The sequence below is a fragment of the Salvelinus alpinus genome, chromosome 6, assembly GCF_045679555.1.
Source record: "Salvelinus alpinus chromosome 6, SLU_Salpinus.1, whole genome shotgun sequence".
NCBI classification, from domain to species: domain Eukaryota; kingdom Metazoa; phylum Chordata; class Actinopteri; order Salmoniformes; family Salmonidae; genus Salvelinus; species Salvelinus alpinus.
In genome coordinates, this window is record NC_092091.1 from 1,701,067 (window position 1) to 1,773,155 (window position 72,089).

A 72,089-nucleotide genomic window follows, 5' to 3' on the forward strand; every position below is an offset into this window, starting at 1 on the left:
GTTCTGTCTCTTAGGTCATAATGCGTGTTCTGTCTCTTAGGTCATAATGCGTGTTCTCTGTCTCTTAGGTCATAATGCGTGTTCTGTCTCTTAGGTCATAATGCGTGTTCTGTCTCTTAGGTCATAATGCGTGTTCTGTCTCTTAGGTCATAATGCGTGTTCTGTCTCTTAGGTCATAATGCGTGTTCTGTCTCTTAGGTCATAATGCGTGTTCTCTGTCTCTTAGGTCATAATGCGTGTTCTGTCTCTTAGGTCATAATGCGTGTTCTGTCTCTTAGGTCATAATGCGTGTTCTCTGTCTCTTAGGTCATAATGCGTGTTCTGTCTCTTAGGTCATAATGCGTGTTCTGTCTCTTAGGTCATAATGCGTGTTCTGTCTCTTAGGTCATAATGCGTGTTCTGTCTCTTAGGTCATAATGCGTGTTCTGTCTCTTAGGTCATAATGCGTGTTCTCTGTCTCTTAGGTCATAATGCGTGTTCTCTGTCTCTTAGGTCATAATGCGTGTTCTCTGTCTCTTAGGTCATAATGCGTGTTCTCTGTCTCTTAGGTCATAATGCGTGTTCTCTGTCTCTTAGGTCATAATGCGTGTTCTCTGTCTCTTAGGTCATAATGCGTGTTCTCTGTCTCTTAGGTTATAATGCGTGTTCTGTCTCTTAGGTCATAATGCGTGTTCTCTGTCTCTTAGGTCATAATGCGTGTTCTCTGTCTCTTAGGTCATAATGCGTGTTCTGTCTCTTAGGTCATAATGCGTGTTCTGTCTCTTAGGTCATAATGCGTGTTCTGTCTCTTAGGTCATAATGCGTGTTCTCTGTCTCTTAGGTCATAATGCGTGTTCTCTGTCTCTTAGGTCATAATGCGTGTTCTCTGTCTCTTAGGTCATAATGCGTGTTCTCTGTCTCTTAGGTCATAATGCGTGTTCTGTCTCTTAGGTCATAATGCGTGTTCTCTGTCTCTTAGGTCATAATGCGTGTTCTCTGTCTCTTAGGTTATAATGCTTGTTCTGTCTCTTAGGTTATAATGCGTGTTCTGTCTCTTAGGTCATAATGCGTGTTCTCTGTCTCTTAGGTCATAATGCGTGTTCTCTGTCGGTCATCAGACTGCCTATATATGTAGCTTCAGACTTGGAGGAACTAAACCAGACAGATAGATAGAGAGATATATATTTACATATATATAAACTCAGTGTCACAATTCCTGACATTTAATTCTAGTAAGAATTCCCTGTTTTAGGACAGTTAGGATCCCCACTTTATTTTAAGAATGTGAAATCTCAGAATATTAGCAGAGAGAATGATTTATTTCAGCTTTTATTTCTTTCATCACATTCCCAGTGGGTCAGAAGTTTACATACAGTCAATTAGTATTTGGTAGCATTGCCTTTAAATTGTTTAACTTGGGTCAAACGTTTTGGGTAGCCTTCCACAAGCTTCCCACAATAAGTTGGGTGAATTTTGGCCCATTCCTCCTGACAGAGCTGGTGTAACTGAGTCAGGTGTGTAGGCCTCCTTGCTCGCACACCCTTTTTCAGTTCTGCCCAAAAATCTTCCATAGGATTGAGGTCAGGGCTTTGTGACGACCTCTCCAATACTTTGACTTTATTGTCCTTGAGCCATTTTGCCACAACTTTGGAAGTATGCTTGGGGTCATTGTCCATTTGGAAGACCCATTTGCGACCAAGCTTTAACTTCCTGACTGATGTCTTGAGATGTTGCTTCAATATATCCACATCATTTTCCATCCTCATGATGATTTTTTGAAGTGCACCCAGTCCCTCCTGCAGCAAAGCACCCCCACAACATGATGCTGCCACCCCCGTGCTTCACGGTTGGGATGGTGTTCTTCAGCTTGCAAGCCTCCCCCTTTATCCTCCAAACATGACAATGGTCATTATGGACAAGCAGTTCTATTTCTGTTTCATCAGACCAGAGGACATTTCTCCAAAAAGTACGATCTTTGTCCCCATGTGCAGTTACAAACCGTAGTCTGGCTGTTTTATGGCGGTTTTGGAGCAGTGGCTTCTTCCTTGCTGAGCGGCCTTTCAGGTTATGTTGATATAGGACTCGTTTTACTGTGGATATAGATGCTTTTATTCCTGTTTCCTCCAGCATCTTCACAAGGTCCTTTGCTGTTGTTCTGGGATTGATGTGCACTTTTCGCACCAAAGTACGTTCATCTCTAGGAGACAGAACGCGTCTCCTTCCTGAGCGGGATGACGGCTGCGTGGTCCCATGGGATTTATACTTGCGTACTATTGTTTGTACAAATGAACGTGGTACCTTCAGGCGTTTGGAAATTGCTCCCAAGGATGAACCAGACTTGTGAAGGTCTACAATTTGGCTGATTTCTTTTGATTTTCCCATGATGTCAAGCTAAGAGGCACTGAGTTTGAAGGTAGGCCTTGAAATACATTCACAGGTACACCTCCAATTGACTCAAATGATGTCAATTAGCCTATCAGAAACTTCTAATGCCATGATATCATTTTCTGGAATTTTCCAAGCTGTTTAGAGGCACAGTCAACTTAGTGTATGTAAACTTCTGACCCACTGGAATTGTGATATAGTGAATTATAAGTGAAGTAATCTGTCTATAAACAATTGTTGGAAAAATTACTTGTGTCATGCACAAAGTAGATGTCCTAACCGACTTGCCAAAACTATAGTTTGTTAACAAGAAATGTGTGGAGTGGTTGAAAAACGAGTTTTAATAACTCCAACCTACGTGTATGTAAACTTCTGACGTTTCTGTTTGTCTTTCCACATAGTCAAACATGTTGTGGACTGATGGTGTTTAGGGCTACTGACTCACCCAGTGGGACAGTGGGAGACACAGATGGGGAGGAGGTAGAGGAGGAGGTGGTAAAAGAGGAGGAGGAAGAGGTGGAGGAGTAGGTGGAGGAGGAGCAGATAGATTTAGGAAACAGGGTTAGGGTCAGACAGTAAAATCATTCAGTTTAGTTTTAGATGACTACTCACACCAGACAAAAAAAATCATTTAGAGTTTTAGATTACGTAAAAAATTATGTCAGCTGCATTGACAATGTTTGCTCTTGGATGGATATAGAGGAGGTCGAGTAGGAGGAGATAGAGGAGGAGATAAAGTAGGATGTAGAGGAGGAGGTAGAGGAGCAGGAGGTAGAGTAGGATGTAGAGGAGGAGGTAGAGGAGCAGGAGATACAGGAGGTAGAGGAGGATGTAGAGGGGGTAAGGAGGTAGAGGAGGAGGTAAAGTAGGATGTAGAGGAGGAGGTAGAGGAGCAGGAGATACAGGAGGTAGAGGAGGATGTAGAGGGGGTAAGGAGGTAGAGGAGGAGGTAAAGTAGGATGTAGAGGAGGAGGTACAGGAGCAGGAGATACAGGAGGTAGAGGAGGATGTAGAGGGGGTAAGGAGGTAGAGGAGGAGGTAAAGTAGGATGTAGAGGAGGAGGTACAGGAGGAGGTAGAAGAGGAGGTAAAGGAGCAGGAGGTAGAGGAGGAGGAGATGGTGGAGGAGGTATAAGAGGAAGTAGAGGTAAAGGAGCAGGAGGCAGAGGATGAGGTAGGGGAGGTAGAACAGGAGCAGTGACATTACCTCTATATCAGGGGAGGTAGAACGAGAGCAGTGACAGTAGCTCTATGTGACCCGATTCAGGAAACTAGGCGTATGTCGCAAGTCACGACTTCACAGGAGAGACGTTTTTTTTAAGTCAAAATGAGTTTTTTGGCAGAAATGTCTTCTTCAACATGTGACCTTTTATGTGCCTTAAAACTTCTTATGGCTGCAGGGGCAGTATTGAGTAGCTTGGATGAAAGGTGCACAGAGGTGCCCAGAGTAAACGGCCTGCTCCTCAGTCATAGTTGCTAATACATGCATAGTATTATTAGTATTGGATAGAAAACACTCTGAAGTTTCTAAAACTGTTTGAGTTATGTCTGTGAGTATAACAAAACTCATATGGCAGGCAAAAACCTGAGAAGTTCCACTTCCTGTTTGGATTTTTTCTGAGGCTGGTAGATTTTCAACCAAGCTCTCATTGAAATTACAGCGAGATATGGATGAGTTTTCACTTCCTACGGCTTCCACTAGATATCAACAGTCAATAGAACTTTTCCTGATGACTCTACTGTGAAGGGGGGCCGAAGGAGACAGGAATGAGTCACCACTGCCATGAGCTGACCATGCTTTGACCACGCGCGTTCACGTGAGAGGCAGCTCCGTTCCATCGCTCATCTGAAGTCAATGTAATTCTCCGGTTGGAACGTTATTCAAGATTTATTTGAACAACATTCTAAAGATTGATTCAATACATCGTTTAAAATGTTTCTACTGACTGTTACGGAACTTTTGGACATTTCGTAAGGTAAGGGAATATTTATCATGTAATTTCTGGTTTCTGTTGACTCCAACATGGCGGCTAATTTGACTCTTGTTCTGAGCTCCGTCTCAGATTATTGCATGGTTTGCTTTTTCTGTAAAGTTTTTTTGAAATCTGACACAGCGGTTGCATTAAGGAGAGGTATATCTATAATTCCATGTGTATAACTTGTATTATCATCTACATTTATGATGAGTATTTCTGTTGAAATGATGTGGCTATGCAAAAACACTTGATGTTTTTGCAACTAGTGAATCTAACGCGCCAATGTAAACTCATATTTTTTTATATAAATATGAACTTTATCAAACAAAACATGCATGTATTGTGTAACATGAAGTCCTATGAGTGTCATCTGATGAAGATCATCAAAGGTTAGTGATTCATTTTAGATATATTTCTGCTTTTTGTGACTGCTATCTTTCGCTGGAAAAATGGCTGTGCTTATTGTGGTTTGGTGTGACCTAACATAATTGTTTGTAGTGCTTTCGCTGAAAAGCATATTTGAAATTGGACACTTTGGTGGGATTAACAACAAGATTACCTTTTAAAATGGTATAAGATACATGTATGTCTGAGAAATTTTAATTATGAGATTTCTGTTGTTTGAATTTGGCGCCCTGCACTTTCACTGGCTGTTGTCATATCATCCCGTTAACGGGATTGCAGCCATAATACGTTTTTAATAACAAAATTGTATGCCATCTGTAAATACGAATAAAATTGTTAAATTATGAGTCTTGTTGGTTAATCCACAGAAAAAGACAGCAACCTTCCCACTAGCCATGATTGGCTGAGATAATGAGTGGACTGGACATGCCGAGAGAGGAGTTCGGATTGGTATAGAGGGCTTCTGTCTATTTGAGCTCGTCAGTCTGTGTTGGTAATCCTGTCGAACACTGCTTAATAAAAAAAATGTATTGTGTAGTGGAGCTGCATGAGTAAGTGTTGCTCTCCACTTTCTGGAGGATCAAGTTTTGAAATCAGTGGAATTAGAGTCTGATAGCTAAAGAGATGGAGAACACACCTGTCTCTGGATTACATCTTCAAACTAAGGGCAACCGTGGCATGGCATTCCTGACAGGGAGACGCGTCCATGATGCATGTTGATGTATACAGGGAAGATAGTCTAGCGTTAGCTAGCTACGTTTTCAGATTTTCAAAGGATTTTATCTAACAAAACGACCATACATGTTGTAGCTGGGACCCTTTGGATTGCAAATCAGAGAAATATTTTCAAAAAGTAAGTGAACATTTAATCGCTATTTGTGATTTTATGAAGCCTGTGCTGGTTGAAAAATATGTTGATGTGCGGCGCCGTCCTCCAACAATCTCATTGTATGCTTTCTCTGTAAAGCCTATTGTAAATCTGACAGTGCAGTTAGATTAACAAGAATTTAAGCTTTTAATCGATAAAAGACGCTTTTAACCGATATAAAATGTTTAATATCCATAATTTTTGGGATTATTTATTTGAATTGCGCACACTCCAATTTAACCGGAAGTTGTCGACAGCGCTAGCCTTAACCAACAAGGCTCGTTATTCAACAATTGTATTCATATGTACAGATGGCATACGAGTTTGTTATTAAGGCACATGAAAGTTCACATGTTCACATGTTTGAGAAGGCATTTCTGCCAAAAATATATATTTTTAACGTTCAAATGGCTCTCCTGTGAAGTCGTGACTTGCGACATACGCCTAGTTTCCTGAATCGGGACACAGGCTGTTGATTGTGGCCTGGGGAATGTTGTCCTACTCCACTTTAATGTCTGTGTGAAGTTGCTGGATATTGGCAGGAACCGGAACACGCTGTCGTACACGTCTATCCAGAGCATCCCTAACATGCTCAATGGGTGACATGTCTGGTGAGTATGCAGGCCATGGAAGAACTAGAACATTTTCAGCTTCCAGGAATTGTTCACAGATCCTTGCGACATGGGGCCGTGCATTATCATCCTGAAACATGAGGTGATGGTGGCGGATGAATGGCACGACAATGGACCTCAGGATCTCATCACGGTATCTCTGTGCATCAAATTGCCATCTATAAAATGCAATTGTGTTCATTGTCCGTAGCATATGCCTGCCCATACCATAACCCCACCTCCACCATGGGGCACTCTGTTCACAACGTTGACTTCAGCAAACCGCCACACGATGCATGCGGTTGGGAGGCCGGTTGGACTTACTGCCAAATTCTCTAAAACGACATTGGAGGTGGCTTATGGTAGAGAAATTAACTTTTAGTTCTCTGGCAACAGCTGTGGTGGACATTCCTGTAGTAAGCATGGCAATTGCACGCTCCCTCAAAACTTGAGACATCTGTGGCATTGTATTGTTTAACAAAACTGCACATTTTAGAGTGGCCTTTTGTTGTCCCCAGCACAAGGTGTAATGATCATGCTGTTTAATCAGCAAGCGAAATCAGCTTTTTGTGTGTATGGAACATTTCTGGGATCTTTTATTTCAGCTCATGAAACATGGGACCAACACTTTACATGTTGCATTTAATTTTTGTTCAGTGCGTTCTTCTATATACCACCCTTACCTTGTCACAACACAAATGATTGACTAAAAGGCATTAAGAAGGAAAGAAATTCCACAAATGAACTTTTAACAAGGCACATCTGTTAATTGAAATGCATTACAAGTGGCTACCTAATGAAGCTGGTTGAGAAAATGGCAAGAGAGTGCAAAGCTGTCATCAAGGCAAAGAGTGGCTACTTTGAAGAATCTCAAATAATAATATATTTTGATTTGTTTAACACTTTTTTGGTTACTCCATATGTGTTATTTCATAGTTTTGATGTCTTCACTTTTTCCAACAGTCTTGAAGGAGTTCCCACATATGCTGAGCACTTGTTGGCTGCTTTTCCTTCACTCTGCGGTCCGACTCATCCCAAACCATCTCAATTTGGTTGAGGTCGGGGGATTGTGGAGGCCAGGTCACCTGATGCAGCACTCCATCACTGTCCTTCTTGGAAAAATATTCCTTACACAGCCTGGAGGTGTGTTGGGTCATTGTCCTGTTGAAAAACAAATAATTGTCCCACACAAACCAGATGGGATGGCGTATCGCTGCAGAATGCTGTGGTAGCCATGCTGGTTAAGTGTGCCTTGAATTCTAAACAAATCACAGGCAGTGTCACCAGCAAAGCACCATCACAACTCCTCATCCATGCTCAAAAGTGGAAAATACACATGCGGAGATCATCCGTTCACCCACACCGCGTCTCACAAAGACATGGTGGTTGGAACCAAAAATCTCAAATTTGGACTCCAGACCGAAGGACAAATTTCCACCTGTCTAATGCTTGTGTTTCTTCTTATTATTGGTGTAGTGGTTTCTTTGCAGCAATTCAACCATGAAGGCCTGATTCACGCAGTATCCTCTGAACAGTTGATGTTGTGATGTGTCTGTTACTTGAACTCTGTGAAGCATTCACGACTCAGTATATGACCTAGATACAGACACAGGAGGTGGATAGTACAGTTCTCAATCATTTATTATAACACGGGGCAAAGGGCAGGTTGAGGATAGGCAAAGGTTTGTAATCAGGTCAGAGTCAGGCAAGTACAGGACGGCAGGCAGGGAGAATGGTCAGAACCTGGAAAACTAGGAAACAAACACTTGAGAAACGGGAAGACAAGACAAACTGGCAACTGACAAACAGAACACAGATATAAATGCACAGGGGATAATGGAGAAGATGGGCGACACCTGGAGGGGGGTGGAGACAAGCACAAAGACAGGTGAAACCGATCAGTGTGTGACAGTGCCCCCCCCCCCCCCCAGGGGCGCCACCTGGAAGCAGAAAACAAAGGACATTGAGACAGAGGTTTTATCTTGGACACCTGAAACATAGGATGGATACGGAGGGTACGGGGCAACAGAAGACGAACAAAAGAGGGGCTAAGGATTTTAGAGATGGGGAAAGGGCCGATGAAATGGAGGGAAAGTTTATGGAACTCCACCCGGAGGTCCCGAGTGGAAAGCCATACCCTCTGCCCGAGTCGATAGCGGGTAGCAGGGGTCCCGTGTCGATCCGCTTGTCGCCGATACTGGATGTAGTCTTCAAAAGAGCGGCCCGGGCTCTTTTCCAGGGACAGCGACGGATGAACATCTGGGCATGCTGACTTCTTCTTCTTGCTCAGGGAAGAGCTGATATCCCAAGGAACTCTCGAAGGGCGAGAGACCAGTGGCTGAGCAGGGAAGGGTGTTACAGGCGTATTCCACCCACACGAGTTGCTGGCTCCAGGTGGTGGGATTGGCGGAGGCAAAGGGTGCCTATTTGAAGAATCTCAAATATTAAATATATTTAGATTTTGTTTAACACTTTTTTAGTTTACTACATGATTCCATATGTGTTATTTCATAGTGTTGATGTCTTCACTATTATTCTACAATGTAGAAAACAGTAAAAAAAATTGAATGAGTAGGTGTTCTTTTGACCGGTAGTGTATAATGTGTGTGTACCAGGGAAGGCATATTGGGACCGAGGTCTCTTTTACAAATACACCCTGTATGATACAACAAGTCTGGTTCATCCTTGGGAGCAATTTCCAAACGTCTGAAGGTACTGCGTTCATCTGTACAAACAATAGAATTGAACCCTGTGGCACCCCCATAGAGACTGCCAGAGGTCCTTAACAGGCCCTTCGATTTGACACACTGAACTCTATCTGAGAAGTAGTTGAACCAGGCAAGGCAGTCATTTGAGAAACCAAGGCTATTGAGTCTTCCGATAAGAATGTGGTGATTGACAGAGTCGAAAGCCTTGGCCAGGTCGATGAAAGACAGCTGCACAGTACTGTCTTTCATCAATGACGGTTATGAATTCTTTAGGACCTTGAGCGTGGTTGAGGTGCACCCATGACCAGCTCAGAAACAAGATTGCATAGTGAGGAAGGTACGTTGGGATTGGAAATGGTTGGTGATCTGTTTGTTAACTTGGCTTTCAAAGACCTTAGAAAGGCAGGGTAGGAAATATATAGGTCTGTAGCAGTTTGGGTCTAGAGTGTCTCCCCGATTGGAGAGGGGGATGACCGCGGCAGCTTTCCAATCTTTGTGGATCTCAGACGATACGAAAGAGAGTTTGAACAGGCTAGTAATAGGGGTTGCAACAATTTTCGGCAGATAGTTTTAGACAGAGAGGGTCCAGATTGTCTAGCCCGGCTGATTTGTAGGGATCCAGATTTTGCAGCTCTTTCAGAACATCAGCTATCTGGACTTGGGCTGCTGGGAGGAGGTGCTCTTATTCTCCATGGACTTTACAGTGTCCCAAAACTTTTTGGAATTAGTGCTACAGGATGCAAATTTCTGTTTGAAAAAGCTAGCCTTACCTTTCCTAACTGACTGTATATTGGTTCCTGACTTCCCTGAAAAGTTTCATATTGCGGGGGCTATTCGATGCTAATGCAGAACACCACAGGATGTTTTTGTGCTGATCAGTCAAGTCTGGGGTGAACCAAGAACTACATCTGTTCCAAGTTTTCCATTTTTTTGAATGGGGCATGCTTATTTAAGATGGTGAGGAAAACACTTTTAAAGAGCAACCAGGCATCCTCTACTGACGGAATGAGGTCAATATCCTTCCACCATACCCGGGCCAGGTCGATTAAAAAGGCCTGCTCGCTGAAGTGTTTTAGGGAGCGCTTGACAGTGATGAGGGGTGGTCGTTTGACCGCGGACCCATTACGGATGCAGGCAATGAGGCAGTGATCGCTGATCCTGGTTGAAGACAGCAAAGGTGTATTTAGAGGGCGAGTTAGTCAGGATGATATCTAAGAGGGTACCCATGGTTACGGATTTAGGGTTATACCTGGTAGGTTCCTTGATAATTTGTGTGAGATTGAGGGCATCTAGTTTAGATTGTAGGACGGCCGGGGTGTTAAGCATATCCCAGTGTAGGTCACCATATCAGTATGAACTCTGAAGATAGATGGGGGGCAATCAATTCACATATGGTGTCTAGGGCATAGCTGGGGGCTGAGGGGGGGTCTATAACAAGCGGCAACGGTGAGAGACTTTTTTCTGGAAAGTTGCATTTTTTTTAACTCGAATTGTTTGGGTACAGACCTGGATAGTAATACAGAACTCTGCAGGCTATCTCTGCAGTAGATTTCAACTCCGCCTCCGTTGGCAGTTCTATCTTGTTGGAAAATGTTGTAGTTGGGGATGGAAATTTCAGGATTTTTGGTGGCCTTCCTAAGCCAGGATTCAGACACGGCTAGGACATCAGGGTTGGTGGAGTCTGATAAAGCAGTGAATAAAACAAACTTAGGGAGGAGGCTTCTATTGTTAATAACATGCATGAAACCAAGGCTTTTACGGTTACAGAAGTCAACAAATGAGAGCTCCCGAGGAATGGGAGTGGTGCTGGGGGCTGCAGGGCCTGGGTTAACCTCTACATCACCAGAGGAACAGAAAAAGTAGAATAAAGGTATGGCTAAAGGCTATAAGAACTGGTCGTCAAGTGCGTTCGGAACAGAGAGTAAAAGAAGCTGATTTCTGAGGGTGGAAGAATAGATTCAATGCATAATGTACAGACAAGGGTATGGTAGTAAACCTAGGCATTGACTGGCGATGAGAGAGGTTTTGTCTCTGGAGGCACCAGTTAAGCCAGGTGAGGTCACCACATGTATGGGGGGTGGAACGAAAGGGCTATCTAAGGCATATTGGGCAGGGCTGGTGGCTCTACAGTGAAATAGGACAATAATCACAAACCAAAACAGCAATAGACAATGAGTCCAATGAGTAGCAATAGATGATTCAGTAGTCGCTACTACACTAGGCGAGCTGGAGACACGGCGATTCAGACAGCTAGCGGACCGGGGTAAGCAGATGGGCCTCCAGCGACATCGCAACGGAAGAGCCTGTGGTAACCACCTCGGACGATTATGTCGGCAGACCTGTTGTGATGGATCGGCGGGGCTCCGTGTCGGCAGTAAAGGGTTCAGGCCAAATGGCAAAAGAGGTGTTGTAGCCCCATAATTGGCTGGTGGACCTCTTCGGCTAGCCGGGAGATAGCTCAAGGCTAACTGGTGCTTGTTTCGGGACAGAGACGTTAGCCAGGAGTAGCCACTCGTATTGCAGCTAGCTATGATGATCCAGGTGTAAAGGTTCAGATTAGTTACTACTACTACTACCACTACCATTATTACCACTACCATTATTACTACTACCACTACCATTATTACTACTACTACCCTTACTACTACTATCACTACCATTACTACCACTACCATTATTACTACTACTACTACCCTTACTACTACTATCACTACCACTACCATTATTACCACTACCATTATTACTACTACCACTACCATTATTACTACTTCTACCATTACTACTACTATCACTACCATTACTACCACTACCATTATTACTACTACCACTACCCTTACTACTACTACTACTACCACTACCATTATTACTACTACTACTACCCTTACTACTACTTCTACCATTACTACTACTACTACTACTACTACTATCACTACCATTACTACCACTACCATTATTACTACTACTACTACCCTTACTACTACTACTACTACCACTACCATTATTACTACTACTACTACCCTTACTACTACTTCTACCATTACTACTACTACTACTATCACTACCATTACTACCACTACCATTATTACTACTACTACTACTACCCTTACTACTACTTCTACCATTACTACTACTACTACTACTACTATCAATACCATATTTACTATCACTACCATTACTACTACTATCACGACTACTACCATTACTACTACTACTATCACGACTACTACCACTACTACTACTACTACTACTACTACTACTACTACTACTACTACCATTACTACTACCATTACTATCACTACCATAATTACTATCACTACCATTACTACTACTACTACTACTATCACTACTACTTCTACCATTATTACTACTACTACTATCACTACCATTACTACCACTACCATTATTACTACTACTACTTCTACTACCATTACTAACACTACCATTACTACTACTACCATTACTACCACTACCATTACTACTACTACTACCCTTACTACTACTTCTACCATTACTACTACTACTTCTACTACCATTACTAACACTACCATTACTACCACTACCATTACTACTACTACTACTACTACCATTACTGCTGCTGTCACTGCCACTACTACTACTATTTTACGTCCAGAAGTACTTCAGGACTAGCAAGCACACCACATGTCCTTCAGTAAATGTCCTTTTGTAGTTATTTATTAATGTATTTGTTATTCTCAGGGGTCAGCACTGGCAGAGTGTAATGGCCAAGCCTCGCCTTGGGTGAACCTCTTTTGTGATGAAGATGTCTCCCCTGCCAGATAAATATACACGCACACGTTGATGTCAACGCATTAGTGAAACCCAGTTCATTGAGGGAGTTGAAATTAAGTTACAAAGTACGTCAGTCAGGGCGGACATCCTCAATAAACGATGTCTGCTCACAGTAACCTGGTAATCAGCCAATCAAGGTTGTAATGTTGCTCTAGCTGTCCATCAAAGACCATCAAACATTGAGTCATATCCTTGTATTGTATTTATTATTTATTTTTAATCCCAACCCCCGTCCCCGCAGGAGGCCTTTTGCCTTTTGGTAGGCCGTCATTGTAAATAAGAATTTGTTCTTAACTGACTTGCCTAGTTCAATAAAAGTTAAATAAATATTTGTCCAACTCTTCCAGTATTTCCAAACCATTTTAACTGGCATGGTGCCAAACAAGGAGTTTCTTTGTCTGAAACGGAACCCCTGGAATGTAGCTCTTGCATCCGAGAAGAGGAGGGTAGATGTGTGATGCTTCAGTGGAAAGGTAGCCCTACCTATACAACGCTCCTACACATACCTGTACCTGTCAAACACGTTGTGGATTGATGGTGTTTAGGGCTACTGACTCACCTAGTGGGACAGTGGGAGACACAGATGGGGAGGAGGTAGAGGAGGAGGTGGTAGAGGAGGAGGAGGTAGAGGACAAAGGTAGTAGAGGAGGAGGGGGTAGAGGAGGAGGTGGGGAGGTAGAGGACAAAGGTAGAGGAGGAGGGGTAGAGGAGGAGGAGGTAGAGGAGGGGGAGGTAGAGGACAAAGGAGGAGGTGGAGGAGGGAGAGGAGGAGGAGGGAGAGGAGTGTTCTGGTCTCTCTTCCCAGTAGAACTCTGGTTAGAGGAGTAGTGTTCTGGTCTCTCTTCCCAGTAGAACTCTGGTTACAGGAGTAGTGTTCTGGTCTCTCTTCCCAGTAGAACTCTGGTTAGAAGAGTAGTGTTCTTACTATATCACAGGTCAATATTGTCTAACTGTTACTTTTGGTAGTGTCACACCCTGACCTTAGAGATCCTTTTTATTTCTCTATTTGGTTTGGTCAGGGTGTGATTTGGGGTGGGCATTCTATGTTTTGTTTTCTATGATTTTGTATTTCTATGTTTTGGCCGGGTATGGTTCTCAATCAGGGACAGCTGTCTATCGTTGTCTCTGATTGGAAACCATACTTAGGTATCCCTTTTCCCTCCTTTCGGAGTGGGTAGTTAACTTTGTTAGAGGCGTCATAGCCATAAGCTTCACGGTCGTTTTGTATTGTTTATTGTTTTGTTGGCGACATTCAAATAAAAAGGAATATGTACGCTCACCATGCTGCACCTTGGTCCACTTTTTCCAGCATCGGCCGTGACAGGCAGTGATTACAGCAGAGAGAGTGAATAGACACAGAGCATGGGCTCCTGACTTCTTCTGCAAAAATATACAATTAGAGTTGGATAAATGTTGATAAACTTGAATTTTCTTGCAAGGACTTATACAGTGTACTAACCTCAGCGTCAAAACCATTCCAAATCACAATCACAATTCCAAACCTAAAACCTTGATTTTGGACAAAATACCCTGAATGGACTAGCAAGGATTGTCAAGAAAAAAACTTCTAACAAGCCAAAACCTGCAGAAGAAACAGATCCTGGAAATACCATCCAACACAAAACTGAGTGAGTACTGTTCAGTCTGAACCTACTTTCTGAAGCCAAAAAGTAAGAGACAATAATCTCTAGGTAATTTTGTTATATAAAGCTTAATAAATAAGGCTACTAAGTTACCAAGCTGCTAGGAACGAATCTGACTGAAATTAGCACTGAAGTGTGAAGTGAGAGGTGTGAACTCTTGAGCCCAACAATGGCAGGAGAGTTTCACAGCCACCCCCCCTCCCCCACCCAAATGCAGAGGTCTTTGAACCCCCTCCATCTGTTCACAGATATCCTCCTCCGAATCCCCAAAATACACCAGCCACAGGACAACTTTGTTGGGACGTCGTAAAGGACCATTCGTCGATACTGAAAAGATATAGCTAGCTAAGGACCTCCTTTTCCACGTGGAAAAGACGGACAGAGACTTGCTAGCTATGTTAGCTAGCTAGCTGGGATTTTCTACAAGGAATCTGCCTTCCGAAAAAAGCTTCTCCCAAGTGAGTGTGACCGTTGCCTGCTGCACTGCTGCTTGGATTCCACCTGGTGATCTGTTCACTGTCTTTCCTGGCCTGTCTCCCCCTGTCTGGTGAAAGTACCTCCGCCACACTCCCTCCCCCCAGCTTTCACTCTCCTCCAGCACACACGCACTGTTGGGGCGAGTGACTCTGAATTCACAATGGCTAGCCCCAAGTTGTTATATTTTTCTCTTGTGCTTTATGCAATTTGCCTCATGACTCCTGCGTGCTGTGTTGACAATGAACTTGCGTGTTTACCCAACCGTGGGACACTATGTTTGTTCCCACACTCGGGACTCTGACTCTCTATTGGTTACACGGACTCTTGGCCTCCCATCCTATTCTAACCACCTCTCGCCGGCTTTGTATTCATGATACCTGATGAAATTGCTGTACAATATGATCTTGTTGCCATCTGATGCACAATCAAATGTTATAAATCAGCACTGCAGAGCTCTCCCTGTCCTCTGCAGTGCCCTGATTGTATTACTGCTGATGATAATCGGAAATGTGCATGTACACCCCTGGCCCATCTACTGTTGCTAGTCCCAATTCTGATTTCTGCTCTGATATCTGCTTCACTGATTTCTGCTCTAATAAAAGCCTGTGTTTTCTGCACGTTAACACTAGAAGCTTATTACCTAAAATGTATCAATTGAAAGTGTGGGTTCACAGCTCCGATCCAGATGTGTTGGTCATTACTGAGACGTGGTTAAGAAAGAGTGTTTTGAATACTGATGTTAACCTTTCTGGTTATAACCTTTTTCAGCAAGACAGATCTTCCAAAGGTGGTGGAGTGGCAATCTTTACCAAGGATCACCTTCAGTGCTCAGATGTCTCCACCAGATGTCTCCACCAAGTCTGTCCCCAAACAATTTAATTTGCTGGTTATACACATTCAACTTTCAAATAGCTTTTGTTGACTGTTGCTGGGTGTTATCGTCCTCTATCAGCACCGGCCTGTACCCTATCTGCCCTAAGCTCTTTCCTGGCCCCTTACACTATGTCTGAATTTGTCCTGCTTGGTGACCTAAACTGGGACATGCTTAAACCACCTGACCAGGTCCTAAAGCAACGGGACTCCCTAAATATTTCTCTGATTATCACCAATCCCACAAGGTATGACTCCAAACACCCAGAAAAGGCTACTCTCCTCGATGTTATCCTCACAAATAATCCTGATAGGTATCAGTCTGGTGTTTCTGTAATGAACTTAGTGATCACTGTTTTACAGCCTGTGTTTGTAATGGCTGCTCAGTGAAACGACCTGTCCTGATTTGTCATAGACGCTTGCTAAAAAAACTTTAATGAGCAAGTCTTCCTTCATGATCTGACCTCTGTAAATTGGTATATAATCAGCTCTGTCAAAGACGCTTGGACCTTTTTTTATATTTTCAGTGGTATCGTTAACAAACACGCGCCCATAAAGAAAATGTGAATTAAAAGCTGGTTCAGCCCCTGGTTTCATAGTGATCTGGCAGAGTTCTCCACCTCAAGAATTCCATTTGGCGAAAGGCTCGGCACACGCATACTCAGGCTGACTGGCTCTCGTTCAGGCAAATGAGAAATAAGTGCACTCAGGCTATCTGGAAGGCCACAGTTAGTTACTTTAAGGAGCAGTTCTCTATGGGTCGAACCCCAAGAAGTTCTGGAAAACAGTTAAAGACAGCTGCTCATGTCCCTTAATGTTGATGATGTGGTTGGTACTGACAAGGAGCACATGGCTGAGCTCTTTAATCACCACTTCATTGAGTCAGGATTCCTATTTGACTCTGCCATGCTTCCTTGCCCATCCAACATCCTTATCTCTCATCTCATCAATTAGTCCGATCTGCTAAAGGAGCTCCTGAAACTTGACCCCAAAAAAACATCCGGGTCAGATGGTTTAGACCCTTTCTTCTTTGAGGTTGCTGCCCCTATCATCATCACCAAGCCTATCTCTGACCTTTTTGACCTGTCTCTCCTCTCTGGGGAGGTTCCCATTGCTTGGAAGGCAGTCACGGTGCGTTCTTTATGTAAATGGGGAGGTCAAGCTGTTATAAGCCAATTTCTATTTTGCCTTGTTTATCAAAAGTGTTGGAAAAATGTGTCAATAATCAACCCACTGGCTTTCGTCTATAGTATTCTCTCTGGTATGCAATCTGGTTTCCGCTCAGGTTATGGATGTGTCACTGCCACCTTAAAGGTCCTCAATGTTGTGCTGCTATTTTTATTGACAATTTTTTATTGACCATTCCATTCTTGTGGGCCGGCTAAGGAGTATTGGGATCTTTGGACTGGTTCGCTAACTACCTCTCTCAAAGAGTGCTGTGTATAAAGTCAGAACATGTGCTGTCTCGGCCACTGCCTGACACCAAGGGAGCACCCCAAGGCTCGATCCTAGGCCCCAAGCTCTTCTCAATTTACATCAACAACATAGCTCAAGCAGTAGGAAGCTCTCTCATCCATTTATATGCAGATGATACAGTCTTATACTCAGCTGGCCCCTCCCCAGATTCTGTGTTAAATGAACTTCAACAAAGCTTTCTTAGTGCCCAACAAGCTTTCTCTACCTTTAACCTTGTTCTGAACACCTTCAAAACAAAGGCCATGTGGTTGGTAAGAAGAATGCCCCTCTCCCCACCGGTATGATTACTACCTCTGAGGGATTAGAGCTTGAGGTAGTCCCCTCATACAATTACTTGGGAGTATGGCTAGACGGTACACTGTCCTTCTCTCAGCACATATCAAAGCTGCAGGCTAAGGTTAAATCTATACTTGGTTTCCTCTATCTTAATCAGTCCTCTTTCACCACAGCTGCCAAACTAACCCTGATTCAGATGACCATCCTACCCATGCTAGAATACAGAGACATCATTTATAGATCGGCAGGTAAGGGTGCTCTCGAGCGGCTAGATGTTTTTAACCATTCGGCTATCAGATTTGCCACCAATGCTCCTTATAGGACACATCACTGCACTTTATACTCCTCTGTAAACTGGTCATCTCTGTATACCCGTCGCAAGATCCACTGGTTGATGCTCATTTATAAAACCCTCTTAGGACTCACTCCCCCATATCTGAGATACCTACTGCAGCCCTTATCTTCCACATACAGCACCCATTCTGCCAGTCACATTCTGTTAAAGGTTCCCAAAGCACACACATCCATGGTTCTTCAGACCTAGAGCTCTGAAACTTTGCACACCTGTTCTAGAGCTCAAGTTGGTACTGCACCATGTGGCTCTAGAACGTTCCCAGGCCGAGAAACAGCCTTGTCCATTTGCAATATATTGAATTCAATTGTAACATCACGAAAATGACGACATTTAGGAAAGTCCCAGAAACACAAGACTAGGTGCATTGAAACCACATTGCCCCGTAGAAACGGATGCTACAAGTTTCTGGCCTACAGCTCTTTCAGAGACCCCGTAGCGACCCCTAAAAAAGTGTATTTTCAGTACTAATTAAGGCAGCTGTTCAGGCTCCGATATACCTATGAAGCCGAAACTCGGGCGTTCGACTCAGCTAGGCCAACAAATAATGTCAGAACCGTACCCGCAGCTCAAGCATAACGTGTTTTAAGGTTTTTTAAAGTTTTAACAGAAGGTGCTATGAATTTCGGCCTAGCTCTGATGTATTAGTTGGCCTCTAAATGAGTTGGACAAAGTCAGTTTGGTGTCAGTATGATATCCTATTCACTGATGGCTGACTTGATGGCTGACTATCCAATTGGAGTATGATCAATTGGCATTCTCCAGATGTTATATTGCAAATGGACAGTGTGCATTTCAAATATAATTAACTTCTCTAGGGTAGGGGGCCGCATTTTCACGTTTGGATGAAAAACATACCCAAATTCAACTGCCAGTTACTCATCGCCAGGAGATAAGATATGTATATTATTAGTAGATTTGGATAGAAAACACTCTGAAGTTTTTAAAACTGTTTGAATCATGTCTGTGAGTATAACAGAACTTATTTAGCAGGTGAAACACCGAGGACAAACCATTCGATTTTTTGTTGTTGTTGAGGTCACTGTCTTTTCAATGTTATTTCATTGGTAAACCAGATTTCTAAGCAACTTGCTTGCAGTTCCTACGGCTTCCACTGGATGCCAACAGTCGTGAGAAATAGGTTGAGGTTATTCCTTTGTGTAATGAAGAAATACGGCCATTAGGAAGTCGAGGCACTCCTGGTGTCCTAGACATGCGTTTCAATCAAACAGAAGGCATGCTACATTTCGTTTTAATCCTGTATTGAGCACATATCATCCCGTCTTCAATTTTATCGATTATTAACGTTAAAAAATACCTAAAGCTGTATTACATAAGTAGTTTGACATTTTTTGGCAAAGTTTAAAGGTAACCTTTGATATATTTTGTCGTCATATTTGAGCAAGTTGGAACCGGTGTTTTTCTGGATCAAACGCGCCAAATAAATGGACATTTTGGGCATACATCGACGGAATTAATCGAACAGAAGGACCATTTGTGATTTTTATGGGACATATTGGAGTGCCAACAACAGAAGCTCGTCAAAGGTAAGGCATGAATTATATTTTTATTCTGCGTTTTGTGTCGCTCCTGCAGGGTTGAAATGTTTTCTCAATTTTGTTTACAATGGTGCTATGCTCAGATAATAACATCGTATGCTTTCGCTGAAAAGCCTATTTGAATTCTGACATGTTGGCTGGATTCACAACCAGTGTAGCTTTAATTTGATATCTTTCATGTGTGATTTAATGAAAGTTTGATTTTATAGTAATTTTCATAGTCATTCATTTTAATGTGGCGCTATGCATTTTCTCAGGCTTTTTGCCAAGTGATACAGTAGCGTCTTGCCTAAACTCAGATTTTTGGATATAAATATGAACTTTACCGAACATTAAATACATGTATTGTGTAACATGAAGTCCTATGAGTGTCATCTGATGAAGATTATCAAAGGTTAGTGATTCATTTTATCTCTTTCTGCTTTCTGTTAATGCTCTCTTTAGCTGGAAACATGGCTGTCTTTTTCTGTGACTTGGCTCTGACCTTACATAATCGTTTGGTGTGCTTTGATCGTAAAAACCTTTTTGAAATCGGACACTTTGGCTGGATTTACAACAAGTGTAGCTTTAAAATGGTGTAAAATACTTGTATGTTTGAGGAATTTAAATTATGGGATTTCTGTTGTTTTGAATATGGCGCCCTGCAGTATCACTGGCTGTTGATGAGGTGGGACGCCCCACATACCCTAGAGAGGTTAAGCATTGATTTACCATCACCAAATGGACAGGCTGAAATCAACACCAACAAGTGAGGGAGAGGAACCAAATTCACTGCCAGATAATTGGGCATTTCAGGAATGTAACAGCATGTCTAATTTGTGATGGAAAATGCCCATTGTAATACATTGATAATGGAAAGTGTCCATCGGCCATATGATATATTGCCAGTGCCAACATTTCATACTGCAATTGGACAGTGTCCATTGCCAATATATTTGAAAAGGGATTTCCCATCACGAAATGGACATGCTGAAATTAACACCAACGAGCGAGGGACAGGAAGAACTAGCTCTGCTTGGCTGTCCAGAGTTCAACGGCCCAGACAATTGTGCGTTTCAGCAATGTCCAATTCGTGATGGTAATTGCCCAATGTAATATATTGCTAACGGACAGTGTCCATTACACATTTTATATATTTCCATTGTCAACATGTTATACTGCAATTGGACACTGTCCATTGCCAATATATTTTAATAGGGATTTACCATCACAAATTGGGCAGGCTGAAATCAACACCAATGAGAAATGCTGACTTCCTATAATCAAACATGACAAATAGACCTTAAAGGCTGAATCGGGACTAAACATACAATTTGGTTATTGTATAGGCCATCTGACTTTTGGGTTTGGAAGCTGACTTTTTATGATCATATGTTACAAACAGATATAACATCCTGATTTGGTACTTTCAATGACATTTGGAAAGTATTCAGACACCTTGATTTTTTCCACATTTTGTTATGTTCCATTCTTTTTCTAAAATATATTAAATATTTTTTTCCCCCTCATCAATCTACACACAATACCCCATAATAACGAACCAAAAACATAAATATTACATTTACATATGTATTCAGACCCTTTACTCAGTACTTTGTTGAAGCACCTTTGGCAGCAATTACAGCCTTCTTGGGTATGGCGCTACAAGGTTGGCACCTGTATTTGGGGTGTTTCTCACATTCTTCTCTGTAGATCCTCTCAAGCTCTGTTAGGTTGGATGGCGAGCGTCACCGCACAGCTATTTTCAGGTCTCTCCAGAGATGTTTGATCAGGTTCAAGTGCAGGCTCTGGATGGGCCACTCAAGGACATTCAGAGACTTGTGCCGAAGTCACTCCTGCGTTGTCTTGGCTGTGTGCTTAGGGTCGTTGTCTTGTTGAAGGTGAACCTTCACCCTAGTCTGAGGTCCTGAGCAGATTTGCATCAAGGACCTCTCTGTACTTTGCTCCATTCATCTTTCCCTCGATCCAGACTAGTCTCCCAGTCCCTGCCGTGGAAAAACATCCCCACAGCATGATACTGCCACCACCATGCTTTGACGTAGGTATAGTATTGGTCAGGTGATGAGCGGTGCCTGGTTTCCTCCAGACGTGACGCTTGGCATTCAGTCCAAAGAGTTCAACCTTGGTTTCATCAGACCAGAGAATCTTGTTTCTCATGGTCTGAGAGTCCTTTCATTGCCTTTTGGCAAACTGTTGGCAAAGCGGTCCCAGCTTTGATGCACCTGTACTGACCTCGCCTTCTGGATGATAGTGGGGTGAACAGGCAGTGGCTCGGGTGTTTGTTGTCCTTGATGATCTTTTTGGTCTTCCTGTGACATCGGGTGGTGTAGGTGTCCTGGAGGGCAGGTAGTTTGCCCCTGGTGATGCGTTGGGCAGACCGCACCACCCTCTGGAGAGCCCTGCGGTTGCGGGCGGTGCAATTGCCATACCAGGCGGTGATACAGCCCGACAAGATGTTCTCAATTGTGCATCACTAAAAGTTTGAGGGATTTAGATGCCAAGCCAAATTTCTTCAGCTTTCTGAGGTTGAAGAGGCGCTGTTGCATCTTCTTCACCACACTGTCTGTGTGGGTGGACCATTTCAGTTTGTCAGTGATGTGTACGCCGAGGAACTTAAAACTTTCCACCTTCTCCACTACTGTCCCTTCGATGTGGATAGGGGGGTGATCCCTCCGCTGTTTCCTGAAGTCCACAAACATCTCATTTGTTTTGTTGACGTTGAGTGAGAGGTTATTTTCCTGACACCACACTCCGAGGGCCCTCACCTCCTCCCTGTAGGGCGTCTCGTCATTATTGGTAATCAGGCCTACTACTGTTGTGTTGTCTGCAAATTTGATGATTGAGTTGGAGGTGTGCGTGGCCACGCAGTCATGGGTGAACAGGGAGTACAGGAGGGGGCTGAACACGCACCCTTGTGGGGCCCCAGTGTTGAGGATCAGCGAAGTGGAGGTGTTGTTTCCTACCTTCACCACCTGGGCGTGGCCCGTCAGGAAGTCCAGGACCCAGTTGCACAGGGCGGGGTTCAGACCCAGGGCCCCCGAGCTTAATGATGAGCTTGGAGGGTACTATGGTGTTGAATGCTGAGCTATAGCTAATGAACAGCATTCTTACATAGGTATGTATGCCTCTTGTCCAGATTGGATAGGGCAGGGTGAAGGCAATTGTATCGTCTGTGGATCTATTTGGGCGGTAAGCAAATTGGAGTGGGTCTAGGGTGTCGGGTAAGGTAGAGGTGATATGATCCTTGACTAGTCTCTCAAAGCACTTCATGATAACAGAAGTGAGTGCTACGGGGCGATAGTCATTTAGTTCAGTTACCTTTGCTTTCTTGGGTACAGGAACAATGGTGGACATCTAGAAAAATGTGGTGGCAGTAGACTGGGAGAGATTGAATATCCCTGATGTTTCTCTGGAAGAAAATCCTCACCCTGAGCTCATCAACTTTATTATCCAGAGACTGAACATTAGCGAGTAATATACTCGAAAGCGGTTGATTGTGTGCGAGTCGCACTAGAAGTCCACTCTGAATACCTCTTCTCCACCGGTGGTGTTTTGGATCAGCCTTTGCATTGCCCTGGGGGGTTGCGACCAAAGGATCCAATTTGGGAAAGTCGTATTCCTGGTCGTAATGCTGATGAGATACCGGCGCTCTGATTTCCCGGCTGTATGTAATAACACAAAAACAATTCTGGGCTGATAATGTAATAAATAACACATACAAAATACTGCAACATTTCCTAGGAGCTAGAAGCACGGCTGCCCTATCTGTTCTACACTGCTCCAGTCAGGAGCAGAGTAAAAACACTTCCTGGAAACAACAAGACCACCCAGTCAGGAGCAGTGTAGAACACTTCCTGGAAACAAGATCACCCAGTCAGGAGCAGTGTAGAACACTTCCTGGAAACAAGATCACCCAGTCAGGAGCAGTGTAGAACACTTCCTGGAAACAAGATCACCCAGTCAGGAGCAGTGTAGAACACTTCCTGGAAACAAGACCACCCAGTCAGGAGCAGTGTAGCACACTTCCTGGAAACAACAAGACCACCCAGTCAGGAGCAGTGTAGAACACTTCCTGGAAACAACAAGATCACCCAGTCAGGAGCAGTGTAGAACACTTCCTGGAAACAAGATCACCCAGTCAGGAGCAGTGTAGAACACTTCCTGGAAACAACAAGACCACCCAGTCAGGAGCAGTGTAGAACACTTCCTGGAAACAAGACCACCCAGTCAGGAGCAGTGTAGAACACTTCCTGGAAACAACAAGACCACCCAGTTAGGAGCAGTGTAGAACACTTCCTGGAAACAACAAGACCACCCAGTCAGGAGCAGTGTAGAACACTTCCTGGAAACAAGATCACCCAGTCAGAAGCAGTGTAGAACACTTCCTGGAAACAAGACCACCCAGTCATGAGCAGTGTAGAACACTTCCTGGAAACAACAAGACCACCCAGTCAGGAGCAGTGTAGAACACTTCCTGGAAACAAGACCACCCAGTCAGGAGCAGTGTAGAACACTTCCTGGAAACAAGACCACCCAGTCAGGAGCAGTGTAGAACACTTCCTGGAAACAACAAGATCACCCAGTCAGGAGCAGTGTAGAACACTTCCTGGAAACAAGATCACCCAGTCAGGAGCAGTGTAGAACACTTCCTGGAAACAAGATCACCCAGTCAGGAGCAGTGTAGAACACTTCCTGGAAATAAGATCACCCAGTCAGGAGCAGTGTAGAACACTTCCTGGAAACAAGACCACCCAGTCAGGAGCAGTGTAGAACACTTCCTGGAAACAAGATCACCCAGTCAGGAGCAGTGTAGAACACTTCCTGGAAACAAGATCACCCAGTCAGGAGCAGTGTAGAACACTTCCTGGAAACAAGATCACCCAGTCAGGAGCAGTGTAGAACACTTCCTGGAAACAAGATCACCCAGTCAGGAGCAGTGTAGAACACTTCCTGGAAACAAGATCACCCAGTTAGGAGCAGTGTAGAACACTTCCTGGAAACAAGATCACCCAGTCAGGAGCAGTGTAGAACACTTCCTGGAAACAAGATCACCCAGTCAGGAGCAGTGTAGAACACTTCCTGGAAACAAGATCACCCAGTTAGGAGCAGTGTAGAACACTTCCTGGAAACAAGATCACCCAGTTAGGAGCAGTGTAGAACTGTCCTGTCATTTCCCTGTGGTCTAAAACAGATTTCATGATTATCAAAAGCAGTAGAAAAGGAGATGGAACTGTTCTGAGTGTTTAATGACTTCCTGTCTATTGTTTTGCTCATTCACGAGGAAGCAGCATTGAAGCGGATGTTGAACACTGACGTCATTACATCATACCATGGATCGATGACATTACTGATCAATGTCTGAACTTTTCATTGATCGCAATGAATGTGAAACGTCATTATCTTGTTTTGAACATAAACATTTTATTCATCACATGCTTCAGGAACAGGTGAACAGTGAAATGCTTACTGCCCTTCCCAAAAATCATAAAAATGATGAGGAATAGTAAAATGACATAGCTGATCTTTCTGCCATCAGTCCACTTTTCAGAATAAAAGCCTTACTCTTGCTGCATCAGGTGTCCTACTTTCAATAGTCTACCACTTTTATCCAAGATGAATCGTCAAGGAGATTATGTCACGTTTTATTAACTGATATCGGCCTGATAATAATGCGTATGCTGATATTTGACAACTGCAGATATGAATCGTATAAAGTGAACCAGATTAAATTGAATAAACTTTGTTTAAAAAAAAAAGAACGAGAAGGCATTCTTGAGAGGTTTTATTTGTGAAAGAATCAACCCATTTCAAGAGTGGGTGAAAGGCCTGTGGTGAGAAAGTAACTTTACCTTCATAGAAAGCATACAGGTTCCTCTGGTGAGTTATGGACCGAAGTCAATAGTTGAAGTGCAACAGGTCTGTTTTCTGTGCCTCCTAGTATATCTCTCACGAACAGATCCATACCAAATAAAACAATACACACAACACATGGAGAAAAACAGTGTTATGTTAGATAGAAATGTAAACAGAGCATCACTCTACCATTGTGGCAAGATGGAGTAGGTCTACACCTCCAGCTAGTGGTCATGTCGGGGACAACATCTTTTGACAAGCTTTGTAGCCAACCCTTTCCCTAACCTAATTCTCCTAACCCTCAGTATAAAGGTAAACCGACGTGTTGAATAGTATCTGGAGGAAAACAGCTGCTGATATGGCTCGGATGTACGGCCTAAAACATCACATTTCTGTGCAGCGCTTGATAACAGTGGACTTTGAACTCTAATGAATAAGGCTTTTGTCAAACCCAGTCCTTCAGGAACTGAGTTTGACGTGATTTTGTATACATAGATTCTAAAAACAGATGAATTGGACAAACTCAACATTCAGTGCAGCATGAGTTTCTATATTCTACTGCTGCTGGCACTGCACGCCATGGCCTCCCCCCTCATCATCGTCAATATCCTCAAAGCTTGGCTTCCCCCCTCCACTGGTGGCGCTCCTCTGTTGAGAGTAACTGCGATCCATCTCCTTCAGGTCTACCTCCTCCATGTCGTCTGAGACCAGCAGCTCGTCTCTGGGGGGGAGGAGGGCCTCCAGCCGGGGGAGGAGGTGCTCTGGCAGCCAGTGTTTATCTGGGAACTCCACCTGGTGGGGAGGAACGTAGAGAAATGGGTTATGGGTCAATAGGTTCCATTCCCTATATACAGTGGCATGAAAAAGTATGTGAACCCTTTTGAAATACCTGGATTTCTGCATAAATTGGTCTTATAATTTTATCTGATCTTCATCTAGGTCACAACAATAGACAAACACTGTCTGCTTAAACTATTAAAATTATTGTATTTTTCTTGTCTATATTGAATACATAATTTAAACAATCACAGTGTAGGTTGGGAAAAGTATGTGAACCCCTAGGCTAATGACTTCTCCAAAAGCTAATTGGAGTCAGCTAACCTGGAGTCCAATCAATGAGACGAGATTGGAGATGTTGGTTAGGGCCCATGCACCCTATCCTTATATAATGCTCTACTTATCTAGGGAAATAAGGTGGCATTTCAGATAACCTGATACAGGCTCTGCAGCATTAGTCCAACCGAGTCAGTTTTGTTTTTAAAGAAAACGGCTCGTCTCTAGCCTAAACGGTTCATTATGACCCATGTTACCAGAGGTCTGGTCTCTAGCCTAAACGGTTCATTATGACCCATGTTACCAGAGGTCTGGTCTCTAGCCTAAACGGTTCATTATGACCCATGTTACCAGAGGTCTGGTCTCTAGCCTAAACGGTTCATTATGACCCATGTTACCAGAGGTCTGGTCTCTAGCCTAAACGGTTCATTATGACCCATGTTACCAGAGGTCTGGTCTCTAGCCTAAACGGTTCATTATGACCCATGTTACCAGAGGTCTGGTCTCTAGCCTAAACGGTTCATTATGACCCATGTTACCAGAGGTCTGGTCTCTAGCCTAAACGGTTCATTATGACCCATGTTACCAGAGGTCTGGTCTCTAGCCTAAACGGTTCATTATGACCCATGTTACCAGAGGTCTGGTCTCTAGCCTAAACGGTTCATTATGACCCATGTTACCAGAGGTCTGGTCTCTAGCCTAAACGGTTCATTATGACCCATGTTACCAGAGGTCTGGTCTCTAGCCTAAACGGTTCATTATGACCCATGTTACCAGAGGTCTGGTCTCTAGCCTAAACGGTTCATTATGACCCATGTTACCAGAGGTCTGGTCTCTAGCCTAAACGGTTCATTATGACCCATGTTACCAGAGGTCTGGTCTCTAGCCTAAACGGTTCATTATGACCCATGTTACCAGAGGTCTGGTCTCTAGCCTAAACGGTTCATTATGACCCATGTTACCAGAGGTCTGGTCTCTAGCCTAAACGGTTCATTATGACCCATGTTACCAGAGGTCTGGTCTCTAGCCTAAACGGTTCATTATGACCCATGTTACCAGAGGTCTGGTCTCTAGCCTAAACGGTTCATTATGACCCATGTTACCAGAGGTCTGGTCTCTAGTCTAAACGGTTCATTATGACCCATGTTACCAGAGGTCTGGTCTCTAGCCTAAACGGTTCATTATGACCCATGTTACCAGAGGTCTGGTCTCTAGCCTAAACGGTTCATTATGACCCATGTTACCAGAGGTCTGGTCTCTAGTCTAAACGGTTCATTATGACCCATGTTACCAGAGGTCTGGTCTCTAGCCTAAACGGTTCATTATGACCCATGTTACCAGAGGTCTGGTCTCTAGCCTAAACGGTTCATTATGACCCATGTTACCAGAGGTCTGGTCTCTAGCCTAAACGGTTCATTATGACCCATGTTACCAGAGGTCTGGTCTCTAGCCTAAACGGTTCATTATGACCCATGTTACCAGAGGTCTGGTCTCTAGCCTAAACGGTTCATTATGACCCATGTTACCAGAGGTCTGGTCTCTAGCCAAACGGTTCATTATGACCCATGTTACCAGAGGTCTGGTCTCTAGCCTAAACGGTTCATTATGACCCATGTTACCAGAGGTCTGGTCTCTAGCCTAAACGGTTCATTATGACCCATGTTACCAGAGGTCTGGTCTCTAGCCTAAACGGTTCATTATGACCCATGTTACCAGAGGTCTGGTCTCTAGCCAAACGGTTCATTATGACCCATGTTACCAGAGGTCTGGTCTCTAGCCTAAACGGTTCATTATGACCCATGTTACCAGAGGTCTGGTCTCTAGCCTAAACGGTTCATTATGACCCATGTTACCAGAGGTCTGGTCTCTAGTCTAAACGGTTCATTATGACCCATGTTACCAGAGGTCTGGTCTCTAGCCTAAACGGTTCATTATGACCCATGTTACCAGAGGTCTGGTCTCTAGCCTAAACGGTTCATTATGACCCATGTTACCAGAGGTCTGGTCTCTAGTCTAAACGGTTCATTATGACCCATGTTACCAGAGGTCTGGTCTCTAGCCTAAACGGTTCATTATGACCCATGTTACCAGAGGTCTGGTCTCTAGCCTAAACGGTTCATTATGACCCATGTTACCAGAGGTCTGGTCTCTAGCCTAAACGGTTCATTATGACCCATGTTACCAGAGGTCTGGTCTCTAGTCTAAACGGTTCATTATGACCCATGTTACCAGAGGTCTGGTCTCTAGTCTAAACGGTTCATTATGACCCATGTTACCAGAGGTCTGGTCTCTAGCCTAAACGGTTCATTATGACCCATGTTACCAGAGGTCTGGTCTCTAGCCTAAACGGTTCATTATGACCCATGTTACCAGAGGTCTGGTCTCTAGCCTAAACGGTTCATTATGACCCATGTTACCAGAGGTCTGGTCTCTAGTCTAAACGGTTCAGTGTAGGAGCATGTCAACTAGCGAGAGAGCATGTCAACTAGCGAGAGAGCATGTCAACTAGCGAGAGAGCATGTCAACTAGCGAGAGAGCATGTCAACTAGCGAGAGAGCATGTGAACTAGCGAGAGAGCATGTCAACTAGCGAGAGAGCATGTGAACTAGCGAGAGAGCATGTCAACTAGCGAGAGAGCATGTGAACTGAAGGTTTCATGTAGTGTTTTCCCCTTACTGACATGCAGATCATTATGCATGTCCACTCCCAGTCCTCCAGACAAATCACAGGTTGGCCTTTGCAAATATGATCAAATCAGGATTCTATTATACAGTGAACCGTGTGAAGTTAAAGTGGTGTATTGAGTAGAATTGTGAATTTCAGTGAGAGGTTTTTAGAAAACGTGAACAAGTGTCCGGGGGACAGGGCAATGTTTTCACTGTGGTACCGCGATACTACTCGGTATCGGGATACTTGGCCTGGTATCGTTTGAAAAATGTTGGTATCTTGATAGCACTACTATCTATCATGTATTAAGTTCAATCGTACTGTGTAGCCATTTTAATATATATCTCATGTATTAGTTTAGTCGGACCAATAGAGCTTACTAACCTGGAATTGAATGATGAGCTGCCCTCTGTCGTAAGGGTCTTTGTGGATGGGCATGCCTTCATTATGAACACACCTCACATCGTTGGCCTTCACTACTTTACCTGGAAACAGAACGATCACACGATCACGCATTATCGCATATTTTGTTGCGTTACAAAGTGGGAATGAAATTATTAAAATGATGATACTGTCTTTGATTGTACTACACTAACTATTCCATAATGTCAAGGTGAAAAAGACAATTCTACAAATTGATAAAAAATGTAAAACACATAGTTGTATTCAGCTACATTGTTATGGCCCAAATAAGTTCAGGAGTATAAATCTGCTTAACCAAATCACAAAAGTTGATGGGATTCACAAAGTGAAATAATAGGACAGAGCTACTTGAGATGGTCCAGTCACACACATTTCCTAGGTTGCAAAGGTCCGGATTGATATTGTCATTTATCGTGTAGTAACAAACCCCTACCTCATCTGAGCTCAATTTGGAATATTTATCAAAAGGGTCTGAATACAAAAAACCACCAAAACAATTCTAAAAAACATTTTTTTTTGCCTTGTTATGTGGTATTGCGTCTGGATTGATGACGGGGGGGAAAATGATTTAAAATAAGGCTGTACCGTTACAAAATGTACATTTGAATCCAAATGGGAGTGAAATGTTGTAACAGCCACACTAATGTATTACCTGGTGGAGAGGTGATGATGAGCACCCGGCCATCTAGCGTACGGATGGTCTTCTTGAAGCCACAGAGGGCCTCAACCAGTTTGATGTTCATCTTCATGTGCAGGTCGTCCTCCTGCCTCTGGTACACTGGGTGGTCCTGCTGGTCCAGCACGATCACCACGTCTCCTGGTTCCAGACCAGGCTCCTGGTCGCCCTCCCCGTGGAATGGTATCTTCTGACCCCCCTTCATACCTACAGGATATACAGTAATAGTGTCTTGGTTAGTTCCTACCTACGGGATATACAGTAATAGTGTCTTGGTTAGTCCCTACCTACAGGATATACAGTAATAGTGACGTGGTTAGTTCCTACCTACAGGATATACAGTAATAGTGTCTTGGTTAGTCCCTACCTACAGGATATACAGTAATAGTGTCTTGGTTAGTCCCTACCTACAGGATATACAGTAATAGTGTCTTGGTTAGTTCCTACCTACAGGATATACAGTAATAGTGTCTTGGTTAGTTCCTACCTACAGGATATACAGTAATAGTGTCTTGGTTAGTTCCTACCTACAGGATATACAGTAATAGTGTCTTGGTTAGTTCCTACCTACAGGATATACAGTAATAGTGTCTTGGTTAGTTCCTACCTACAGGATATACAGTAATAGTGTCTTGGTTAGTTCCTACCTACAGGATATACAGTAATAGTGTCTTGGTTAGTTCCTACCTACAGGATATACAGTAATAGTGTCTTGGTTAGTTCCTACCTACAGGATATACAGTAATAGTGTCTTGGTTAGTTCCTACCTACGGGATATACAGTAATAGTGTCTTGGTTAGTTCCTACCTACGGGATATACAGTAATAGTGTCTTGGTTAGTTCCTACCTACAGGATATACAGTAATAGTGTCTTGGTTAGTTCCTACCTACAGGATATACAGTAATAGTGTCTTGGTTAGTTCCTACCTACAGGATATACAGTAATAGTGTCTTGGTTAGTTCCTACCTACGGGATATACAGTAATAGTGTCTTGGTTAGTTCCTACCTACGGGATATACAGTAATAGTGTCTTGGTTAGTTCCTACCTACAGGATATACAGTAATAGTGTCTTGGTTAGTTCCTACCTACAGGATATACAGTAATAGTGTCTTGGTTAGTTCCTACCTACAGGATATACAGTAATAGTGTCTTGGTTAGTTCCTACCTACAGGATATACAGTAATAGTGTCTTGGTTAGTTCCTACCTACAGGATATACAGTAATAGTGACTTGGTTAGTTCCTACCTACAGGATATACAGTAATAGTGTCTTGGTTAGTTCACTGGTATCTGTTCCTTTCTGTCATGATGGCTGCCTACAGCTGACGGGAGTTTTAGACACTAGAGGGCGCCCTTGCTATTATTTACAGCAAGTCGAAACTTCTGATATTCAAGCTCTAGGGAATTTGGGGAAATCAATTTCTATCTTCTTAGTATTGTACAGTAAATTACTTATTTTAAACATCCCAACAAGGGAAGAGGACCTCAAACAAACCTTTGTCAATGTGAACCTCTAGAATCTTCTTCTTGCGTTCTACTTTGTGTCCGTTGCAGGTCTTGCATCGGTCTTTAGAGTTGAAGCGTTCTCCCTCTCCCTGGCACTCTGCACACATGGTCTGGATCTGCTGTATCATTCCTGGCCCGATCTGCTGCACCTTGATCTCCACTCCTCTGCCTTTACAAGAACCACACGTCTGCAAGGCACCCTTCTTACCGCCGTAGCCTGCAGTAAAGACAGAGTTAGGAGTCGTACCCTGCAGTAAAGACAACCAGAGTTAGGGGTCGTACCCTGCAGTAAAGACAACCAGAGTTAGGGGTCGTACCCTGCAGTAAAGACAACCAGAGTTAGGGGTCGTACCCTGCAGTAAAGACAACCAGAGTTAGGGGTCGTACCCTGCAGTAAAGACAACCAGAGTTAGGGGTCGTACCCTGCAGTAAAGACAACCAGAGTTAGGGGTCGTACCCTGCAGTAAAGACAACCAGAGTTAGGAGTCGTACCCTGCAGTAAAGACAACCAGAGTTAGGGGTCGTACCCTGCAGTAAAGACAACCAGAGTAATGGACTTCAGACCTGGTGGAACTCAGAAGGAAGACCTGGACCTGTATCCTCAGAGTAAATGTGCTGATCTAGGATCAGGTATCCCCTCTTAGTCATTATGATTTCAAAGGTAAAACTGATCCTAGATCAGTACTTCTGATAGATCTGTGAATATGGGCTCAGATCTGATAATGGGGGAGCTTTGTTTCGATATTGGATCTCAACATACCTTCACATTTTCCACAGATTACGTTTTTCTGCAGGGCCAATTTCCTCTTGGTTCCATTGTACATCTCCTCCAGAGTCACAGTGAGCTGATGGACCACGTTCTTACCTGGACCAAACACACAATCATCACTACACAATAATATGTCAGTAACACAAGTAACAGATAATGGGGCAGTTTCCTGGACACAGATTAGCCTAATCCTGGACTAACAAGCTTTTTCAAATGGACATTCTCCATTGGTCTGGCTAGTCCTGGACTAGTTTAAGCCTCAGTGTCATGGAAACCCCAATATGAGACAGTTCATTTGTAACATTAGTATTACCTCTCCTATCCCTCTGAGGCATTCTGCCGCCGCCTCCAAAGAACATGTTGAATATGTCCATAGGGGAACCTCCTCCCCCCATGCCGCCATCCTTGATAGCCTGCTCTCCACCCTGGTCGTAGAGGTCCCTCTTCTTGGGCTCTGACAGAACCTCATAGGCCTGAGATATCAGCTTGAACTGGGAGGGGAGAGACCGTTATATAACACCGTAATGGCCAACTCCATAACTATTGGAGCTACATTTCAACATTTGTGTCTTTTACTGCAATACCAAAGATGGAATAGATTTTCCTTTCAATATTAGTGTGGACGTTCCTTATTTTTCAGTTTAACTACCATATCAAAACAGCTAGTCAGTGTTAAATCATTTATCCTTGCTTCTCTGAAGAAATAAATCCTTATGCAACTCCACTCATCTTAGGCTTCAGGCTAATTTTACAGTGAGAGAACAACAGAAGAGCAAAACAGGTGCGTGTTATTTTCAGTGTTCACCCAGTACATTTAAATCAGCCTAGAGCAGAGCTAAGGCTACAGTTAGGGGTGGTGGTGCTGCAATCCCACCCTGGTATCAGACTAGACGTAACATAGTAAACGTTTGTTCAGTATAACTTGAGTGTCCCCGGAACAAACACAAAATGCAACAATCGCAAAGATTTTACTGAGTTCATACAAGGAAATCAGTTCATTTAAATTAATTCATTAGGACCTAATCTATGGATTTCACATGCCCTCCATACCAGGCAGTATCACAGGAAGGCCTTAAAAATTGTCAAAGACTCCAACCACCCTAGTCATAGACTGGTCTCTCTGCTACCGCATGGCAAGTGGTACCGGAGCGCCAAGTCTAGGTCAAAAAGGCCTCAAGCCATAAGACTCCTGAACAGCTAATCAAATAAATGGCTACCCAGACTATTTGCATTGTCCCCCACCCCCTTTTTTTACACTGCTGCTACTCTGGTTATTATCTATGCATAGTCACTTTAATAACTCTACCTACATGTATATCAAATCAAACCGAATATAACAAGTGTAGACCTTCCCGTGAAATGCTTACTTACAATCCCTTAACCAACAATGCAGTTAAGAAAAATACGTGTTAAGTAAAAAATTGATAGAGCAGCAGTAAAATAACAGTAGTGAGGCTATATAGAGGGGGTACCGGTAGAGTCAATGTGCGGGGGCAAAGGTGAAACATGAGGTGATAGTGGCAGATTATTATTTATTTTTTTAACCTTTATTTAACCAGGTAGGCAAGTTGAGAACAAGTTCATTTACAATTGCGACCTGGTCAAGATAAAGCAAAGCAGTTCGACACATACAACAACACAGAGTTACACATGGAGTAAAACAAACATACAGTCAATAATACAGTAGAAAAAATAAGTATATACAATGTGAGCAAATGAGGTGAGATAAGGGAGGTAAAGGCAAAAGAAAGGCCATGGTGGGGAAGTAAATACAATATAGCAAGTAAAACACTGGAATGGTTGATTTGCAGTGGAAGAATGTGCAAAGTAGAGATAGAAATAATGGGGTGCAAAGGAGCAAAATAAATAAATAAATAAATACAGTAGGTAAAGAGGTAGTTGTTTGGGCTAAATTATAGATGGGCTATGTACAGGTGCAGTAATCTATGAGCTGCTCTGACAGCTGGTGCTTAAAGCTAGTGAGGGAGATAAGTGTTTCCAGTTTCAGAGATTTTTGTAGTTCATTCCAGTCATTGGCAGCAGAGAACTGGAAGGAGAGGCGGCCAAAGGAAGAATTGGTTTTGGGGGTGACAAGAGAGATATACCTGCTGGAGCGTGTGCTACAGTGACCAGCGAGCTAAGGGGGGACTTTACCTAGCAGGGTCTTTTCTTTTTTTTTCTTCTTTTTTTTTTAAAAGTCATTTAGCAGACGCTCTTATCCAGAGCGACTTACAAATTGGAAAGTTCATACATATTCATCCTAGAGCAGAGCTCTAGGAGTGGGGAATGAACCCACAACCCTGGCGTTGCAAGCGCCTTGCTCTACCAACTGAGCCACACGGGACTGTAGATGACCTGGAGCCAGTGGGTTTGGCGACGAGTATGAAGCGAGGGCCTGCCAACGAGAGCGTACAGGTCGCAGTGGTGGGTGGTATATGAGGCTTTGGTGACAAAACGGATGGCACTGTGATAGACTGCATCCAATTTATTGAGTAGTGTATTGGAGGCTATTTTGTAAATGACATCGCCGACGTCGAGGATCGGTAGGATGGTCAGTTTTACGAGGGTATGTTTGGCAGCATGAGTGAAGGATGCTTTGTTGCAAAATAGGAAGCCAATTCTAGATTTAACTTTGGATTGGAGATGTTTGATGTGAGTCTGGAAGGAGAGTTTACAGTCTAACCAGACACCTAGGTATTTGTAGTTGTCCACATATTCTAAGTCAGAACCGTCCAGAGTAGTGATGTTGGACAGGTAGCGATCGATTGAAGAGCATGCATTTAGTTTTACTTGTATTTAAGAGCAGTTGGAGGCCATGGAAGGAGAGTTGTATGGCATTGAAGCTCGTCTGGAGGGTTGTTAATACAGTGTCCAAAGAAGGACCAGAAGTATACAGAATGGTGTCGTCTGCGTAGAGGATCAGAGACTCACCAGCAGCAAGAGCGACATCATTGATGTATACAGATGAATGGCAATGGGGCTCAGGATCTCATCACGGCATCTCTGTGCATTCAAATTGCCATCGATAAAATGCAATGGTGTTCGTTGTCCATAGCTTATGCCTGCACATAGATACCATAATCCCACCATGGGGCACTCTGTTCATAACGTTGACGTCAGCAAACCGTTCGCCAACACAACGCCTTACACGTACGTGGTCTGTGGTTGTGAGGCCGGTCAGACGTACTGCCAAATTCTAAAACAATGTTGGAGGCAACTTACGGCAACAGATTTGGTGGACATTCCTGCAGTCAGCATGCCAATTACACACCCCCCCAACTTGAGACATCTGTGGCATTGTGTTGTGTGACAAAACTGCACATTTTAGAGTGGCCTTTTATTGTCCCCAGCACAAGGTGCACCTGTGTAATGATCAGGCTGTTTAATTAGCTTCTTGATATGCCACACCTGTAACATGGGTGGATTATCTTGGCAAAGGAGAAATGCTCTCTAACAGGGATTTAAACAAATTTGTGCACATAATTTGAGAAATCAGCTTTTTGTGCACACGGAACATTTCTTGGATCTTTTATTTCAGCAGAAACATGAGAACAACAGGTCACATGTTGCGTTTATTTTTGTTCCGTGTAGTATACGTTACATTTGGTATGGTTACAAAAGGCAGATGGTTACTTAATTGGGTGCTTGGTTGGGGTGGATAACACGAACATCTTGTAACCCAACGGTTGAGAGTTCAAATCACTTTAGCTAATTAGCAACTTTTAAGCTATTTTGCAACTACTTAGCATGTTTGCTGACCCTTCCCCTAACCTAACTCTTAAATTTAACCCTAACCCCTGGCTTAGCTAATGTTAGCCACCTAGCCAGAATTTGTAACATATAATGAGCAAATATGTAACATATTGTACTTTTTGGAACTCCGTAACAGTGTACGTTTTGCAAAGTCGTAAAATAAGTTACGAATTACATGTTGTATTATCATACGAAATGGGTGATGGACATCCAAAAATGAATACATACCATAAGAAACATATCATCATACTAAATGGAGTGTCTCGGAAATACGTACAGAATCATATGAAATGCTCTGAGACCTGGTTGGCAATCCACACTGCGCCTTCCCCCGAGGTCATTCCAGAAGGTTCCTTAATCACATGTCCCTGTCAGTCCTAAAAGCCATTTAGCCATGTGCGCTGTTTAAAATAGACCTTAGCTTACCTTCTCTCCTTCATTCGGGTTCTTGTCCGGGTGGTATTTCAGTGCCAGTTTTCGGTATGCTTTTTTAATCTCGTCTGGTGTGGCTTTAGGGTTCACACCTAACGTGTCATAGAAACCCGTCTCTTTAACCATCTTCGTGTCAGGATCTGTAGTAACTAACGGAGACGTGAGAATTACACCAAATAAATGACCGTTCGCTTAAAAGCAAGTAAACAAACCCATCCCCTTCTCAAGGAAAAGAAAAGCCGAATATTGGCTACCAAGTAGCTAGAAATACCGACAAGCTACAATGTTATGTTTCAAATAAATAGCCACATATAATAGTTGGCAGCTAGCCTACTAAAACAAGAATCTCGCATAGCAACGCTAGTTAGCTGTTGTCTGGCTTTTATCGAAGAGCTTGTTCTAATGAACGGCTAATATTGAAAACTAAATATTACAATTCCATAGTAACATAGTGTCTTTACCGTTGTCGTAAGTCCCGGTAAACGTCCTGCTTGAATAGTGCCTCTGAGGAAGACGGCTGGGTCTTTATATATGTCAGACTGTGACAGAACTTTCTGGAGCTCGTGACGCCAGATGTTTCGTGGCTCGCCCGAGACGAGTCTAGAAACAGTGGCCTGTCCATCAAAGCCTGGTCCACTTGGGGGGAGGTCCCGGGGAACGCAGTCCGGGACGTTCCTGCATATATTACAACGACGTTTTGTGACGTTTTCGACTTCAGTTAGGCTTTTTTGGGGGGGACTGTTCGGTGTCCGTCACTCATCTCTGCCTTGGCAACATTTATTTCGGTGTTCTCAGTTGACACCCATCGCATTTTAGAGCGTAAGCTATATGACCAGGTTTCACGTCCCTTTGCTCATTTTCATGCCTCTGACATACGGTAATGATAACTAATACGGTTTTGATAAATAATGCTGTAATAGCCTAGATTTTGTTTCATTATTGTGATAGGCTCATGTTTTACCGACACTGGCTGACCCACACTATTTCTGTAGCAGACCGCTTTACTTTCTCACCTGGTTACTGTTTTCAAATAGGTATTATTGGCACTGGTAGATAAACTTAACACGAAATATACACATTTCCAGACATAAATGCACAAACAATATTTTTGGCAATTTATCCGCTCGCTTTACTACCAGCAGAAGAGAAAAATAGACTTGCTAATTTGAAGTGCATGATGGCGTTGACACTCACGGGCCCGTCTACTGTGCATTCTAATTCAATTTCCAGCGTGTGCGAGCTCTTAAAAATACACTTTTCGATCGATTTGGTGTTTAAAAGACCTTTACTTGAAAACCAAGAAAAAAGCGGCAATAGTATTATAATGAAACAGGAGGCAGGTGTCGAACCCTCGACCTTCTAGCCCAAAGTCCGGGCGTTTATACACCCAGGATCGTTACAGTATTGTTTGTCCATTTTGAGACGCTATAGCCAATAGGCCTACACTTCCTCCTCAAAACGTTCAGAATTTCTAAGGTAACTGAAGAATTTAGTAGCGCAATTTTACATGTAAGATGTTTGGTGCAGTATTTTTCAGTTACAAAAAAAATTAATGAAAACGACTCCTCTCTCGTTGAATGACCCTACTGTTGATCAATCACGGAGACTACCGATCTCGTTTTGGCTCCAGAAAAAAATGTCGAGTACCCGAACAGCGAGAGGCATTAATTCTGGCCTAATGACAATCCCCAAATGTCATTACACTTTTTAGTGTTTTGTTTAACATGTCTCTTTCCATTCCCCAATGTTTGGAGTTTGGAAAATATATTGCGAGTGGACGAATGTGTGCAGGTAGCCTAGTAAAATACCTTTTGAAGTGATTGTTTGACAATCCCATTAAAAAAATCCTGACTGGTTGTGTTTATACCACAATAAAAGATAATACATTTGAAATGTTAAATTACAAAACTTTATGACTAGGCCCACAGAGATGCTATTGAATTGATAGGGATTCTAAATATAATTCTATGATTAGGCCCCATGGCCGGCCAGCCCATTAGGCAGCCGCCTACAGCATCATTTTCTGAGCTAAACTGACCAAGACGCACCTCCAACACATAACACCTCACAATAGTCTGCCCAAAAACAATGGAGCGCTTTATGGAGCGCTGTTTAGGTGAGTGCTGATGCTGCCCCGTGATAAGCAGTGGTCACTTTGCCAAAGGCAGGGACGCAAAATATTTAGCTTGTCTATGCCCAGCGCACCTCTCCAGGGTGCTGCTGGAGAGACTCAGTACCGTGGCGCTCCACCAACGCTCCATAAAATGTATTTAACATAAGTGATGTAGCCTACGGTAGAAAGAGTAGAAGCCTATGTTGTTCTGTAGCCCATAGACTGGAGACCACATGTATCATAATGTCATGAGACAGACACTTTTTCAATCATTAATGAGGAGAAAGTCAACTAAAAAGGCAAGCGGGCAGACATCTTTAGAGTGACTGAGGCATAATCAACTGTGGGCGGCAGGTAGCCTAGTGGTTAGAGCCAAGTAGCCTAGTGGTTAGAGGCAGGTAGCCTAGTGGTTAGAGGCAGGTAGCCTAGTGGTTAGAGGCAGGTAGCCTAGTGGTTAGAGGCAGGTAGCCTAGTGGTTAGAGCATTGGGCTGAAAGGCTGCTGGATCGAATCCCTGAGCTGGCAAGGTAAAAATCTGTCGTTCTGTCGCCCCTGAACAAGGCAGTGGGCACCGAAGACATGGATGTCAATTATGGCAGCCCCATGTAGCTCTCTGATTCAGAGGGGTTGGGTTAAACATGTGGAATGACAGATTTCAGTTGTACAACTGATTAGGCTTTCCCTACTCAAACGGGTGGACAGCAAATGGTTATAGAACCTGTCTACATTTCTATTCCACTTTATTTCACTAACAACAATTGGACTGTGTTCATATAAAAAAAGGAGGTAGGCCTACCTGTTTGACAGATCCAATTATGCTATCCATAGATTTGTCAGTATAGATAATATAAAGCGTTCTATAACCATGTTTACCAACTCATGTTTATCGCCTTATGCTAGAAACTTTAACATGCATATGGGGATATATTGATTTGTCTCTATGACATTCTGAAGCTGCCCTCAATATTCGAGGAAACAAAAAAAAATTGACTTTGCTATTCTGTCCCTATTAATTGAGCTTTTGACTTTCTGAAAAGAGATGTTTAAACCCAGGCAGCTGTTAGGGAAGCATTTCTGTTGTTGGGTTATGGAGGAGTAGCCAGCAGTTGAAGCATAACTTTTTCTGCGTGAGGTCGAGCCTCTGTCTGGGTGGAAAGGTAACTTCATATAGTGTCATGCTTAGATTCATAAGGATGTCGAATATTTCATTATTAGCAAAAATGTCAACCGTTTCGTTGCAAACAAGACACTCTGGTTTGACATGAGAGAAATATGGTAAGAAAGCCTAATACTCTATCCATTCTTCCCTGAAACTTCTATTTTCATTATCCACCTTTCTGTTGAGACTTTTTCAGAGCAACATTTTCTCTTGATTGCAAGCTGCTGTCCCTAAAACACAGATAATGACTTGGTGTAAAAGATGGAGACTCATGATCAACCAGACTAAAACACAGATAATGACTTGGTGTAAAAGATGGAGACTCATGATTAACCAGACTAAAACACAGATAATGACTTGGTATAAAAGATGGAGACTCATGATCAACCAGACTAAAACACAGATAATGACTTGGTGTAAAAGATGGAGACTCATGATTAACCAGACTAAAACACAGATAATGACTTGGTATAAAAAGATGGAGACTCATGATCAACCAGACTAAAACACAGATAATGACTTGGTGTAAAAGATGGAGACTCATGGTCAACCAGACTAAAACACAGATAATGACTTGGTGTAAAAGATGGAGACTCATGGTCAACCAGACTAAAACACAGATAATGACTTGGTATAAAAGATGGAGACTCATGATTAACCAGACTAAAACACAGATAATGACTTGGTGTAAAAGATGGAGACTCATGATTAACCAGACTAAAACACAGATAATGACTTGGTGTAGAAGATGGAGACTGATGATCAACCAGACTAAAACACAGATAATGACTTGGTGTAAAAGATGGAGACTCATGATCAACCAGACTAAAACACAGATAATGACTTGGTGTAAAAGATGGAGACTCATGATCAGACTAAAACACAGATAATGACTTGGTGTAAAAGACGGAGACTCATGATCAACCAGATAAGAACACAGATAATGCATTTTAGAAAACCAGGTGCTAAGAGAAGTGTTTTTCTTTTTTTTGGGGGTGAAGAAGTTCTTGAGTTTACTAGGAATTATAAATATTTGGGTCTTTTTTACTGATGAACATATGACCTTTTCTATCCAGAACATCTGGCCGAATCAGGAAGTAGAGCTCTTGGGGGAGTTGTAGGAAGAACCAACACTAAGATGTTGGTTATGCTCCGTATTCCAAACTGTATCAGACAGTTACTCCTCAGGCGAGCAATACCTCGAGACTTCTTTAATATTAGACATCACAGCACCAGGTGTTATTGACAAATAGACACACACCCCCACCCCTCGTCTTACCAGACGTAGTTTCTCTGTTCTGCCGGTGCACGGAAAATCCCACCAGCTCTATATTATCCGTGTCGTCGTTCAGCCACGACTCGGTGAAACATAAGATATTACTGTTAATGTCCCATTGGTAGGATAATCTTGATCGTAGGTCATCGATATTATTTTCCAATAGAGCGGATGACTTTGGGGGTTTTCTCAGAAGGCAGCCCAACCTCCACCCCCTTTTTCTCCACGCAAATGATGGGGATTTGGGCCTGTTCCCGAGAATCCGATAAGGGATGGGTTGTCAATTGGCGAGTCGACACAAACATAAAATGTAATTCATTCATACAGTATGAGAATTGAGAAACACTATTCTTCGCCACAACAGGGCCAACAGAGCTAGTTAATAAGCAGGTTGTAGCTGTGTGTGTGTGTGTGTGTGTGTGTGTGTGTGTGTGTGATCACCTGACCTGTGAGTCTATCCAACAACCAAAAAACTGCATAAATAAAAAGGTCTGGAACAAAACCAGCAATTCCGCCTGTTTATTAGTCATTTTAATGCCAGATAGTATTTTCCATGTACTGCCAGTGTTGGCCTTATTAATGGTATCAAAACAAGTAGAAACAACTCGATCAAACCAAGCTGTGCAGACTTAATTCACTACATAAGCAGCACGCCCAATGCCAGCATAATAAAACATGGGACACAAACACTTCCCCATCAATGATGAAGTAGTGCAATATGGAAAAGCTTTGATAATGTTGCTAGTTTTAATAGTAACAAGTTACTCAGTTGTATTGTAATAGCAGCATGGCTCAGCATCACCGACACAGCACTGTGCATAGTGAGCACAGTAAACACCTTATGGCACCCTAAGTGGTGTCGATACGGATCCCCGTCTGAACCCATTGTCTTACGTCAGGTGGCGTCACTCCTACGCAACGGTCGTCCCTCAACCGACGATAAGGGGAATCGTCATCTGATGTAAGACAATGGGTCTGAACCCACAGAGCTGGTTGGAACTGGACCCTGTAGGCTACATAGCACTCAGGAGGAGAGAAGTCTGTAGTCGTCTGTAGTAGGTAGAAGTCTGTAGAAGGGAGAAGTCTGTAGAAGGGAGAAGTCTGTAGTAGGTAGAAGTCTGTAGACGTCTGTAGTAGGTAGAAGTCTGTAGACTGTAGAAGTCTGTAGAAGTCTGTAGAAGGGAGACGTCTGTAGTCTGTAGACGTCTGTAGTAGGTAGAAGTCTGTAGACTGTAGAAGTGAGACGTCTGTAGTAGGTAGAAGTCTGTAGACTGTAGAAGTCTGTAGAAGGGAGACGTCTGTAGTAGGTAAAAGTCTGTAGAAGGGAGAAGTCTGTAGACGTCTGTAGTAGGTAGAAGTCTGTAGACTGTAGAAGTCTGTAGAAGTGAGACGTCTGTAGTAGGTAAAAGTCTGTAGAAAGGTAGAAGTCTGTAGTAGGTAGAAGTCTGTAGAAAGGTAGAAGTCTGTAGAAGGGAGACGTCTGTAGTAGGTAGAAGTCTGTAGAAGGTAGAAGTATGTAGAAGGGAGACGTCTGTAGAAGTCTGTAGAAGGTAGAAGTCTGTAGAAAGGTAGAAGTCTGTAGAAAGGTAGAAGTCTTTAGAAGGTAGAAGTATGTAGAAGGGAGACGTCTGTAGAAGTCTGTAGAAGGTAGAAGTCTGTAGAAAGGTAGAAGTAGGTTGAAAGGTAGAAGTCTGTAGAAGGTAGAAGTCTGTAGTAGGTAGAAGTCTGTAGTAGGTAGAAGTCAGACGTCTGTAGTAGGTAGAGATCTGTAGAAGTCTGTAGTGTGTAGAAGTCTGTAGACATAACAAACAAACAAAAATTATATATCTTTTTTTTACCCCTTTTTTCTCCCCAATTTTGTGGTTTTCAATTGGTAGGTAGTTTTGTCCCATCGCTGCAACTCCCGTATGGACTCGGGAGAGGCGAAGGTCGAGAGCCGCGCGTCCCACGAAACACGACTCAGCCAAGCAGCACTGCTTCTTGACACAATGCCCGCTTAACCCGGAAGCCAGCCGCACCAATGTTCTGATGAAACACCATACACCTGGCGACCGTGTCAGGGGCCATGCGCCCGGCCAGCCACAGGAGTCACTAGAGCGCATGTTAATCTCCGCCTCCCTCTCCTATCCCGGATGACGCTGGCCAGCTGTGACACAGCCTGGGATCGAACCCGGGTCTCTAGTGACGCCTCAGACTGCGATGCAGTACCTTAGACCCCTGCGCCACTCGGGAGGCCCCTGCAAATTGATTTTAGCAAACAATTGAACCCCCCAAAAAAAGCTCCCCTCCATTGAATTTCAAAATCCCGATGTGGCCCTCGAGCCAAAAAGTTTTCCCACCCCTGCTATAGAGGGTAGGAGTCTGTAGAGGGTAGGAGTCTGTAGAGGGTAGGAGTCTGTAGAGGGTAGGAGTCTGTAGAGGGTAGGAGTCGGTAGAGCTAGTCTGTAGAGGGTAGGAGTCGGTAGAGGGTAGGAGTCTGTAGAGGGTAGGAGTCTGTAGAGGGTAGGAGTCTGTAGAGCTAGTCTGTAGAGGGTAGGAGTCTGTAGAGGGTAGGAGTCTGTAGAGGGTAGGAGTCTGTAGAGGGTAGGAGTCTGTAGAGGGTAGGAGTCTGTAGAGGGTAGGAGTCTGTAGAGGGTAGGAGTCGGTAGAGGGTAGGAGTCTGTAGAGGGTAGAGGGTAGGAGTCTGTAGAGGGTAGGAGTCTGTAGAGGGTAGGAGTCTGTAGAGGGTAGAGGGGAGGAGTAGGAGTCTGTAGAGGGTAGGAGTCTGTAGAGCTATCCTGTAGAGGGAAGGAGTCTGTAGAGGGTAGGAGTCTGTAGAGGGTAGGAGTCTGTAGAGGGTAGGAGTCTGTAGAGGGTAGGAGTCTGTAGAGCTAGTCTGTAGAGGGTAGGAGTCGGTAGAGGGTAGGAGTCTGTAGAGGGTAGGAGTCTGTAGAGGGTAGACGTCTGTAGAGGGTAGACGTCTGTAGAGGGTAGACGTCTGTAGAGGGTAGACGTCTGTAGAGGGTAGACGTCTGTAGAGGGTAGGAGTCTGTAGAGGGTAGGAGTCTGTAGAGGGTAGGAGTCTGTAGAGGGTAGGAGTCTGTAGAGGGTAGGAGTCGGTAGAGGGTAGGTGTCTGTAGAGGGTAGAGGGTAGGAGTCTGTAGAGGGTAGGAGTCTGTAGAGGGTAGGAGTCTGTAGAGGGTAGGAGTCTGTAGAGGGTAGGAGTCGGTAGAGGGTAGGTGTCTGTAGAGGGTAGAGGGTAGGAGTCTGTAGAGGGTAGAGGGTAGGAGTCTGTAGAGGGTAGGAGTCTGTAGAGGGTAGGAGTCTGTAGAGGGTAGGAGTCTGTAGAGCTAGCCTGTAGAGGGTAGGAGTCTGTAGAGGGTAGGAGTCTGTAGAGGGTAGGAGTCTGTAGAGGGTAGGAGTCTGTAGAGGGTAGGAGTCGGTAGAGCTAGTCTGTAGAGGGTAGGAGTCGGTAGAGGGTAGGAGTCTGTAGAGGGTAGGAGTCTGTAGAGGGTAGGAGTCTGTAGAGCTAGTCTGTAGAGGGTAGGAGTCTGTAGAGGGTAGGAGTCTGTAGAGGGTAGGAGTCTGTAGAGGGTAGGAGTCTGTAGAGGGTAGGAGTCTGTAGAGGGTAGGAGTCGGTAGAGGGTAGGAGTCTGTAGAGGGTAGAGGGTAGGAGTCTGTAGAGGGTAGGAGTCTGTAGAGGGTAGGAGTCTGTAGAGGGTAGAGGGTAGGAGTCTGTAGAGGGTAGGAGTCTGTAGAGGGTAGGAGTCTGTAGAGCTAGCCTGTAGAGGGAAGGAGTCTGTAGAGGGTAGGAGTCTGTAGAGGGTAGGAGTCTGTAGAGGGTAGGAGTCTGTAGAGGGTAGGAGTCTGTAGAGCTAGTCTGTAGAGGGTAGGAGTCGGTAGAGGGTAGGAGTCTGTAGAGGGTAGGAGTCTGTAGAGGGTAGACGTCTGTAGAGGGTAGACGTCTGTAGAGGGTAGACGTCTGTAGAGGGTAGACGTCTGTAGAGGGTAGACGTCTGTAGAGGGTAGGAGTCTGTAGAGGGTAGGAGTCTGTAGAGGGTAGGAGTCTGTAGAGGGTAGGAGTCTGTAGAGGGTAGGAGTCGGTAGAGGGTAGGTGTCTGTAGAGGGTAGAGGGTAGGAGTCTGTAGAGGGTAGGAGTCTGTAGAGGGTAGGAGTCTGTAGAGGGTAGGAGTCTGTAGAGGGTAGGAGTCGGTAGAGGGTAGGTGTCTGTAGAGGGTAGAGGGTAGGAGTCTGTAGAGGGTAGAGGGTAGGAGTCTGTAGAGGGTAGGAGTCTGTAGAGGGTAGGAGTCTGTAGAGGGTAGGAGTCTGTAGAGCTAGCCTGTAGAGGGTAGGAGTCTGTAGAGGGTAGGAGTCTGTAGAGGGTAGGAGTCTGTAGAGGGTAGGAGTCTGTAGAGGGTAGGAGTCTGTAGAGGGTAGGAGTCTGTAGAGGGTAGGAGGCTGTAGAGGGTAGGAGTCTGTAGAGGGTAGGAGTCTGTAGAGGGTAGGAGTCTGTAGAGGGTAGGAGTCTGTAGAGGGTAGGAGTCTGTAGAGGGTAGGAGTCTGTAGAGGGTAGGAGTCTGTAGAGGGTAGGAGTCTGTAGAGGGTAGGAGTCTGTAGAGGGTAGACGTCTGTAGAGGGTAGGAGTCTGTAGAGGGTAGACGTCTGTAGAGGGTAGAGGGTAGACGTCTGTAGAGGGTAGGAGTCTGTAGAGGGTAGAGGGTAGACGTCTGTAGAGGGTAGACGTCTGTAGAGGGTAGACGTCTGTAGAGGGTAGGAATCTGTAGAGGGTAGGAGTCTGTAGAGGGTAGGAGTCTGTAGAGGGTAGGAGTCTGTAGAGGGTAGGAGTCTGTAGATGGTAGGAGTCTGTAGAGGGTAGGAGTTGGTAGAGGGTAGGTGTCTGTAGAGGGTAGAGGGTAGGAGTCTGTAGAGGGTAGGAGTCTGTAGAGGGTAGGAGTCTGTAGAGGGTAGGAGTCTGTAGAGGGTAGGAGTCTGTAGAGGGTAGGAGTCTGTAGAGCTAGCCTGTAGAGGGTAGGAGTCTGTAGAGGGTAGGAGTCTGTAGAGGGTAGGAGTCTGTAGAGGGTAGGAGTCTGTAGAGGGTAGGAGTCTGTAGAGGGTAGGAGTCTGTAGAGGGTAGGAGGCTGTAGAGGGTAGGAGTCTGTAGAGGGTAGGAGTCTGTAGAGGGTAGACGTCTGTAGAGGGTAGACGTCTGTAGAGGGTAGAGGGTAGACGTCTGTAGAGGGTAGGAGTCTGTAGAGGGTAGAGGGTAGACGTCTGTAGAGGGTAGGAGTCTGTAGAGGGTAGGAGTCTGTAGAGGGTAGGAGTCTGTAGAGGGTAGGAGTCTGTAGAGGGTAGGAGTCGGTAGAGGGTAGGAGTCTGTAGAGGGTAGGAGTCGGTAGAGGGTAGGAGTCTGTAGAGGGTAGGAGTCTGTAGAGGGTAGGAGTCTGTAGAGGGTAGGAGTCGGTAGAGGGTAGGAGTCTGTAGAGGGTAGGAGTCTGTAGAGGGTAGGAGTCTGTAGAGGGTAGGAGCCTGTAGAGGATAGGAGCCTGTAGAGGGTAGGAGCCTGTAGAGGGTAGGAGCCTGTAGAGGGTAGGAGCCTGTAGAGGGTAGGAGTCTGTAGAGGGTAGGAGTCTGTAGAGGGTAGGAGTCTGTAGAGGGTAGACGTCTGTAGAGGGTAGACGTCTGTAGAGGGTAGACGTCTGTAGAGGGTAGACGTCTGTAGAGGGTAGGAGCCTGTAGAGGGTAGGAGCCGGTAGAGGGTAGGAGTCTGTAGAGGGTAGGAGTCTGTAGAGGGTAGGAGTCTGTAGAGGGTAGGAGTCTGTAGAGGGTAGGAGTCTGTAGAGCTAGCCTGTAGAGGGTAGGAGTCTAGAGGGTAGACGTCTGTAGAGGGTAGGAGTCTGTAGAGGGTAGGAGTCTGTAGAGGGTAGGAGTCTGTAGAGGGTAGGAGTCTGTAGAGGGTAGGAGTCTGTAGAGCTAACCTGTACCCTCTGTAGGCTACACAGGTAGGTAAACTCTTAGAAAAAAGGGTTCCAAAAAAGTCCCCATAGGAGAACCCTTTTTGGTTCCAGGTAAAACCTTCTGTGGAAAGGGTTCTACATGGAACCAAAAAGGGTTCTATGGGGCCAGCCGAAGAACCCTTTTCGGTTGTAGATAGTACCTTTTTTTCTAAGAGTGTAATATACTAGACTCAAGGGGGTAGGAGGCTTTTCATTGGCTAGACTAGACTCAAGGGGGTAGGAGGCTTTACATTGGCTAGACTAGACTCAAGGGGGTAGGAGGCTTTACATTGGCTAGACTAGACTCAAGGGGGTAGGAGGCTTTACATTGGCTAGACTAGACTCAAGGGGGTAGGAGGCTTTTCATTGGCTAGACTAGACTCAAGGGGTAGGAGGCTTTACATTGGCTAGACTAGACTCAAGGGGGTAGGAGGCTTTTCATTGGCTAGACTAGACTCAAGGGGGTAGGAGGCTTTTCATTGGCTAGACTAGACTCAAGGGGGTAGGAGGCTTTACATTGGCTAGACTAGACTCAAGGGGGTAGGAGGCTTTTCATTGGCTAGACTAGACTCAAGGGGGTAGGAGGCTTTTCATTGGCTAGACTAGACTCAAGGGGGTAGGAGGCTTTTCATTGGCTAGACTAGACTCAAGGGGGTAGGAGGCTTTACATTGGCTAGACTAGACTCAAGGGGGTAGGAGGCTTTTCATTGGCTAGACTAGACTCAAGAGGGTAGGAGGCTTTACATTGGCTAGACTAGACTCAAGGGGGTAGGAGGCTTTACATTGGCTAGACTAGACTCAAGGGGGTAGGAGGCTTTTCATTGGCTAGACTAGACTCAAGGGGGTAGGAGGCTTTTCATTGGCTAGACTAGACTCAAGGGGGTAGGAGGCTTTACATTGGCTAGACTAGACTCAAGGGGGTAGGAGGCTTTACATTGGCTAGACTAGACTCAAGGGGGTAGGAGGCTTTTCATTGGCTAGACTAGACTCAAGGGGGTAGGAGGCTTTTCATTGGCTAGACTAGACTCAAGAGGGTAGGAGGCTTTACATTGGCTAGACTAGACTCAAGGGGGTAGGAGGCTTTACATTGGCTAGACTAGACTCAAGGGTAGTTAAGTATCCTCTAGGTGTCACTATGTAGCACTGTCTGCAACGTAACGCTGAGCATGTCAAGGTTCTGGCACTGGTGCTGGGTCAAGTTCTGGCACTGGTGCTGGGTCAAGGTTCTGGCACTGGTGCTGGGTCAAGGTTCTGGCACTGGTGCTGGGTCAAGGTTCTGGCACTGGTGCTGGGTCAAGCATTCGGATATAAAACACCATTTAATACATGAAGCCATGACATTGTTTCATGTAAGTAACACATATCACACAAACACACTTCACAATCAATGTTGCCTGTTGTAAACGGCATTTTAAACAGTGTACTGCTCTGGTGCACATTTAAACAGTGTACTGCTTTGGTGCACATTTAAACAGTGTACTGCTTTGGTGCACATTTAAACAGTGTACTGCTCTGGTGCACATTTAAACAGTGTACTGCTCTGGTGCACATTTAAACAGTGTACTGCTTTGGTGCACATTTAAACAGTGTACTGCTTTGGTGCACATTTAAACAGTGTACTGCTTTGGTGCACATTTAAACAGTGTACTGCTTTGGTGCACATTTAAACAGTGTACTGCTTTGGTGCACATTTAAACAGTGTACTGCTTTGGTGCACATTTAAACAGTGTACTGCTTTGGTGCACATTTAAACAGTGTACTGCTTTGGTGCACATTTAAACAGTGTACTGCTTTGGTGCACATTTAAACAGTGTACTGTTTTGGTGCACATTTAAACAGTGTACTGCTTTGGTGCACATTTAAACAGTGTACTGCTTTGGTGCACATTTAAACAGTGTACTGCTCTGGTGCACATTTAAACAGTGTACTGCTCTGGTGCACATTTAAACAGTGTACTGTTTTGGTGCACATTTAAACAGTGTACTGCTTTGGCTGGTTCTTGAGGCTCAGAGATCTCTCCGTCTGTGAGATGACATGCGTTGCTCTGTTGTTCAGCAGTCTGCATTCATGAAGGACGTCTGTAGGGAGATCAAACACCAGGGGTTAGTTACATTTTCTCCAAGATTGTCAAACCCTAAATCAGGCCTTAGAAGAAAATGGGAAGCTCGTCAAATGTACAGTATTGTATTAGTCCACATACAGTCCATTTAAAGGGATACTTCAGGACGTTGGTAATGAGGCCCTTCATCTACAGAGGCAGATGAAACGGTGGGTACCATTTTTATGTCTCTGTGTGCAGTATGATGGAAGTCGTTTAGCGAGTCAATGCTAGTTAGCTACTTTCTTCAAACTGAACGCAGAGACATACAAATGGTTTCCATGGTTTCCATCTGCCTCTGGGGAAGTAGATGAAGGGCCGTATTACCAACGTCCTGAAGTATCCATTAAACATTTACATTTTATTCATTTAGTAGACACTCGTATCCAGAGTGCATAAATGTTCATAATAACATGGATTAATTCTTACCATTGAACTGTTTGTAGGCCTCGTCTATAATGGCGTTGTTGGATCTCTTGATTTCCCAGAAGTCGTTGTCGACCCAGGGCTTACAGCCAGGCAGCTCTGGTAACTGGCCATTCCTATAGAAACCAGCTGAACAGGGACATAAGAGAACCTTCTGGGTCAAACACTATTTTACCGTTTTCAAATATACAGTACCTTCAGAAAGAATTCACACCCATGGACTTTTTCCACATTTTGTTGTTACAGCCTGATTTTTTTAAATGACTACCTCATCTCTGTATCCCACACACACAATTATCTGTAAGGTCCCTCAGTCGAGCAGTGAATTTCAAACACAAATTCAAGCACAAAAACCAGGGAGGTTTTCCAATGCCTGCACCACCCGATGTCACAGGAAGACCATAAAGATCATCAAGGACAACAACCACCCGAGCCACTGCCTGTTCACCCCGCTATCATCCAGAAGGCGAGGTCAGTACAGGTGCATCAAAGCAGGGACCGAGAGATTGAAAAACAGCTTCTATCTCAAGGCCATCAGACTGTTAAACAGCCACCACTAACATTTAGCGGCCGCTGCCAACATACTGACTCAACTCCAGCCACTTTAATAATGTAAAAAGGGATGTAATACATGTATCACTAGCCACTTTAAACAATTCCACTTTTATATGTTTACATACCCTACAGTACTCATCTCATATGTATATACTGTACTCTATACCATCTACTGCATCTTGCCTATGCTGTTCTGTACCATCACTCATTCATATATTTTTATGTACATATTCTTTATCCCTTTACACTTGTGTGTATAAGGTAGTAGTTGTGAAATTGTTAGGTTAGATTACTCATTGGTTATTACTGCATTGTCGGAACTAGAAGCACAAGCATTTCACTACACTCGCATTAACACCTGCTAACCATGTGTATGTGACAAATAACATTTGATTTAAGAACTGTGGAGTTTTTCAGGATAAAAAAGAAACAGAAACGAGCTAAGCACAGGCAAAATCCTAGAGTAAAACCTTGTTCAGTCTGCTTTCTACCAGACAATGGGAGATGAATTCACCTTTCAGCAGAACAATAACCTAAAACACAAGGCCAAATCTACACTGGAGTTCCTTACCAAGAAGACAGTGAATGTTCCGGAGTGCCAGTTACAGTTTTGACTGAAATCTGCTTGAAAAATCTATGGCAAGACTTGACAGAGCTTGAAGAATTGTCAAAAATATTGTGCAATGCTCTTAGAGACTTACCCAGAAAGACTCACAGCTGTAATCACTCTTAGAGACTTACCCAGAAAGACTCACAGCTGTAATCACTCTTAGAGACTTACCCAGGAAGACTCACAGCTGTAATCACTCTTAGAGACTTACCCAGAAAGACTCACAGCTGTAATCACTCTTAGAGACTTACCCAGAAAGACTCACAGCTGTAATCACTCTTAGAGACTTACCCAGGAAGACTCACAGCTGTAATCACTCTTAGAGACTTACCCAGAAAGACTCACAGCTGTAATCACTCTTAGAGACTTACCCAGAAAGACTCACAGCTGTAATCACTCTTAGAGACTTACCCAGAAAGACTCACAGCTGTAATCACTCTTAGAGACTTACCCAGAAAGACTCACAGCTGTAATCACTCTTAGAGACTTACCCAGAAAGACTCACAGCTGTAATCACTGCCATTAACATGCCTTGACTCAGGGTTGTGAATACTTATGTAAATGAGATATTTATGTATTTTATTTTCAATACATCTGCTAAAATTGTATTGTGTGTAGATGGGTGAGAAAGTATATTTAATCAATTTGAATTCAGGCTGTAACAACAGAATGTGTAATAAGTCGAGGGGTTTGAATACTTCCTGAAGGCACCGTAACTTCAGCAAGGAGCATATGTTCACTCCATTTCAATATTTTAGTTGTTTTATTTGACCTTTATTTAACTAGGCAAGTCAGTTAAGAACTAATTCTAATTTACAATTATGGCCTACTAAAAGGCAAAAGGCCTCCTGCAGAGACGAGGGCTGGGATTAAAAATATAGGACAAAACACATCACGACAAGAGAGAACACAACACTACATAAAGAGAGACCTAAGACAACAACATAGCAAGGCAGCGACACATGACAACATGGTAGCAATACTACATGGTAGCAATACTACATGGTAGTAGGACAAAACATGGAACAAACATTATTGGGCACAGACAACAGCACAAAGGCAAGAAGGTAGAGACAACAATACACTTTTGAGCAGCTAAAAGTGTAATCTCAGATCGAGTCAAAGAGATGCAAATATACAATGACCTTCTCTGTTCTGAAAATGTCTAATAGTTTCAAGCTGATTGAAATAAATACCTTTGATAGTTTCATCAATGTCTTTGCATAATTTATATAAGTCACTCCCACGTCCAACCACTCTTTCACCTAAAACAGAGCATTGAGCAGGACAGATCATTGTTACTTGACAAACAATATGCTATAAAACCTTTAATGAAACATGTTATTAATATAAAATGTCTCACCATCCAACACTCTGATGTTTGGGAACATCTCCAGGAGAATGTTCCTGTAGGACGAGTTCTTACAAACTAAAAACCCAATCAGATGTCAGTATATAAACAGAACCAGATGTCACTGTATAAACCCAATCAGATGTCAGTCTATAAACAGAACCAGATGCTGTCAGTCTATAAACAGAACCAGATGCTGTCAGTCTATAAACAGAACCAGATGATGTCAGTATATAAACAGAACCAGATGATGTCAGTCTATAAACAGAACCAGATGATGTCAGTCTATAAACCCAACCAGATGATGTCAGTCTATAAACAGAACCAGATGATGTCAGTCTATAAACAGAACCAGATGATGTCAGTCTATAAACAGAACCAGATGATGTCAGTCTATAAACAGAACCAGATGATGTCAGTCTATAAACAGAACCAGATGATGTCAGTCTATAAACAGAACCAGATGATGTCAGTCTATAAACAGAACCAGATGATGTCAGTCTATAAACAGAACCAGATGATGTCAGTCTATAAACAGAACCAGATGATGTCAGTCTATAAACAGAACCAGGTGATGTCAGTCTATAAACAGAACCAGATGATGTCAGTCTATAAACAGAACCAGATGATGTCAGTCTATAAACAGAACCAGATGATGTCAGTCTATAAACAGAACCAGATGATGTCAGTCTATAAACAGAACCAGATGATGTCAGTATATAAACAGAACCAGATGATGTCAGTATATAAACAGAACCAGATGATGTCAGTCTATAAACAGAACCAGATGATGTCAGTCTATAAACAGAACCAGATGATGTCAGTCTATAAACAGAACCAGATGATGTCAGTCTATAAACAGAACCAGATGACGTCAGTCTATAAACAGAACCAGATGACGTCAGTCTATAAACAGAACCAGATGACGTCAGTCTATAAACAGAACCAGATGACGTCAGTCTATAAACAGAACCAGATGACGTCAGTCTATAAACAGAACCAGATGACGTCAGTCTATAAACAGAACCAGATGATGTCAGTCTATAAACAGAACCAGATGATGTCAGTCTATAAACAGAACCAGATGATGTCAGTCTATAAACAGAACCAGATGATGTCGGTCTATAAACAGAACCAGATGATGTCAGTCTATAAACAGAACCAGATGATGTCAGTCTATAAACAGAACCAGATGATGTCAGTCTATAAACAGAACCAGATGATGTCAGTCTATAAACAGAACCAGATGATGTCAGTCTATAAACAGAACCAGATGATGTCAGTCTATAAACAGAACCAGATGATGTCAGTCTATAAACAGAACCAGATGATGTCGGTCTATAAACAGAACCAGATGATGTCGGTCTATAAACAGAACCAGATGATGTCAGTCTATAAACAGAACCAGATGATGTCAGTCTATAAACAGAACCAGATGATGTCAGTCTATAAACAGAACCAGATGATGTCAGTCTATAAACAGAACCAGATGATGTCGGTCTATAAACAGAACCAGATGATGTCAGTCTATAAACAGAGCCAGATGATGTCAGTCTATAAACAGAACCAGATGCTGTCAGTATATAAACAGAACCAGATGATGTCAGTCTATAAACAGAACCAGATGATGTCAGTCTATAAACAGAACCAGATGATGTCAGTCTATAAACAGAACCAGGTGATGTCAGTCTATAAACAGAACCAGGTGATGTCAGTCTATAAACCCAACCAGATGATGTCAGTCTATAAACAGAGCCAGATGATGTCAGTCTATAAACAGAACCAGATGCTGTCAGTCTATAAACAGAACCAGATGATGTCAGTCTATAAACAGAACCAGATGATGTCAGTCTATAAACAGAACCAGGTGATGTCAGTCTATAAACCCAACCAGGTGATGTCAGTCTATAAACAGAACCAGGTGATGTCAGTCTATAAACCCAACCAGATGATGTCAGTCTATAAACCCAACCAGATGACGTCAGTCTGTAAACAGAACCAGATGACGTCAGTCTGTAAACAGAACCAGATGATGTCAGTCTATAAACAGAACCAGATGATGTCAGTCTATAAACAGAACCAGATGATGTCAGTCTATAAACAGAACCAGATGATGTCAGTCTATAAACAGAACCAGATGATGTCAGTCTATAAACAGAACCAGATGATGTCAGTCTATAAACAGAACCAGATGATGTCGGTCTATAAACAGAACCAGATGATGTCGGTCTATAAACAGAACCAGATGATGTCAGTCTATAAACAGAACCAGATGATGTCAGTCTATAAACAGAACCAGATGATGTCAGTCTATAAACAGAGCCAGATGATGTCAGTCTATAAACAGAGCCAGATGATGTCAGTCTATAAACAGAACCAGATGATGTCAGTCTATAAACAGAACCAGATGATGTCAGTCTATAAACAGAACCAGATGATGTCAGTATATAAACAGAACCAGATGATGTCAGTCTATAAACAGAACCAGATGATGTCAGTCTATAAACAGAACCAGATGATGTCAGTCTATAAACAGAGCCAGATGATGTCAGTCTATAAACAGAACCAGGTGATGTCAGTCTATAAACAGAACCAGATGATGTCAGTCTATAAACAGAACCAGATGATGTCAGTCTATAAACAGAGCCAGATGATGTCAGTCTATAAACAGAACCAGATGATGTCAGTCTATAAACAGAACCAGATGATGTCAGTCTATAAACAGAACCAGATGATGTCAGTCTATAAACAGAACCAGATGATGTCAGTATATAAACAGAACCAGATGATGTCAGTCTATAAACAGAACCAGATGATGTCAGTCTATAAACAGAACCAGATGATGTCTGTATATAAACAGAACCAGATGATGTCAGTCTATAAACAGAACCAGATGATGTCAGTCTATAAACAGAACCAGGTGATGTCAGTCTATAAACAGAACCAGATGATGTCAGTCTATAAACAGAACCAGATGATGTCAGTCTATAAACAGAGCCAGATGTCAGTCTATAAACAGAGCCAGATGTCAGTCTATAAACAGAGCCAGATGATGTCAGTCTATAAACAGAACCAGATGATGTCAGTCTATAAACAGAACCAGATGATGTCAGTCTATAAACAGAACCAGATGATGTCAGTATATAAACAGAACCAGATGATGTCAGTCTATAAACAGAACCAGATGATGTCAGTCTATAAACAGAGCCAGATGATGTCAGTCTATAAACAGAGCCAGATGATGTCAGTCTATAAACAGAACCAGATGATGTCAGTCTATAAACAGAACCAGATGATGTCAGTCTATAAACAGAACCAGATGATGTCAGTCTATAAACAGAGCCAGATGATGTCAGTCTATAAACAGAACCAGATGATGTCAGTCTATAAACAGAACCAGATGATGTCAGTCTATAAACAGAACCAGATAATGTCAGTCTATAAACAGAACCAGGTGATGTCAGTCTATAAACCCAACCAGATGATGTCAGTCTATAAACAGAACCAGATGATGTCAGTCTATAAACCCAACCAGATGATGTCAGTCTATAAACCCAACCAGATGATGTCAGTCTATAAACAGAACCAGATGATGTGAGTCTATAAACCCAACCAGATGATGTCAGTCTATAAACCCAACCAGGTGATGTCAGTCTATAAACCCAACCAGGTGATGTCAGTCTATAAACCCAGCCAGGTGATGTCAGTCTATAAACAGAACCAGGTGATGTCAGTCTATAAACCCAACCAGATGATGTCAGTCTATAAACCCAACCAGGTGATGTCAGTCTATAAACCCAACCAGGTGATGTCAGTCTATAAACCCAACCAGATGATGTCAGTCTATAAACAGAACCAGGTGATGTCAGTCTATAAACAGAACCAGATGATGTCAGTCTATAAACCCAACCAGATGATGTCAGTCTATAAACCACACCAGATGATGTCAGTCTATAAACCACACCAGATGATGTCAGTCTATAAACCCAACCAGGTGATGTTGTCGTAGTGCACTAGTTAATAGTTTCTAAAAAACATCTGAATGGAATGGAATGACTCACCTGGGTTGGTGTAATTATAGGTGTTGTCTTTCAGACGAATATTCTCCAGCTTCCTCAACGACTGAAGGCAGTGGATGTTGTCAATACTGTTGATGATTAAAAACAAAGTTTAATTTCCCAAAAAGCCTCCAGACTGATCATTCTAAAGCAAGAGGTTTTAAGACAATGAATGATGCTCAACCATACCATGTTATTGGTACTACACTGTTATTAGACCTGTTACTAGACCTAAACTGTTATGGACCTGTTATTAGACCTGTTATTAGACCTGTTATTGGACCTGTTATTAGACCTGTTATTGGACCTGTTATTAGACCTGTTATTAGACCTGTTATTAGACCTGTTATTGGACCTGTTATTAGACCTGTTATTAGACCTGTTATTAGACCTGTTATTAGACCTGTTATTGGACCTGTTATTAGTCCTGTTATTAGTCCTGTTATTAGACCTGTTATTAGACCTGTTATTAGACCTGTTATTGGACCTATTATTGGACCTGTTATTGGACCTGTTATTAGACCTGTTATTAGACCTGTTATTAGTCCTGTTATTGGACCTGTTATTAGACCTACACTGTTATTAGACCTGTTATTAGACCTGTTATTGGACCTGTTATTAGACCTGTTATTAGACCTGTTATTAGACCTGTTATTAGACCTGTTAGACCTAAACTGTTATGGACCTGTTATTAGACCTGTTATTCGACCTGTTATTAGACCTACACTGTTATTAGACCTGTTATTAGACCTGTTATTAGACCTGTTATTAGACCTGTTATTAGTCCTGTTATTAGACCTGTTATTAGACCTGTTATTAGACCTGTTATTAGACCTGTTATTGGACCTGTTATTAGACCTGTTATTAGACCTACACTGTTATGGACCTGTTATTAGACCTGTTATTAGACCTGTTATTAGACCTGTTATTAGACCTACACTGTTATTAGACCTGTTATTGGACCAGTTATTAGACCTGTTATTAGACCTGTTACTAGACCTGTTATTAGACCTGTTATTAGACCTGTTATTAGACCTGTTATTAGACCTACACTGTTACTAGACCTACACTGTTATTAGACCTGTTATTAGACCTGTTATTAGACCTGTTATTGGACCAGTTATTAGACCTGTTATTAGACCTACACTGTTATGGACCTGTTATTAGACCTGTTATTAGACCTGTTATTAGACCTGTTATTAGACCTACACTGTTATTAGACCTGTTATTGGACCAGTTATTAGACCTGTTATTAGACCTGTTATTAGACCTGTTACTAGACCTGTTATTAGACCTGTTATTAGACCTGTTACTAGACCTACACTGTTATTAGACCTGTTATTAGACCTGTTATTAGACCTGTTATTAGACCTGTTATTAGAACTACACTGTTATTAGACCTGTTATTAGACCTGTTATTAGACCTGTTATTAGACCTGTTATTAGACCTGTTATTAGACCTGTTATTAGACCTGTTATTAGACCTACACTGTTATTAGACCTGTTATTAGACCTGTTATTAGTCCTGTTATTAGACCTGTTATTAGACCTGTTATTGGACCTGTTATTGGACCTGTTATTGGACCTGTTATTAGACCTGTTATTAGACCTGTTATTAGACCTGTTATTGGACCTGTTATTAGACCTGTTATTAGACCTGTTATTAGACCTGTTATTAGACCTACACTGTTATTAGACCTGTTATTAGACCTGTTATTAGTCCTGTTATTAGACCTGTTATTAGACCTGTTATTGGACCTGTTATTGGACCTGTTATTAGACCTGTTATTAGACCTGTTATTAGACCTGTTATTGGACCTGTTATTAGACCTGTTATTAGACCTGTTATTAGACCTACACTGTTATTGGACCTGTTATTAGACCTGTTATTAGACCTGTTATTAGACCTGTTATTAGACCTACACTGTTATTGGACCTGTTATTAGACCTGTTATTAGACCTGTTATTAGACCTGTTATTAGTCCTGTTATTAGACCTGAAATTGGACCTGTTATTAGACCTGTTATTGGACCTGTTATTGGACCTGTTATTGGACCTGTTATTAGACCTGTTATTAGACCTGTTATTAGACCTGTTATTGGACCTGTTATGGACCTGTTATTGGACCTGTTATTAGACCTGTTATTAGACCTGTTATTAGACCTGTTATTAGACCTGTTATTAGTCCTGTTATTAGACCTGTTATTAGACCTGTTATTGGACCTGTTATTGGACCTGTTATTAGACCTGTTATTGGACCTGTTATTGGACCTGTTATTAGTCCTGTTATTAGACCTGTTATTGGACCTGTTATTGGACCTGTTATTGGACCTGTTATTAGACCTGTTATTGGACCTGTTATTGGACCTGTTATTAGACCTGTTATTAGACCTGTTATTAGACCTGTTATTAGACCTGTTATTGGACCTGTTATGGACCTGTTATTAGACCTGTTATTGGACCTGTTATTAGACCTGTTATTAGACCTGTTATTAGACCTGTTATTAGACCTGTTATTGGACCTGTTATTAGACCTACACTGTTATTAGACCTGTTATTAGTCCTGTTATTGGACCTGTTATTAGACCTACACTGTTATTAGACCTGTTATTAGACCTGTTATTAGACCTGTTATTAGACCTGGTATTAGTCCTGTTATTAGACCTGGTATTAGACCTGGTATTAGACCTGTTATTAGACCTGTTATTGTACCTGTTATTAGACCTGTTATTAGACCTGTTATTGGACCTGTTATTAGACCTGTTATTAGACCTGTTATTAGACCTGTTATTAGACCTGTTATTGGACCTGTTATTAGACCTGGTATTAGACCTGTTATTGGACCTGTTATTGGACCTGTTATTGGACCTGTTATTAGACCTGTTATTAGTCCTGTTATTGGACCTGTTATTAGACCTGTTATTAGACCTGTTATTAGACCTGTTATTAGACCTGTTATTGGACCTGTTATTAGTCCTGTTATTAGTCCTGTTATTAGACCTGTTATTAGACCTGTTATTAGACCTGTTATTGGACCTATTATTGGACCTGTTATTGGACCTGTTATTAGACCTGTTATTAGACCTGTTATTAGTCCTGTTATTGGACCTGTTATTAGACCTACACTGTTATTAGACCTGTTATTAGACCTGTTATTAGACCTGTTATTAGTCCTGTTATTAGACCTGTTATTAGACCTGTTATTAGTCCTGTTATTAGACCTGTTATTAGACCTGTTATTAGACCTGTTATTGGACCTGTTATTAGACCTGTTATTAGACCTGTTATTAGTCCTGTTATTAGACCTGTTATTGGACCTGTTATTAGACCTGTTATTATACCTGTTATTAGACGTGTTATTAGACCTGTTATTAGACCTGTTATTGGACCTGTTATTGGACCTGTTATTGGACCTGTTATTAGACCTGTTATTAGACCTGTTATTAGACCTGTTATTAGACCTAAACTGTTATTAGACCTGTTATTGGACCTGTTATTAGTCCTGTTATTAGACCTGTTATTGGACCTGTTATTAGACCTGTTATTGGACCTGTTATTGGACCTGTTATTAGACCTGTTATTAGACGTGTTATTAGACCTGTTATTAGACCTGTTATTAGACCTGTTATTAGACCTGTTATTAGACCTGTTATTGGACCTGTTATTAGTCCTGTTATTAGACCTGTTATTAGACCTGTTATTAGACCTGTTATTGGACCTGTTATTAGACCTGTTATTAGACCTGTTATTGGACCTGTTATTAGACCTGTTATTGGACCTGTTATTGGACCTGTTATTAGACCTGTTATTAGACCTGTTATTGGACCTGTTATTAGTCCTGTTATTAGTCCTGTTATTAGTCCTGTTATTAGACCTGTTATTAGACCTGTTATTGGACCTGTTATTGGACCTGTTATTAGACCTGTTATTAGACCTGTTATTAGACCTGTTATTAGACCTGTTATTGGACCTGTTATTAGACCTGTTATTGGACCTGTTATTAGTCCTGTTATTAGTCCTGTTATTAGTCCTGTTATTAGACCTGTTATTAGACCTGTTATTGGACCTGTTATTGGACCTGTTATTAGACCTGTTATTAGACCTGTTATTGGACCTGTTATTAGACCTGTTATTAGACCTGTTATTAGTCCTGTTATTAGTCCTGTTATTAGACCTGTTATTAGACCTGTTATTAGACCTGTTATTGGACCTGTTATTGGACCTGTTATTAGACCTGTTATTAGACCTGTTATTGGACCTGTTATTAGACCTGTTATTAGACCTGTTATTAGACCTGTTATTAGACCTGTTATTAGACCTGTTATTAGACCTGTTATTAGACCTACACTGATATTACACCTACATCGTTTATAGGCCTACACTTATCAGGCCTACACTGGTATCACAGTACTGTAAATAGTAAATACATATTTACCTGGATATGACATCACATTACTGTAACTAGTAAATACATATTTACCTGGAGATGACATCACATTACTGTAACTAGTAAATACATATTTACCTGGAGATGACATCACATTACTGTAACTAGTAAATACATATTTACCTGGAGATGACATCACATTACTGTAACTAGTAAATACATATTTACCTGGATATGACATCACATTACTGTAACTAGTAAATACATATTTACCTGGAGATGACATCACATTACTGTAACTAGTAAATACATATTTACCTGGATATGACATCACATTACTGTAACTAGTAAATACATATTTACCTGGATATGACATCACATTACTGTAACTAGTAAATACATATTTACCTGGATATGACATCACATTACTGTAACTAGTAAATACATATTTACCTGGATATGACATCACATTACTGTAACTAGTAAATACATATTTACCTGGATATGACATCACATTACTGTAACTAGTAAATACATATTTACCTGGATATGAGGTTCCCAGCCACATTCAGGCTCTGTAAACTGTCACAGCTGGAAATGTCTTCTGGAAGCAGACAAAACATAAAAACATTTCAAGCTGGAATCGTTAATGGAGAAACTGCCATGTTGGTTTGAGATATTACAACACCTCAGTCGGTCAACAAAACAATAAAGGCGTTAGGGCGACCAGTGGCGCCGTTTCCCCTCATGTGGATTTCATCTTTAAAGATCATAAACGGACCACCAACCGGACATCTCCACACCGTCACACTTGACCACATCTGTATTGTAATAGCACAATGGAAACAGAGAACGAATGCATCCCAGAACAGTTTCACATGCAGTTGTGTATTGTAGTATTCTATACCTAAGTTAGAGATCCTGTTGGCTGACACGTTGAGTATCTGTAGTAGTCTCAGAGAAGAGAGTGGAGCCAGGTTAGTGATGTTGTTACCAGACAGATCCAGTCTCTCCAGATTTATACAGTCCCCGATACAGCCTAGATCATAGATCCCTGGAGAACAGACAATCATAGGACACGCCCTCTTGTTACAAAACATTCACAACCAGCTGATCCTGGAAAACACACATAGCACACCACCACGTGTTAAACGAAAGGGTTTACAATCAAGCTCATGATGTGAAGCAGCCAAGATGAAGCTAGAGAGACTTGTGTTATTCTAGAGAGAAAGAAGTACGACGACAATAACAAACTCGTCTAGCTAGCGTCTGGTTCTGGCTAGATTAGAAACTGAAGTACGACAACATCAAACTCTTCTAGCTAGCGTCTGGTTCTGGCTAGATTAGAAACTGAAGTACGACAACTACAAACTCTTCTAGCTAGCGTCTGGTTCTGGCTAGATTAGAAACTGAAGTACGACAACATCAAACTCTTCTAGCTAGCGTCTGGTTCTGGCTAGATTAGAAACTGAAGTACGACAACAACTAACTCTTCTAGCTAGCGTCTGGTTCTGGCTAGATTAGAAACTGAAGTACGACAACTACAAACTCTTCTAGCTAGCGTCTGGTTCTGGCTAGATTAGAAACTGAAGTATGACAACAACAAACACTTCTAGCTAGTGTCTGGTTCTGGCTAGATTAGAAACTGAAGTATGACAACAAACTCTTCTAGCTAGCATCTGGTTCTGGCTAGATTAGAAACTGAAGTACGATAACAACAAACTCTTCTAGCTAGCGTCTGGTTCTGGCTAGATTACAAGGTGACAATGATGTCATCTGATTTTACCGAGACCTCGGAGCTTCAGGAACAGAATAGATTCCAGATCAAACTCTCCCGTCCGGGACTTCAGCAGCACAGCCGTCACCTTGGAGATTCTCTCGGTTTCTGGGATATAAAGGAGGAGAAGAAGATGATAAAACTAGTGTGTGAGTCAGAGATGATGTCTGCACTGGAACAACACTAGTTAACCTGTCTATTGTAGTCAGAGTGGAGGATATCAAATCAAATCTTATTTGTCACACGCGCCGAATACAACAGCTGTAGACTTTAGTGAAATGCTTACTTTCAAGCCCTTAACCAACAATGCAATTTTAAGAAAAATTAAGTAAAAGTTAAGTAAAAAAATTGAAAATATAAGTAACAAATAATTAAACAGCAGCAGTAAAATAACAATAGCGAGGCTATATACAGGGGGTACCAGTTAGTCGAGGTAATATGTACATGTAGAATTATTGAAGTCACTATGCATAAATAACAAACAGAGTAGCTGCAGCCGAAAATACGGGGGAGGGGGTGGGGCAAGTAGTCTGGGTGGCCCTTTGATTAGCTTTTCAGGAGTCTTATGGATTGGGGGTAGAAGCTGTTATGAAGCCTTTTGCACTCCGGTACCGCTTGTCGTGTGGTAGCAGAGAGAACAGTCTATGACTAGGGCCTTCCTCTGACACCGCCTGGTATAGAGGTCCTGGATGGCAGGAAGCTTGGCCCCAGTGATGTACTGGGCCATAAGCACTACCCTCTGTAGTGCCTTGCGGTCAGAGGACGAGCAGTTGCCATACCAGGTAGTGAAGCAACTAGTCAGGATGCTCTCGATGGTGCAGCTGTGGAACTTTTTGAGGATCTGAGGACCCATGCCAAATCTATTCAGTCTCCTGAAGGGGAATAGGCTTTGTCGTGCCCACTTCACGACTGTCTTGGTGTGTTTGGACCATGAAAGTTTGTTGGTGATGTGGACACCAAGGAACTTGAAGCTCTCAACCTGCTCCATTACAGCACCGTCGATGAGAATGGGGGCGTGCTCGGTCCTCCTTTACCTGTAGTCTACAATCATCTCCTTAGTCTTGATCACGTTGAGAGAGAGGTTGTTGTCCTGACACCACACAGCCGGTCTCTCTTGATGATGGTGTTGGAGTCGTGTCTGGCCATGCAGTCATGAGTGAACAGGGAGTACAGGAGGGGACTGAGCACGCACCCCTGAGGGGCCCCGTCTTGAGGATCAGCGTGGCGGATGTAAAGTCGTGGCCAAAAGTTGAGAATAACACAAATATGAATTTCCACAAAGTTACAGTTATAGACTGTTTTCTCTGCTACCGCACGGCAAGCGGTACCGGAGCGCCAAGTTGAGGACCAAGAGGCTCCTCAACAGCTTCTATCCCGAAGCCATAAGAATTCTGAACAATTAATAAAATCGCCACCGGACAATTTACATTGACCCCCTCCCCCCTTCCTTTTGTAAACTGCTGCTACTCGCTGTTTATTATCTATGCATAGTCACTTCACCCCCACCCCATGTACAAATTACCTCTACTAACATGTACCCCCGCACACTGACTCGGTACCGGTGCCCCCTGTATATAGCCTTGTTATTCTTATTGTGTTACTTTTTTAGTATTACTTTTTATTTTAGTATAATCGGTAAATATTTTCTTAACTCTTCTTGAACTGCACTGTTGGTGACAAATAAAGTTTGATTTGAGACTATGTGTGGAAAATGATTTAAGACAGACTCTCTCCAATACAACCCAACATTGCAGAGTTATGTGCATCCTTTCAAGCACATCCTTCTCATTAACCTGTGGTGAGTTATTCACCATTTTTGATGAACAAATAAGGTTTTATATGTAAGATGGTTAAATAAAGAGCAAAATGATTTATTATTATTATTATTTGTGCCCTGGTTCTATAAGAGCTCTTTGTCACTTCCCACGAGCCGGGTTGTGAAAAACACACACATTCTTATGTTTAATAAATGTACAGGTACAGCTGACCCTGGTGCTAGAGGGGATACGCTGACCCTGGTGCTAGAGGGGGTACAGCTGACCCTGGTGCTAGAGGGGGTACAGCTGACCCTGGTGCTAGAGGGGATACGCTGACCCTGGTGCTAGAGGGGGTACAGCTGACCCTGGTGCTAGAGGGGGTATGCTGACCTTGGTGCTAGAGGGGGTACAGCTGACCCTGGTGCTAGAGGGGGTACAGCTGACCCTGGTGCTAGAGGGGGTACAGCTGACCCTGGTGCTAGAGGGGGGACGCTGACCCTGGTGCTAGAGGGGGTACAGCTGACCCTGGTGCTAGAGGAGGTAAGCTGACCCTGGTGCTAGAGGGGGTACGCTGACCCTGGTGCTAGAGGGGGTACGCTGACCCTGGTGCTAGAGGGGGTACGCTGACCCTGGTGCTAGAGGGGGTACAGCTGACCCTGGTGCTAGAGGGGGTACAGCTGACCCTGGTGCTAGAGGGGGTAAGCTGACCCTGGTGCTAGAGGGGGTACGCTGACCCTGGTGCTAGAGGGGGTACAGATGACCCTGGTGCTAGAGGGGGTACAGCTGACCCTGGTGCTAGAGGGGGTACAGCTGACCCTGGTGCTAGAGGGGGTACGCTGACCCTGGTGCTAGAGGGGGTACAGCTGACCCTGGTGCTAGAGGGGGTACAGCTGACCCTGGTGCTAGAGGGGGTACAGCTGACCATGGTGCTAGAGGGGGTAAGCTGACCCTGGTGCTAGAGGGGGTACAGCTGACCCTGGTGCTAGAGGGGGTACGCTGACCCTGGTGCTAGAGGGGGTACAGCTGACCCTGGTGCTATAGGGGGTACGCTGACCCTGGTGCTAGAGGGGGTACGCTGACCCTGGTGCTAGAGGGGGTACAGCTGACCCTGGTGCTAGAGGGGGTACGCTGACCCTGGTGCTAGAGGGTTAACAAACTAAACCAGTCCATATGTTCAAACCCACAGTAGAGTACTGAGTACAGCACAGTGAGTAGAGCATAGTAGAGTACTGAGTACAGTACAGCGAATAGAGCACTGAGTACAGTACAGCGAGTAGAGTACAGTAGAGTACTGAGTACAGTACAGCGAGTAGAGTACAGTAGAGTACTGAGTACAGTACAGTACAGCGAGTAGAGCACAGTAGAGTACTGAGTACAGTACAGCGAATAGAGCACTGAGTACAGTACAGCGAGTAGAGTACAGTAGAGTACTGAGTACAGTACAGTACAGCGAGTAGAGCACAGTAGAGTACTGAGTACAGTACAGCGAGTAGAGTACAGTAGAGTACTGAGTACAGTACAGCACAGTGAGTAGAGCATAGTAGAGTACCGAGTACAGTACAGCGAGTAAAGTACAGTACTGAGTACAGTACAGTGAGTAGAGCACAGTAGAGTACTGAGTACAGTACAGTACAGCGAGTAGAGCACTGAGTACAGTACAGCGAGTAGAGCACAGTAGAGTACTGAATACAGTACAGCGAGTAGAGTACAGTAGAGTACTGAGTACAGTACAGCACAGTGAGTAGAGCACAGTAGAGTACTGAGTACAGTACAGCGAGTAGAGTACAGTAGAGTACTGAGTACAGTAGAGCACAGTGAGTAGAGCACAGTAGAGTACCGAGTACAGTACAGGGAGTAGAGTACAGTAGAGTACTGAGTACAGTACAGTACAGCGAGTAGAGCACAGTAGAGTACTGAGTACAGTACAGCGAGTAGAGTACAGTAGAGTACTGAGTACAGTACAGCACAGTGAGTAGAGCATAGTAGAGTACCGAGTACAGTACAGCGAGTAGAGTACAGTAGAGTACTGAGTACAGTACAGCGAGTAGAGCACAGTAGAGTACTGAGTACAGTACAGCGAGTAGAGTACAGTAGAGTACTGAGTACAGTACAGTACAGCGAGTAGAGCACTGAGTACAGTACAGCGAGTAGAGTACAGTAGAGTACTGAGTACAGTACAGTACAGCGAGTAGAGCACAGTAGAGTACTGAGTACAGTACAGCGAGTAGAGTACAGTAGAGTACTGAGTACAGTACAGCACAGTGAGTAGAGCATAGTAGAGTACCGAGTACAGTACAGCGAGTAGAGTACAGTAGAGTACTGAGTACAGTACAGCGAGTAGAGCACAGTAGAGTACTGAATACAGTACAGCGAGTAGAGTACAGTAGAGTACTGGGTACAGTACAGCACAGTGAGTAGAGCACAGTAGAGTACTGAGTACAGTACAGCGAGTAGAGTACAGTAGAGTACTGAGTACAGTAGAGCACAGTGAGTAGAGCACAGTAGAGTACCGAGTACAGTACAGGGAGTAGAGTACAGTAGAGTACTGAGTACAGTACAGTACAGCGAGTAGAGCACAGTAGAGTACAGTAGAGTACTGAGTACAGTACAGTACAGCGAGTAGAGCACAGTACTGAATACAGTACAGCGAGTAGAGTACAGTAGAGTACTGAATACAGTACAGCGAGTAGAGTACAGTAGAGTACTGAGTACAGTACAGTACAGCGAGTAGAGCACAGTAGAGTACTGAGTACAGTACAGCGAGTAGAGTACAGTAGAGTACTGAGTACAGTACAGCACAGTGAGTAGAGCACAGTAGAGTACCGAGTACAGTACAGCGAGTAGAGTACAGTACTGAGTACAGTACAGTGAGTAGAGCACAGTAGAGTACTGAGTACAGTACAGTACAGCGAGTAGAGCACAGTAGAGTACTGAGTACAGTACAGCGAGTAGAGTACAGTAGAGTACTGAGTACAGTACAGCACAGTGAGTAGAGCACAGTAGAGTACCGAGTACAGTACAGCGAGTAGAGTACAGTACTGAGAACAGCGAGTAGAGTACAGTAGAGTACCGAGTACAGTACAGTGAGTAGAGCACAGTAGAGTACCGAGTACAGTACAGCGAGTAGAGTACAGTAGAGTACTGAGTACAGTACAGCGAGTAGAGCACAGTAGAGTACTGAGTACAGTACAGCGAGTAGAGTACAGTAGAGTACTGAGTACAGTACAGTGAGTAGAGTACAGTAGAGTACTGAGTACAGTACAGTGAGTAGAGCACAGTAGAGTACCGAGTACAGTACAGCGAGTAGAGTACAGTAGAGTACTGAGTACAGTACAGCGAGTAGAGCACAGTAGAGTACTGAGTACAGTACAGCGAGTAGAGTAGAGCACAGTAGAGTACTGAGTACAGTACAGCGAGTAGAGCACTGAGTACAGTACAGCGAGTAGAGTACAGTAGAGTACTGAGTACAGTACAGTACAGCGAGTAGAGCACTGAGTACAGTACAGCGAGTAGAGTACAGTAGAGTACTGAGTACAGTACAGCGAGTAGAGCACAGTAGAGTACTGAGTACAGTACAGCGAGTAGAGTACAGTAGAGTACTGAGTACAGTACAGCGAGTAGAGTACAGTAGAGTACCGAGTACAGTACAGCGAGTAGAGTACAGTAGAGCACTGAGTACAGTACAGTGAGTAGAGTACTGAGTACAGTACAGCACTGTACAGTGAGCAGAGCTGATTGGTTAAAAAACACATTCCAGACAGTGTCTGTTTCACAAGTTACCACCGGCTAAATCTATTACGTTGAAATGTCTATTTACTCTGTTCCATCTGACTGCACAATCCACTGTCTCATCAGCCCAGCCAGGCAATTTATAACCTTTATCTCCACTATAAACATTATCTAGACATTCTCACATTTCTTTTAGACTAACATTTAGTTTACAACAGCGGAGATTTGTATAAACCTTGCTGTTTGTCTCTCTGACATTTGCAACATTCTTTCAATATTGAAATTGGATCTCCTGCCGTCCCGTAGTAAAGAACGTGAGTTGGGACGAGACACAGGCAGGGAGCGTTTTTCAGACAGTCAAAATCATGAATCAGCTGGCATCATTTTTATGGATATATTCAAATAAATGTGAATTGAAAAAAGGTCAAATGAAGTGCAGCTAGTTTGAAGTGATTGTGTTGTTGGCTGTGTTGTAGGCTGTGTTGTTGGCTGTGTTGTTGGCTGTGTTGTAGGCTGTGTTGTAGGCTGTGTTGTTGGCTGTGTTGTTGGCTGTGTTGTTGGCTGTGTTGTTGGCTGTGTTGTAGGCTGTGTTGTTGGCTGTGTTGTTGGCTGTGTTGTTGGCAAGCTCCTCTGAACTACAGTGTCCTGACGAAATTGCACCTGATTAGCTCATTGCTATGGATGTATCCAAATAAATGTCACTAGAAAACAGCTTAAACAAATGCAAATGCAACTACTTTGCCGTTATTCTGGCTGCACTTTTTGACGTGACTAAGTTAGCCGTAGTTGGCTAGCTAGCAAGCAAGGGATAATAATGTTGCCAGCGAGTATGGCAATGGAACGTTTAGAACGAACGACTGGGTCGCGGCTCTGGCAACCGAACCAATAGAACGAACGACTGGGTCGCGGCTCTGGCAACCGAACCAATAGAACGAACGACTGGGTCGCGGCTCTGGGAACCGAACCAATAGAACGATCGACTGGGTCGCGGCTCTGGCAACCGAACCAATAGAACGAACGACTGGGTCGCGGCTCTGGCAACCGAACCAATAGAACGAACGACCTTCCGGCTTGGGTAGCAACCCTAGATTTGTGTCTGAACTATATCTTGTGGAAGGATGAAATAGTAGAAATAAATTAATCAAATGAATGTGTAATGAAAATATGTCAAACATTATTTGAATATGTTGGTAACCCGTTGTATAAAAGTGATAATGCCCTCGAAACCAGTGTTTTGGAGGATATATTGGCAAGGTTTGCTGGCCCTCGACTTCGGCCTAATAACACCCGTGTCAATATATCCTCCAAACACCAGCTGCTTCAGCATTATCACATAAGTAGAGTACAGTACAATACAGTACAGGAAAGTACAGTATATGCTGTAGTAAACTATACTCTATTGTAGTCTGCTCTGTACTGAACTGCACAATGATGTCCAAACTTGTGAAACATGAGGACAATGACATTCAAACCCATTTTTATGCATTTTTGTGCAGTACAGATCAGAGACCCATGATGTAATTCCATTACCAGGTGCAAATCCACTTCACTCAATAACCAAAAGAGATTTGTTGAAAGTCAAGGTGTGATGTCATATCTGACACCCCATTCTTTCTGCACACGTCTTTGAATATTAATTCAGAGCATTTTGTTGGAAAACGTGTTGGCATAAAAACCTGAGGGGGATTTTACCATAATTCTGTTATCAAAGTCTACATTTGCACAGTCCTTCCACTAAATTGCTTTTTGTAACGTTTTCAGTGGAAATGTTAAAGTAGTCACTGTGAATAGAGTTGTATGGGTTGTTAAACTTTGAAATCAATGGTTGTTTGTCATACATTTTAATGTGAAACAAACGGAGTCAAAGCGTGATGCCGTTACCAGCTCCAAAAGAGTGCTGACTACTATTCTGTCTCGGGGCAAATAATGACATGAATTCATTGTAGCTTGCTGGTTACATGGCTAAGACTTAGCCTACGCGGCTACCAAGCAAATACAGAGCAATTCATGAATTATGAATGAGTGACTGTGGACGAATATGATACTGTATCAGTGATGGCTTAATAATCAACTAACCTTAAGGAAGAAAAGGTTGTTTGCTATCCGTTATGGTTCGGAATTACGTTAGTTGAGCTGGGTTTGTCAGATGATGATGCAGTAGCGTAACGTTAGCAAGTGGCTGTCCAGGCAGCAGGCTACTGTTGCTCTGTTATTGTTAGCTAGCAACAAGCCATCCATCTAGCTATGAACTCACCTTGATCTTTCATGTCTCTCTTTGAATCCATCCTTATATAGTTAGGTTAGTTAGCTCATGTACTGAACATCGAACTGGATAGTGATTTCTTTGGGAATTTTGAGTGAAATTGTCATCTGTCCTTGATTTTGCAGGACAGCTGACGACGGTAATGCTAGCCAGTGCAGCGCGCAGGTAACTACAGGATTAGCTAGCTAGCACGATGGCTAACATTATGCCTATTTGCACACTTGTTGGAAGCAAATGATTCCGCAAACGTTGCTACTCAGTTAAAACCGAAGCGAGCCACAATACACTATATTACTGTGTTCCAAAACGCGAATAAATGTAATGTTGACCTGACTTTGTGCGTTCGCAAAATCCCTCTGGCTATCCACTCCGACCAGAGCACTCTTCATCTGAGTATGCGAGAGCGCAGAATAACTGGTGAATTTACGAATGCGCAACGCCCGTTGAATATGACCGGTGTCAGTAAACGTCGGCCCCAAAAAATCTAAATGATTGCCAGCAGCACAAATACAGTCACCAACGCTCTAGATTACATTAACAACCTAACCAACTCTGCTGGGTAAGTAAAATGGTCAGCGTGTTCAGAAGTATTCTGTCACTTGTGTCTAGAAGTTGCTAGCAAGCTAGGCAATTTTAGACAATTAGCGTTAACTTGGACGCTGCGGTTGAGGTCAGCACGCTGGGACCAAGCCTACTCCTCGGCCTGAGTGTCCAGAGTGCGCCCTGAACGCCCCGAGAGAGAAACGCTCTGCATTTACGAACGCACCCTTAAAGATGACTCCCGGAAGACACGCACAGTTTGTTTTGATATTTCTATGGCAACGTAGCTATCATATACGCAAATCGCAAATGTTTCTTCAAAGCTGTCAACTCACCGCAGTTGTGTTCTGGAACTAGAAAAACGTGGCTACGTATCCTCTTTGAATTCTACTAATACACGGGGAAAACACGACTTAGCCTTTCTGCAGATGAAACAGGAACAATATTTACGTTTGAAAAATATATTTTTTGCAATCCAATGCTTGCGTGGGTGTTTGACAGACGCGCCTGGTGGTAGCTATAAGTTGTTGCAGGTACTATTCTGTCATCGGTGGTGGACAGCAGCCGGTGCTGAGACTCTCTGGAGGCTTTTTTATGTATTTTATTTCATCTTTATTTAACCAGGTAGGCCAGTTGAGAACAAGTTCTCATTTACAACTGCGACCTGGCCAAGATGAAGCAAAGCAGTGCGACACAAACAACAACACAGAAATAGAAATAAACAAACGTACAGTCAATAACACAAAATAAAATAAAAATAGAAAAATCTATGTACAGTGTGTGCAAATGTAGAAGAGTAGGGAGGTAGGCAATAAATAGGCCCTAGAGGAGAAAATAATTACAATTTAGCATTAATACTGGAGTGATAGATATGCAGATGATGATGTGCAAGTAGAGATACTGGGGTGCAAAAGAGAAAGAGGGGTAAGTAATAATATGGGGATGAGGTAGTCGGGTGTGCTATTTACAGATTGTCTGTGTACAGGTACAGTGATCGGTAAGCTGCTCAGACAGCTGATGCTTAAAGTTAGAGAGGGAGATATAAGACTCCAACTTCAGAGATTTTTGCAAGTCGTTCCAGTCATTGGCAGCAGAGAACTGGAAGGAAAGGCGGCCAAAGTAAGTGTTTGCTTTGGGAATGACCAGTGCAATATACCTGCTGGAGCGCGTGCTACGGGTGGGTGTTGCTGTTGTAACAGTATAACTTTAAACCGTCCCCTCGCCCCGACACGGGCACGAACCAGGGACCTTCTGCACACATCAACAACTGACACCCACGAAGCGTCGTTACCCATCGCTCCACAAAAGCCGCGGCCTCTTGCAGAGCAAGGGGCAACACTACTAATAGGTTTCAGAGCAAGTGACGTAACTGATTGAAACGCTACTAGCGCGTACCCGCTAACTAGCTAGCCATTTCACATCCGTTACACTCACCCCCCTTTCAACCTCCTCCTTTTCCGCAGCAACCAGTGATCCTGGTCACGGCACCAAT

The 72,089-nt window shown here is 43.2% G+C and overlaps 2 protein-coding genes across 7 annotated transcripts; both read right to left on the reverse strand.

The window, feature by feature from the left end:
- Positions 1-25,161: 25,161 nt before the first annotated feature.
- On the reverse strand, positions 25,162-37,171 carry dnaja (DnaJ heat shock protein family (Hsp40) member A). Of its 2 annotated transcripts, none has more exons than XM_071405114.1 (8): positions 36,989-37,171; positions 36,522-36,667; positions 32,656-32,833; positions 32,334-32,438; positions 31,563-31,790; positions 30,043-30,273; positions 29,352-29,452; positions 25,162-26,039 (listed from the first exon to the last, which is right to left on the reverse strand). In XM_071405114.1, the coding sequence occupies exons 2-8, from the start codon at positions 36,651-36,653 to the stop codon at positions 25,803-25,805; spliced, it is 1,212 nt and encodes a 403-aa protein (XP_071261215.1). In that variant the 5' UTR covers positions 36,654-36,667; positions 36,989-37,171; the 3' UTR covers positions 25,162-25,802. The 2 variants fall into 2 exon arrangements, with proteins under 2 accessions (XP_071261215.1, XP_071261214.1); XM_071405113.1 differs by having other exon boundaries at positions 36,522-36,676; positions 36,989-37,138.
- An 11,175-nt stretch (positions 37,172-48,346) lies between these two features.
- lrrc61 (leucine rich repeat containing 61) lies at positions 48,347-70,829 on the reverse strand. 5 transcript variants are annotated; one of them, XR_011675467.1, is made up of 10 exons: positions 70,049-70,827; positions 62,324-62,416; positions 61,439-61,585; positions 61,075-61,135; positions 56,148-56,233; positions 52,099-52,164; positions 51,932-52,000; positions 49,574-49,699; positions 48,947-49,124; positions 48,347-48,474 (listed from the first exon to the last, which is right to left on the reverse strand). XR_011675467.1 is itself a non-coding variant. In XM_071405116.1 (9 exons), the coding sequence occupies exons 1-9, from the start codon at positions 70,077-70,079 to the stop codon at positions 49,018-49,020; spliced, it is 789 nt and encodes a 262-aa protein (XP_071261217.1). In that variant the 5' UTR covers positions 70,080-70,829; the 3' UTR covers positions 48,347-49,017. The 5 variants fall into 5 exon arrangements, 3 of the variants coding, with proteins under 3 accessions (XP_071261217.1, XP_071261218.1, XP_071261216.1); XR_011675466.1 differs by having other exon boundaries at positions 62,318-62,416; positions 70,049-70,825; XM_071405116.1 differs by having other exon boundaries at positions 48,347-49,124; positions 61,075-61,132; positions 62,318-62,416; positions 70,049-70,829.
- Between the last annotated feature and the right edge of the window lie 1,260 nt (positions 70,830-72,089).

Excerpts from the sequence above, each read along its gene's own strand:
- dnaja (XM_071405114.1), bottom strand. The coding sequence starts at position 36,653 with ATGGTTAAAGAGACGGGTTTCTATGACACGTTAGGTGTGAACCCTAAA. Across the intron at positions 32,439-32,655 it reads GCCTCAGAGGGATAGGAGAG|GTAAGAACGTGGTCCATCAG; the intron begins GTAATACTAATG and ends TGTTTGGTCCAG. Across the intron at positions 31,791-32,333 it reads AATCTGTGGAAAATGTGAAG|GCTACGGCGGTAAGAAGGGT; the intron begins GTATGTTGAGAT and ends TCTTTACTGCAG.
- lrrc61 (XM_071405115.1), bottom strand. The coding sequence starts at position 70,079 with ATGGATTCAAAGAGAGACATGAAAGATCAAG. Across the intron at positions 61,586-62,317 it reads CCTGAAGCTCCGAGGTCTCG|GGATCTATGATCTAGGCTGT; the intron begins GTAAAATCAGAT and ends TCTGTTCTCCAG. Across the intron at positions 56,234-61,074 it reads GCTGGGAACCTCATATCCAG|TATTGACAACATCCACTGCC; the intron begins GTAAATATGTAT and ends AATCATCAACAG.